Below are 72,089 nucleotides of genomic sequence, written 5' to 3'. Positions count from 1 at the left end.
TGATCGGTCCACAGACCGATCAGAGATCGCGGCAACAACTCTCTGTGAGAGTAGGGATCGGTCTGGGGACCGATCAGCCTAGGGCCTGATCGGTCCCCTGACCGATCAGAGCCATCCTGGACCGATCAGGGTGGAGCCTGATCGGTCCAGGTCTAGCCGTTGAGACACAACGACTAGATTTCTTCTTTCTTCTTCTTCGCAGGTTCATATAAATCAAGGGCCTCTACAGTAGAGTACACTTCTAGTTCTTGCTCTTCCTCCTTACTGCGATTTGAGCTTTGCTGAGCTCCTCTTTGCTGAAGCTTCGTGTGAGCTTCCCTCGACTGGTTGATCAGCTGCTGTTGGCATCATCCGTGAAGTTGCTGCTTCATCAACGGACTCCAGTCGACGAGAAGAAGGCAAGCAAACTTGGTAGAGTGTATTTACATTCATATTATCCATTGTTTCTTGCTTTATTTCTTGTACTCCTTTATTGCTGTTGCAAAAGAGATTGTGGCGAGGTTTCTCCACCCAGAAGGAGTATTTATTAGCCAGTTTTCCGGGGTCTCATCCACCGACGGATTGATAGGATTCGTCCACCTTACGGACATGCCGAGGAGTAGGAGTATCATCTCCGAACCTCGTTATATCGTCGCGTTTGAGGTTTGATCTTCTCTACTTTCGTTTCTACATTGTATTTTCGCTGCGCTAACCTAAATTGTAGGAAGAAATGATAATTTGAGGTCGGCTATTCACACCCCCCTCTCTAGCCGCTATCCGAAGGTCCTGACAAAAAGGACCATAGACTCAAGTCAGATTGATCCAAATTGGCCTCAATTCTGATATTAATTGAGGAGATCAAGCTCTAAAGTAATCTAGATCGTCCATCCGAGATCCAAAGATATATGAGCCATCCATCAGAGATCTATCCCATCTAAGTCAAAGAGAGGGTAAATCAGGGATATTGATCAAGATCTGGAGCTTTTGATTCAGATCTAAAGTGATCTAACCATTGAATGGGATATGATGCATTCTCAGTCGTTGATTGAGATATGATGAGATTTAAAAAGAAATGGGAAGCTACAGTAAAGGGATTGCCAATTTGCTACAGGTGGAGTGTGATCGCACGAAGCAGAGGAGAGCAATCTTCTTCTGATTTCCACCACTGGCGATCTTCTGAGGTCAAGGGCACTTCCCTTCCTCCGATCATCATCCTATCTACTGTCAGCGATGCCACTTCACCCATCTTATCTCTATCTGGATTGCGATTCTTAGAGATGAAGCAAAGGGAACGACTTCATCTTCTCCATCCGCCTTCCGCCAGCCACCGGAGTTCCTTCCACCATCGGAGTAGGGTCAAGAGTTTCACTTCTCTATTCCACCTCCATTTCATCCAAGTTCCGGCTATATTTCAGCCATCTCCGGTATCATCTTCTTCGCCACAGAGCTGCCGCCAAGCCACCATCGAACACCATCTTCCGTAGCATTTTCAACGCCGATCATCGAAACTAGATCGCCGGAGGAGAATGGGGTTTACCTTCTTCTTCAGATCTGAGTTCCGAGCATCTATGCCATCATCTTTTTCGCCACTGATTTCCTCTGTTCTGCCTTCCTTTGGATCCGATCCGGCCCTAGCTTAGGTTGTAAGCATCTTTAGATCCCTAGATTCATTCTTATTAGTGATAGATCCCCTTCCATGCGACAAATGGTTGGTTTGTTCCTTAAGCATCTGATCTTTGTAATTCAGGTTGTTCTTGCTTTGTTCTTATTTAGTTTTCATTTTGTGTTCAATTTGAGAAACATTAGCTAGTTTCATATGTTCAATTGTGGAAGGAGTTCAGTTTGATTTTGTTACATGATCTTTACTCTTGTTTGATGTATGTGACTATGCTTAATTCATGCTTTGATTTTGTTTGTGTTTGAACGTTGTAGATGTTTGTTATTTGTTTAGAATGCAAATAGAATAGGTTAGACCGATTTCAATTAAGTGCTCAAGTTTCCTTAATTACTTTGCTCTTCTTTAATTCATTCCATCAGTAGTTTAGATAGGTTGTCTTTTACTACTTGTCTTTTAGCATGTATAGTTTAAAACCCAAAATCTCATATCCAATAAAATAATCCTAAGATTCCATCATCGTTGCATTCCTTGTGAGATACGACCTAGGACATACCCTATACTTCATTAGTGTAGTTAGGGGGGTTCAGTACTTTATTATTTGATACCCAATTCATGACAAAGTTGGGTTTATCACCCCTCTGGTTATTTTACTTTATCATTTCTATTAATATCTCTCTAACTAGAAATATATTAAGTGAAATCATCATCCAGGTCATGAGAACATCCCCCGTGAGAATGTCTCTCTTGCACTCCAACTCTTCTGACCATTTTGCTTAATCATTTATGCTAACTCTCCTTGAATCGTGATCTTTACAATAGAGGCAGTGTTGTGGATATGGGAATAGAAGGGAAGTTAAGGGGTAGAAGTAGTCAACTGAACTGGAGGAAACTAACAAGATGGACATTTATCAAATATGGCATGGTGAGGAGAGGCTAGTCATGAACGCTCACTGTACTCCTCAGAGTCATCAGACCCTATCTTTAACATGATGAGATCATAGAGTGTCAGAGGATGTCCCATACATAAGGTGACAGTCGCTCTCCATACCTTAGCTCAAGTCTTTCCCCTAACGGAAGACACTTTTCCTCACAACTCACCAAAACTCCTACCCAATGGAAGGCATTCTCTTTTCTAGTTCAAACCCTTCTCTTGAGGGAGGCGACCTTATTCTTCAGCATTGTGTTTGTAGGACCAGATTGTGTGATAGAGGGGGAGTGAATATCGTTCATTTAAAAATAAAATTCTTTTACAAAAACAAAGTCACGGTGAAAAAACAAAATAAAATTTAGGCAATTACTTGGTTCATAATCCAGCGACTGCTACTCTAAGGCTCATAATCTCTTGGACAATTTTCAAATGGGCAATCCAATAATACTCTCATTTCTAGAAAAAACTTTCAGAGAAAAAGATAAAACTCATACAAGAGATGAAGAAAATAGTAACAAGTTACTATCTATTTTAATGTAAATGCAAGATGTAAAATATACCAACAACGTAGAAGTAGAATTTAGTCGTAGGCTATCGGAGGGCCTCACGGCATAGCGATAGTAGTACTTGCATGAATGGAGCAATATAGAAAGAGATATTGATGAAAGAATTGTTGTTTGAGTCTCAGAGCCCGAGGCTTCTTTTATAGCTTTTATCCGGTTGATTGAACCCAATAAGATCTTGCTGTCTTCAGCTTGATTTTAGGATTTTCTTATCAACTGAATGTCCCATCAGTCAACTAAACTCCTAATCTATCCTTGCTTTCTTTGATTCGATCAAATCAATCCTATGTAATCCACTTGTTTAGTCGACTAATCCTCTTGAGCAATCGACTGAACATCATAATTTCCTTTACTGTTTGATCCGATCACATATGATCTGTGCTTTCCATATGTGTTCAGTCAATTGATCTTCCTGATTAGTCAACTGAAACTATGTTTCCATTTGGACTTAGATTATAATCCCGGTTGTGCTTATCTTCTTAGGATCAGCTGACTGAACCTCCCTGTTTGATCGATCAAACCCTTCGGTCAATCCAAACTTTATTTTTTTGTAAAACAAAGTTTGCACAACAAGAATAATAATAATATTCTTGCGAAATAGAATTATAAATAGATATGTATACATGAATTTATTTGATAGTTAAGACTATCTGATCTTGACTTAGAAATTTCAATTAGTTCCTTTAATCGAATCAATGTCTAATATTTGTCCCAAATGGGGCACACCCACACTGTGTTCCAGAACTAAAAGGTCTATACAGGACTAACCTTACAAATCTGCTGATATGGGTTATAACAAGTGGATCTCAAAGACAACGTGGTGGTCAAAGTTAAGGTAAGATGAGGGTCGAAAGTAGAGTAGGGGAGCGCCTCCCAGATGATTTTGTTGATCGCCCTGCATTAAAACTCTAGAGTCCTACCCAAATGGCTACGAAGTAGGACACTCGAATAAAGCCGATCAGACGTAAAGCTAGATAGATATAAGGACTCTAGTATTTTATTCTGAAAGTCAGGAAATAATATACCTGATTAGTCGAGTAGTCGACTGAGTGCAAGGGAGACTGACTAGGTGAAAATCTAACCAAGCTCTAAGCGCATAGGCCTTATAAAAACTCTTAGCATAAGATCAGTCGGACGAAGGCCGATCGAACATAAGACTATCTGTGTATGCCCGGTCAGGTAAATACCGGGCGTACGTAAAGATACTTGGCATTATAAAAGTCTTAGTATAAGATCGGCCTGATGATGCCTATCGAACATAAGACTGCCTATGTATGCTCGGCCGAGTAAAGACCGAGCAGACATAAAAATACTCGGCCTTATAAAAGTCTTAGTATAAGAGCAGCCAGATGAAAGCCGATCAAACACAAGGTTGTCTGTGTACGCTCGGTCAGGTAAAGACTAAGCGTACATAAAGACACTTGGTCTTATAAAAGTCTTAGTATAAGAGCGGCTGGATGAAGGTCAATCGAACACAAGGTTGTCTATGTATGCCCGGCTGGGTAAAGACCGGGCGGATATAAAGACACTTGGCCTTATGAAAGTCTTAGTATAAGATTGGCTGAATGAAGGTCAATCGAATACAAAGTTGTCTGTATATGCCCGGCTAGGTAAAGACTAGGCGAGCGTAAAGACACTTAGCCTTATAAAAGTCTTAGTATAAGACCGGTCAGATGAAGACCGATCAAATACAAGTTATCTGTATACACTGGGTCGGGTAGAGACTGGGCGGGTTTAAAGACACTTGACCTTATAAAAGTCTTAGTATAAGAATGGTTGGATGAAGACCAATTGAATACAAGGTTGTCTGTATACACCCGGTCGGATAGAGATTGGTTGGGTTTAAGGATACTTGGCGTTATAAAATTCTTATTATAAGGTTGGCCGAATGGAAGTCAGTCGAGCATAAGGATAGTTGTGTATGCTCGGCTAGGCAAAGATTGGACGAGCTTAAAGACACTTATCCTTAGGAAACTCTACATATTCGCTCAGTAGAGCACAGGTCTGCTAAATTTAAGTTACCTAAGGTCACATTGCCATAAAATAAAGCTCTAATATACATAATTTATCATATGACTTCTTGAATGAAGCTTTGACATACCATGGGTACTATATTAATCTCTGAACAGCTCTTTGTAGTACTTAATATATGACAGGGCAAATTGATACAATGGCAAGCAATATGGCCGGTCTTATGGATCGAACGAAATACTATGACAGAATACAACAACAAGCAATACGGCCAGCCTTGCAGATCGGCCAAGATATATTCAGTAGACACACAGTCGACAATATTTTAACAATCTGTCATAATTATCGGGAAATATTCCTTTGGAAACTGCTCTAGAGTCTATTTGGTTTCCCATTGGTGATTCATCTATAATGACATCTTCCTCCAACGACTTTAGAAAAGGTTTAAGTTACAAACGACAAAAGAAATACATCTGTGGGTACAAAAAAAATTCCTTGGAAGCTCTTCGAGGAACTACCTAACAAACTCTAACACATGAAGACATCTCATGATCACGGAGATCGTGAGACGTGGTATAAAAGGGGGTTCGTCTCCATTGGAAAGGTACACAATTTTCGCATCTGAGACCTTCATTCGTACATCCACTACTGTTCTTCTTCGAGACTGACTTGAGCGTAAGAGAATCTTGCCAGAGATTTCTTCCTTGGTCTTTGTTCACTAACGCTTTGTTGGATCGTCTAATTGTGTGCAGGACCATTGAGAAGCTTCATCCCGAATTGGAGAATCAACTATTTATCAACAAACCATCCACCTGAGCCAGCATGCCATCTCCTCAGCCTTCAGACAGGATCATCTGCTAAATATCTGGTTCGACTAACCTGTTTGGATTTTTTTTGCTTAGTATCTAATTGACTCTGATCTATTAAGGCTTTCCTGCAACACCTAGTTAGCATAATAAATAAAAGTAGTAAAGTAAAATAGTATACTTTGGCACGCAGTTGACCAGAAACCTTATTTTTGTTACACTTGCTTGGAGTTCATTCCTCCAAGACTTCTTACTACCTAGAGTTTACTCCCCTAGAGTTTCCCCTTGGTCATGCATCTAGTTACCCTTATCCTGCTTAATATTTTTCCTTGCTAGACATCTGGCCAACCTTTACCTGCTTAGATTTTATCTTTGTCATACATCCCGTCAACATTGATCTGCCTAGACTTTTCCTTTATCAAGCATTTGGTTACCCTTTACCTGCTTGAACTTCTCACTTACCTAAGTGAGCGTTGATATGTAGGACTTCTCACTTACCTAGGTCAAGCTTGACTTGTCATGACTTCTCACTTGCCGGAGTAAATTTGACCTTTCAGAACTTTTTATTTGATTGTCAAGTATCTGGTCAACGTTGACCTATTTGAACTTCTCAACAACTCATTTCCCTTTACCAATTATCCGGTCGACCTTGACCTGACTGAACTTTTCTCAATAAATATATTGTTAAATAAAAATCAAAACCCTTTAAGTCAATTGCATCAACAATATTAACTTATGCATCGGGAGGGTAAAGATGGCAACGTCAACCCTTGCTCACCGATATTAACATTGCAGATTGGATAGGTAACTTGGGCACAACAGTTCACAAGCGGAGTTACACGGGCATAGAGAGTCATAGAAGATTGGAGGCTTTACAGAGGTAAACTCTAGTCCGCGGATTGAAAGCTCATCGGAGACCCACTAGGTTACTGGAGATCGAAGGCCGGTATAGGCCCCAATGGCAGAGCTAGGCTTTAGGCTACCCGGGCTATAGCCCAGGGACCAGTTAAAGTTGTGTTAAATTTTACCCTTTGATTGCATTGATTTTTCCATTTCCAAATAGAGCAAGGGGGTCTCTAGCCTGGCTACCCCTTTGGAGGACATTTGTAATCCGGGTGGGCTATAAATCTTGGCTCCGCCATTGATAGGCCCAAACTAAGAGGTGTGACCAATAAGGAGGACTGGTAGCAGGATAGGAGATTCGGACTGCATCAATACTCAAAAAGAGTCCCAAAAATACAATAATCTTAATTTAGATCAAATCTAATAACTCGAAGATGATTAGTGAATTTCGATTTTTAATTTCTCTGGAATTTCATTGATGGCTCGGATCCCTTCGGAGGGAGGCATTCTTTCCCTTCCACCTAAATTGTGTATAAAAGGTGTTATATCTATATAAAAAAATAATTAGTTAAAATGTATTATTAATTAAATAATGGTTGTTGTAAATTTCTTTTTAAAAAAATAGACGTGCCTCTTCTCCTTAAGGGGGCCGTTTCTTCTACATAAACCTATTTATATCCCTAAACCCTTGTTAAAAATCTTAAATTCCTTAAGCCGCTACCATCCCTAAATCGAATATTCCTCGTGAAAATCCTAAATTTTCAAGAGTCGTTCACCCTTTATGATGTACCTATATAATTTGGATGCACTTTATTTTGGATGAATGGTAGATTGTTCATTAAATATATAATGTATCCTTTACTAGTAAAGACATATTGCAAGACAACTGTCAATTTTATTTTAGCTAACACCATGTAGTCAATATTAATCCTGGCTATGATCAATTTAATCTTATGAAAGTTTTATATTGACTATCAGGATAAATCTAAAAGTATTCATAAGGGTGGCTCAGCAATCCAAATATCCTAAGTTTATCATCCCACGAGAAAAAAAATATCTTATGGTACATTATAACTTAGAATCAAATCATAAATATTTGAAAAACTGCATAAGCAACCTTTATAGTATGTATTACTGGATTGATTGATAACTTAAATGAAGAATATTGATAAGAGAATAAAAGAGAAAGTGAAATGGTAAAATTGTGTAAGTGAGATTTAAGAGAAGTTTATTATCATAGATTAATGATATTAAATGCAGAAATTTATGACCTTCATTATCTACTATCCTTTGAATTTTTATGAAATTATTATTTTACATCATGCACCTCTTTCCTATCCTCACTTTCACTTTGTATTTTGTACTCACTTTGAAAGTTTCTAACTTTCAAGTCAATTGTTTAGATATGTGCATAATATTAGTGGAGTTTCTTCATACATACACATAGTTGATTAGTCCTATATATTTTACTTTGATATTGTTATAATTTACATGAGGCAAGTGAAACTAGCATTATAACAAGCCTAGCTCGTGTGAAGCATGATAACATTTGTATATATTTTGCTCTAACATTTTTATAGTTCACGGGAAGCTAGCATTGTGGCAAGACTAGCTCATGTGAAATGTGACAAAAGGTCCAAAGCCAATCGCAGAGAACAATAAATTTCATAGAGTCTTTCTATCCAAGTTTGAGAAGTCGACATCTTTATAGACATGTCTCTTTCACCGAGTCTCTCACTGAGACAATGGCCAAATCGTTAAGTCTTCGCCATTAATGTTTGGCCAAATCCTTGTCTGTATAAAAGGTGTTTCCCTTCCGCCATTTATATTTATCCGACAAGGAATTTTGCCATCTTAGGATCATTATAGTTACGATCTTCATTCACTAAGGCTTCAATCGTTGGCTCCCCGGTCATCAGGTCCCCAACTTCCTTGACCTTTTGACACTAGGCAACCATAGGGCAATCGATTCAAAACTGAACTGATTAAATTAAAACCAAACAAACTAAATTTTTTCGAGTTAGCCGAATCGATCAAACTTTACAACAAAAAATGAATAAACTGAACCAATAAAATATCGATTAATTTGATCAAAAACTAAATTAACCAAACTTTTATACAAGTCTCCTCCTGAGGTTATCCCTCCTGACGTCAGATTGTCGACATGGCCATTAGATGGAATTCATGATCGAGGTCATGCCATAAAATGTATGAGCCATGTCCCTGGGGCTATGGTGTCACGATAAGACATTCAAGTTATCACCCAGGTACTTGCAGTTTGAATCCTAGTTATGACGTATTTATAGGAATTTTTCCTCCAAATAAGAGACGCAACCAAAGGATATATGCTAGGTTTTTGGACTGGCTGTCACGTGCGCTTCCTGATTTACCCTGGTGATCGGTGGAAAACTTCTGTGAAACTGGACCGATCACCTCAGAGATAGTGAATGATGCTAATTAAAATTATCATTTTATAAAATGTACGAGCCATGGGAAAAGGAGATCAAAAAAGAAGGGAAGGCAAGGCAGATTTATTTGTTATAAGAAAGAAAGGAAGGAAGGAAAGAATATTTGTTATAAGAAAGAAAGAAAGAAAGAAAAGAAGGAAAGGCAAGGCAGATTTATTTGTTATAAGATAAAGAAAGGAAGGAAGGAAGGAAGGAAGGAAGATGGACATTAAATGGAAGGGTCTCTAATCTGTGTTATTTTTCTGAACCCAAAACTAACAGTGGGGGCAGTACTTTTAAAAAGAAGAAAAAAGCATGAATGACTATGGCATCAGCCTCCAAATGTCTCATCTCGGTAGGTGCGTGGATATAGAAAGTTGTTGACGGAGATGCTGAGGGTGAACGTATTCGTCTTTTATCACCGTGGATATAGAAAGTTGTGCATGCCTCTCGGCATCGTGTTCGGCAATGGTTGTCGAAGCCTCAGGAGGGAAGGCATCAGGAAGAGGCAAGGAGAAGCCAGAGGCAAGAACGAGGGATCCTTTTGAGGGTGTCCCTCCCAACACCACGTTCAGCCTTGGTTGTCAAAGCCGCGGAGAACAAGAGCGTCGAGCAAAAGCGAGGAGTTGCAACGTGAGGAGCATTTACCGATTTAGGGATTAAAGTTTGATTTATTCAGTTTAACTTATTAGAAGTTTTAAAACTAAAATCAAACCAAATTAAATAAAATAATTATTTTTTAAAAAAAAAAGTAAATAAATGTTTGAAATAACCAAATCCAACTTTTAAATTCGCTCGATTAAGTTAGTTTAACTGAACTTTTACTCACCTCTAGGCAAGTGTCGACCCCATACATGGTATTGTGATTTTGCGCACCTATTTTTTTTATAAACAATCACCTCGGCTTGGTTACTGCGACCCCCTTTGATCAAAACTAATTGATGACCTTTACCACATCTGAATCAATTCAAAACAAAATCAATGCACTCTTAGAAGTCTCATAAGTTTTGTCATGTTCTCTAACTTTGATTTCACACTCTAGATACGCTTTTATTGTTGGTGCAATCAACTTCGAATCAAGGTTGATAGCTGACCAAACTTGGGTTGACTCGAGTTTGGATTTTGATATTTGATCAATATGTTAGTAAGAAGTCAAGTATGTTAAGGTTGATCAAATACTTGATTAGAAGTGGGAAGTCTAACGGGAAGTTGGCAATAGGAAAGTCCACACTACGACAAAAGTGACTTTCCGCAGTGCATCATCAATAGCGCACGGTTAAAGTGCATCATTAATAATAATTTTTACGATGTGCCCAATTATGTATGTCGTGGATAATATAATATTTATACAAATGACGACGTGCAAAAAATGTCTACTGACAATAAACTTTTCTACGGCATGCAGAATGTGCTGTTAAAACTTAATATCAACGACATGTGGAGTGCGCTGTTAATACTTATTATACATATATAAATGACAACGTGCAAAAATGTACGCTACCGATAAATATTATAAAAAGTTAACAGCATGCAATGTGCATCGTTAATTGTCTTCAAAAAATTTTATTGCTATCGGTCGAAACGTCTAGTCTCTCTAATTATTTTTCACCAAATCTTTTCAGGCGGAAACCCTCCCATAATTATTTTTTTTTGCCCAACATCCTCATGCCAGAAACCCTCCCGCAAACCATACTCCTCACGCGAGAGTATGTCAATAATGGCGCATGGTTAGGGCGCGCGCTTGATGTTAATAATAATTTTGATGATGTATCCAATTAAGTATGCTGCGAATAGTATTATATTTTTATAAATGTCGGTGTACAGAAAAATATGATGTTAATAAACTTTTTTACAAATATAAATATTAACGGCGCGCATAAAGTGCGATGTTAAAAGTTAAAAATAAATAATACTTTTTTAACTTATCTCACCCACATAATTAATTCGCGAAACCCTTCCTATGTCGCCACCCTTCGTGTCTTCGATTTCGTCTTCCTCTCTGCCCTTCGTCTCCTTTGTCCCTGACGTTGAGACAACCTTCACACTATCCTTGAAGACGGGAATGAGGAGGAGGCGCCAAAGAATGGGGAGGGTTTCGATTCCAATGGAGCCATGGTAGAGAAGGTAGCCGATGCGATTGGGGGTCAAATTCGGGTTCCATGGGAAGGGAGAGGGATCGGGTGATCGAACTCACTATTCTCCAACTCCTTCCTCTACACCATTGGCCAGTAGGACACAATCGTAGAGATAGGCTAGGTCTACTCCCACGGCTTCCTGCCTCAGCGTATCGCCTTCGTCCTTTACTGCCCAATGCAGCTGTTGTTGTAGGCCTATAACATCATCAACCCCATGGTCATCATCACCATCGTTGTTCTCCTCTTTAACATCCTCATCTCCTGGCTCACTGTCTTCATCCTTGACTTTGACCTCCTTGGCACCTCCATCACTCTCAACATCTCTTGGTGGGTGCTCGTTCTCTCCACCTGGCTCTACATCATTCTCAGCCCTATAAGTCCCTTACGGTAGGCTAGAGTGGAGTGAATAGCCTGCACAATAAATTCAAACAAAACACCTTCCTCGAAACTTATATCTTAATTAAAATAAAAACTTAAATAAAGAATTAAGAACCTAATTAAAAGGAAGAGGCACGGCAAGAGTTACTTGGTTTGCAATCAGCGGATTACTAATCCAAGGAAATTAAAACTCACTAAAAATCACTTTTCAGTGGAGTAGCCTCTTACAGCAGTCAAAGCTCACAATTATAAATCTAAACTCAAATGGAATCATTTTTCAAGTGTTGTATTTAGCTTTGGGGATCAGGGTTATATTTATAGCTCCGATCGGGACGCCTAGAAGGGTTCCAGGTGTCTGGAGGGAGATAAAATTTTATCCATGTCGTAATGGATCATGACAACTGGTATTTCGATAAAGTTTCTGGTTTGGGCGCCTGGACCCACTTCGGGTGCCCAAACCTGGCTGAACTGGCTCGACCAGGGTGCAAGGCTGGGGCGCCCTGGGTCCGAGCGGTCTAGGTGCCCAGAATAGCTCCAGGCGTCATGAGCACGGTCAACCTTTAGTTGACTTTTCCTCCGGGTCTTTCGCTCCAACTCCGCTCGCTTGGGTGATTTCGACTATCCAAAATAGGGCTCACCCGAATCCATCTTCCGGCATTCTCGAACAACCTTTCGCTCCAGCTTCTCATCCCTCAGAAACGTCACGCGCCTCCTTCTCGTCCGCCAGCGTACTCTTTCATAGCACCTCATCCCTTGGACACACTGAGCCCGTCGACTCTCTCCCGTGCCATCCTTCTGGCTAGCTGCTTTCACTCAACTTTCTACGCTCCTAAGTTCCTGCACACTTAGACACAAGGATATCAAAACACAACATGACCTAACTTGACTTTGTTGATCACATCCAAACTACCACGGGATACTTAAAATCTCTTCCTTTTTTATGTGAGCAACCCAAGTTAAATTAGGGTAAATCACAAACAAGTAACAGTAAAAAAAAATTACAAGTGCATGATTTTCAAAAAAAAAATGTACTCTCCCCCTAGACTTAATTTTTAATTCTCCCCTTTGATCACATTAAAAATGGGGTATTCCATGAAAAATAAATTTAAATCAGAGTCTAAAGGATAAAAATAAGGTGATTGTTATCCATAAAAATCATGAACATTTAAATTTCAAAAATCTAGATTTTTACCATTTAAAAAAATAAAATTATTTTTAATTATTCAAAAATTCTAAGAATTTTTGTAACTGTTAAGCATAAATATCCAAAGCTGAAATAAAATTTTCACAAAAATTGAATTGATTTTAAGCATATTTAAATAAAAATCTATTTCCTTTTTCAAAAAAATTAAATTCTAATTAATTTCTAACAGAAATTATGCAAAGAAATTTATTTGATAGTAAAAAATACGATATACAAAAAAAAATAATTTATGCATGATTTTGGAACCCAAAATAGGTTCCTTTCAACTGGGTTAATTAAAAATTGTTTAGGAATATGCTTTGGTAACAGTTTTCTGATTTGATTCTTATGATATCTATAATACCAATTAAGTCCTAATTAATTTTGAGCTGGTTGAACATGTGAGCATGCAAAATTTTTAAAAAAATTTATTTCTATTTTCAGCTTTTCATTTTCAATTTTTATCTTGTCAAAATCTTATAATCGACAAGATGTTGCTAAGAATAGTTTTAATTCATCATTTTATTTTTTATATTTTCTATTTTTAATTTCTAATTTACAGGCATTTGTTGACAATATTTTTATGAATTTAAATAATTGGTCAGGAGGTAGAGATCGTACTTGACTTATTTTGTCGATTTCTGATGCTCCCCCTGTAGAGATGCATTTTTCTGATGTTGCTCCTCCTTCATCAATGATCTCGATGTTCATTGCAAAAGAGCTTGCTTCGTTGTCTTCTTGGTGACTTGCCATCAATGCAAGTCTGGCTTGGGTTTTGATCTCTGACGACATTTCGTCCCACGTCGCTTTTAGATTTTTATATTTTGACTAAATCGATTTCTTATTCTTCTCCTTGTTCTTCAATTTGGGGCAATTGTCTTTGACGTGCCCTTCTTCATCGTAGTGATAACATCTTATCTTTCTTCATCTTCTTTTATCCTACATTTGACTAAACTTATTAGTTTTAAACAACTTTTTGAATTTTCTTATCATGAATGTTGTATCATCATCGTCGAGGGGCGTTTCGAATTTAGGTTCATCCATTTTTGCCATTAAGGTAATGTTGTACTTAGGCTCCTTCTTTAGATCTGCACATCTAGTTTTATGAATTTCAAATATAGAAAATAATTCTTCTAAAGTACTTACCTCTAGATCCTTGGAGATGTAATATGCATCTACTAAGGATACCTATTCAGAAGTCCTAGGAAAGGCGTTAAGTGTGTACCTTAGCAAATTTTGGTTGGTTACATTTTCTCCAAGATTTGTGAGTCTAATGATGAGTTTCTTGATCCTTGAATGGAGGTGTGCAACGTTTTCGCCTTCTTCTAATAGAAGGTTACTGATCTGGTTTCAGAGCAGATCATGTCTCGCTAGTTTTGCCTCCGAGGTCCCTTCGTGTAGTTCCAAGAATTTCTCTCAGAACTCCTTAGCTGACTCGTAGGCTCTAATCCAGTTGACTTCTTAAGGTGGTAAGATGCTAAGCAGATGAAACTCTGCTTTGTCGTTTGCCACGAAGTCGGCTTGCTCCTTTTTTGTCTATTGGTATTTTTTTTTGCCCTCTAGTGCTACAAAATCAAATTTTATAATTAGTAATAAATCAAAATCTATCTTAAAGAATACCTCCATCTTTTTCTTCCAATTCACGAATTCTCCCTCGAACTTTGGTAGATAGATGCTCAATCCGGCCATCTCTTGTGCTTCGATCGGCGATTTGCCCTCTTGAAGTGTCCTACTCTTATACTAATTGTAGGTCCCTTGCGATCAGCTAGAGGGGGATGAATAGCCTTCACAATAAATTCAAACAGAACACTTTCCTCGAAACTTATAGCTTGATTAAAATAAACACTTGCATAAAGAATTAAGAACTTAATTAAAAGGAAGAGATACAGAAAGAGTTACTTGTTTGCAATCAGCGGATTGTTAATTCAAGGAAATTAAAGCTCACTAAAAATCTCCTTTGGGCGAAGTAGCCTCTTACAGCAATCAAAGTTCATAATTACAAAGCTAAACTCAAATGGAATCATTTTCAAGTGTTGTATTTAGCTTCTTGGATCAGTGTTATATTTATAGCCCTAATCGGGGCGCCTGCAAGGGTTCCAGACGCCTGGAGGGGGATAAAATTTTATCCTTGTCTCAATGGATCGTGACAACTGACATTTCGATAAAGTTTCTGGTCCGAGCGCCTGGACCTACTCCAGGCGCCCAAACCGGGCTGAACCGGCTTAACCAGGGTGCGGGCCTAGGGGGCCCTGGGTTTGGGCACCTAGAGCACAGTCAACCTCTGGTTGACTTTTCCTCCGGGTCTTCCGCTCCAACTCCATTCATTTTGATAATTTCGGTCATCCGGAATAGGGTTCACTCGAACCCATCTTCCGCCTTCTCGAGCAACCTTCCTCTCCGACTTCTCATCTCTCAAAAACGTCGCTCGCCTCCTTCTCGTCCGCTAGCGTACTCTTCCGTAGCGCCTTGTCCCTCGGACGCACTGAGCCCGTCGACTCTCTCCCGTGCTGTTCTTTTGGTTAGCTGCGTCTTTTGCTCGACTTCCTGTGCTCTTAAGTTATTACACACTTAGACACAAGGATATCAAAACACAATAGGACCTAACTTGACTTATTTGATTACATCAAAACAATCATGGGGCACTTACAAGCCCTTCTTGCAAGGCCACCCGTACCGACCTCTCCATTAAGGCCTTCACCAACATCTGGCTCTTTTTCAAACTCACTATTTCATCAGCCATCATGCTCGTGTAAGTCAACCCCCCAACTTCCACACCCTCTTTTCCTCTTCCCCCTTGCCCAACATTCATCACAGCTTGGAGGTTTGGTACATCCAAGGTTTCGTGCTGGTCACAAGCTACCTCCCAAATCCGGAGATCTCACTCGATGCCATATCTATATGGTAATCAATGACCAAACAACTTATCAATTCCTATATATCAATTCTTCACTAGCAGTGTGATCAATTCCAGTGTGAATTACTGGAATTGGGACTTCATGATTATGCTCGACTTGAGCAATGCCGCAAGGTTTGACGACTACTGCACTCGCATTAATCTCCATGAATCATTCACTAACAACCAGAGGTTGTTTACTGCAGTGTGAGGATAGGGAACGAGTTGGGGGATGCTCATCCTCGAGTCACTAGGTTTGCAGTCCTTGTCATGGTAACGACCAACTTGATCCTTAGCTTGATCATTAGTATGTTGGTCCTCGTACTATGCATGCCCTTGAGCAAGCTCTACACCAGCAGTTCTGAGCTAATAGTGGTAGTGATCAATCTGACTCCTCTGCTTTCCATCTCCATTTTCTTGAATATGCAACTACTAATTGTTATCAGCTAAGATTAGATAGATTGCATATATGGAAATTTGTTAGTTTGCTATTCATCTTGTGTTTAATCGTTGATTTACTCTATTTCAGATGGTTTCCTGTCTTCTCCTTTTTTGTGTAGGAACTTGTTATTGACGTGAATCTATATGCCCTGGTGTTTGGAGAGTTAGTTTTAAATGATGCAGTATATTCTATTTTTAGTATGTTTAAAATTGCTAGAAATTTTTACATCTCCGGTGATTTTATTTTTATTTTGTTGGAAATGCATATCACTATCTCCTTGTATAGGTTGGCTTATAGGCTTGAGGATGCATTTCCCTTATTGTGTCTCACTTGTATGTTTTCACTTCTTGATGGAATCTATTTACTCTAGGACCATGTCATCCGTTCAAAGTCATGCTTCCTTAGGATAAAGCTTTCTTGTGTTTATACTGAGGTTTCTCAAGACATTTGTTGGCTCAATGTCTGCAGGTTATAATCACATCTATTTTCAAAGACAATCTTTAATCTAGTTGAATATGAATTCTTCTCGATGAGTTACTGAATCAGTAACCCAAAACTTATGAAAAAATTATTTCTCTAATGCACTCTTTTTTCATGTAATGTTCTATGTGAGTGGAATATTGCTCATAATAAATTTGCAATGATCATTTTATACTCTGTCTCACTTTGTTAATGGCTCTATATTAAGGTACCTCAGTTTCTTATTTTTAGCCATATCTAATTTGTGTTTGCTTTTATATAGGGGTTGGCATTGGATTCATTTCTTCTCTGATATCCTTTATCAAAATATCATATGTTAATTCAATCTTCATGACTTTCACTTCATTATTCTATTCATCTTGCTTATTGTTTTGTATAGAGCTGGCACATTTTCAAATTTTAAAAAAGTTTCAATAAATTCCTCATTCCTAAGAATGTATATAATTTAGATGGTCATACTCCTGTCAGATTTGGTAATATAATTTTTAAGAAGTTAGAGTCAATAATTTGGAACATATTCTAATTTAGAGGAAGACAACCATTATATTACCATACAAACTACATGACTATCCAGACCATTGTGTATCCTGATATAAAAGGTTGGTTTCTCCTTAACTTTCTTCTGCAGGAAAACACTGCTTTCTAAATCTGTTCCTTTATCCTCGAAGAATGTACTAATATTTTTTAAAATTTTCCTATTATGTTTATAGTTTATTTCCCCTCAAAGTATTTTTTTTCACCATTTCTATCCTGATAAATCTAGGGTAAATGCTTTAAGTTGTACAGTTATTCCAATCCCTCCATTCATGAAAGTTGTTTATCTGGTGAAGATGGTTGGACATTTAAGCTTCTTTTATTTTGAGTTGTCGCATTCATGATTCTTTTAATGTTAAAGAAAGATCAGAAAATGTCCCTATGGGATAGACTATTACATGCATGATAAATCTTTGCATGGATCTATGATCATAATTGAATCTAGGTATCAATTTGATAACTATAAAAATATGACTTGTGCTGCTTTTACAGTTTCAAACACCTAGGGGTCATATGCTACTCACTCAGGAGAATGAGGATACTATGGTTCATGATGGAAATGGTGGTAGCAAAGTTGGAGATGAAGATATTGAGGTTGGTCATAGTTTCTCGACATCAAATCATAAATATGAAACTGGAGATGAAGGCTAAGATAAAAGTCTTGAAAATGACATGAACATTTGTGGCCAGTGGATTATTTGGATGTATATTAGATTAAAACAGTGTTAAAATATTATTGACAATGAAATCTTTGATGGTTAGAAATTCATGATTTTTTGTACTTGATTTAGAGAAATTTGTGAGCTTTGTAATATAACTATGAATAAAAATTATGTATTCACATTTTGATTGTATTTTATAATTTTTATTTCTATTTTAATTGATGGATGAATTGTGATAATGTCTAAATTTTAAATTTAAATTATATATTTTAAATAAATATTAGTGATAATTGTATGATATTTTAACTATGATGCGCACTACAAATGTTGTTAACCGCAGAGCACAGTGCACACTGCGAATGCCCTTAACCGTAGCGTGTGGTGCACGCTACGAATACTGTTAACCATAGCACGTGATGCGCATTACAAATGCTTTTAACCACATCACACGATGCGCGCTACAAATGCTCTTAACCACATCACACGATGCGTGCTGCGAATGCTCCTAGCCGTAGTGCACGATGCATGCTGTCGATGTCTTATGACTTTCAACAGCTTGCAGTTGTGTAGCATACGATGTGCGTTATGGATAGCATAATTGTGCACTGTGAAAAGTCAAATTTACTGTACTTCCAAGTGGATCAAGATTGTTCGGACACTTAATGATCGGAAGTCCATCGGGAAGTTGGCAAGAGAAAAGTCTAAGTGGGTTATCGAGGACCAGACATTTGGTGATCGAAAATCCAACATGGAGTTGGCATGAGACAGAAAGTCCAAATGAATCATGGAGAACTGGACACTTGGTGATGACGAAAGTCTAAGCAGATCAAGTTTGATCGAATGTTGAGTAAAGAAAGTCTTGGTAGGTTGAAGTTAATTGGATACCAAACCAAATTAGAATTCAGCTTGGTAAAGTTGAAAGAGGAATATTAGCCGATTGATAAGTCATATCGATCAACCGATGGACTCTAAACCCCGAAATTGAGGTTTTGAAGTGTTTTTAAGGTTTGCTATAGTAACTAGGATTTCTAATATAATAACAGGTTTGTTTCAAATCTTAAACCCTAAAAAATATGGTTTGCTATAGTGATTAGTGTTTGCTACAGTAACTTCAGGGTTACTACAATGATTAGGTTTTGAGTTTTGCTATAATATCAATCGATTGATGAATTCCAACAATCTATTGATGGCATAGTAGCAGTGAACATGATGCTTTAAATCAATTGGTTTAATCAATTGTAAGCAACCAATTGATTGGTAAGGTAAAAAAATAACTGTTCTGCGGGTTTAAATGGTTGGATTCAATGACAATCGATTGGTGAATTCTACCAATCGATTGGTTGGTGACAATTAGCCCGAATGCAGCCCTATAAAAGAGGGTTTTGTGGATATTTGAAGGTGCTAATTCTTAGGGGTTTTTGAGAAAAGTATTATTGCATTTCCAACCATTAAGAGGCTATCCAAAGCAACAATCAAACTTCTAAATCAAATATTTCATATGTAAAGTTTGTTTACTTTCATTTGTTTTTATATTTACCTTTCTTGTTGTGTTCTTGTAAAAACAAGCTTGTAAGTGTTGGTGTAATCTGTTGGATCGAGTCGCACGTGAGAGGAGAGGAGTGAATCACGTGGTTTTTAAAACTTGTCTTTTCTTTTCAAATTTAAAAGCAAAGTTACGTAGTGGAGAAAGGAAGTTAGAAAGCGAAGTAAAAGAACAAGCAAACAAATATGCAAACTCGGTCAGTTTACTTGGTTCGGAGCTTTCGACGACTCCTACTCCAAGACCCAAGTCTCGTGGACCTCTCGATGGGTAATTCACTAAAATACCTTTTCCAGCACCTCCGGAAAAGAAAATCGAGTACACAGAAAGATGGAATAAGTGCAACACACTGCACTTGTCCTTTTGCAAATAATTAAGTACACAAATTATAAGTTTGTTACTCAACACCTTCAAAGATTATCAGCTTTGGCTCGATGTCGATCGACTCCTCGGCAGTAGTTAGGTGTAACAGTGTCGTAGAAGAGTCACAGTATGAAGTCGGAGCAGTCAGAACCTCAAATGGACGCGTAGAAGCTTATATGGAAGTTGTTGTAGAAGCTTAGGTCTAAAAGTCCTTATAAAGATTGTGGAAGGCACCTTCAAAGGATGTGGAAGGCACCTTCAAAAGCCTTGAAGGCACCTTCTATGAACAATGTCAAGGTGCCTTCTATATATTGAAGGTGCCTTCTATAAACAGTGTCAAGGCGCCTTCCACTGCTTGAAGGCACCTTCCATCCCCTGGAAGGTGCCTCGGGTACTGTTCACCCGAGGCTTTTTGTGCTCTTCTTGCCCTGCAAAGCATGTTAGTCCAATAAATCAAATAATAAGCTGCAAGATAAGTGTTAGCACAATAATACTAAGTAGTAATTAGACCCTGTCTTTCCGAGATAAGAAGCTAGTTAAGGTCTCAGTTTAGGGGTCTGAAATGGACCTAAACTGGATCGATGTCTACTGTCCCTCAACCGGGGTGAGTCCTCATCGAGTCACTCTCCTCCAGTGACTTACCTTTACTTACCAACTTACAGTCAGTTTGACTAGCCTCTTCACCTACCAAGTCTTCATGCCAGTTGTCAGATTGCAGGCCCAACTGGACTTCTGCTGATCGTCAGGTCCCGCAGACCCAACTGGACTTCCCGCCAAATATCAAGTCGGCCCGTTAACCTATCTGGACTTAATTACTTTCATTGATATTATACTTGAAAACCTTGGGTTTATTTTTTACAAGAAAAATCAGAAGCATTTTGTGCATTTCAAATCTTCAAGGCTCGTGTAGAGAATAAAATAAGGAACACCATTAAGACCCTCCAAACGGATCGTAGTGGAGAATATTGCTCAACCAAATTTGAAGATTTTTGTAAAGTTCATGGCATTTGAAGAGAGCTAACAGCTACTTTTACACCCCCAACAAAATAGTGTATCACAGAGGAAAAATAGAATCATCCTCAATATGGTGAGAAGCTTGTTGACAAAAGGGAGAATTCCAAAAACTTTTTGGCTTGAAGCAGTAAATTGGAGTATTCACATCATGAACAGAAGTTCTACACTTGTTGTTCCAAATATGACACCAGAGAAAGCTTGGAGTAGAAGGAAACTAGCTGTAGATTATTTTAAAATTTTTAGTTGCATCGCTTATGCACATATCCCGGATGAAAAAAGGAAGAAACTTGATGATAAGGGGGGAAAATGTGTCTTTCTTGGTGTTAGTGAAGTATCCAAAGCGTATAAATTATTTAATCCAAACCAAAAAGATTGTGACTAGCCTAGATGTTGCCTTTGATGAGGAAAACAATTGGGATTGGATTAGGCAACAACCTACTCAAGTTATTTTTGATAATGATTCTGAAAGAGAGCCAACATCAGTAGTCTTTATGCCTGAAAATTCATCAGAAGCTAGTCCAATAGCTGCTGAAATTTTGCCAACAGCAACAGAAGCTACTGATACAACAGCTCAATCTCTTCGTCGGATTCGAAAAGGCCTGCATGGATAGAAGACTATGAGGTAATAGAAATTGAAATACAATCACTCATTTTGCTTTATTTTCAAATTGTGATTCTACAACTTTTGAAAGTGTCGTCAAAGATACAAAATGACGTAAAGTGATGGATGATGAAATTGAAGCCATTGAAAGAAATGATACTTGGGAGTTGACTGATCTTCCGAAAGGGTACAAAACCATTGGTGTAAAGTGGGTCTTCAAAACAAAGCTAAAAGAAAATCGTGAAGCTGACGAGCTAAAAGAAATGATACTTAGTAGCTAAGGGATATAAGCAAGAATATGGGATCAATTATATAGAAGTTTTTGCTCTCGTTGCAAGACATGACACAATCAGATTGGTGATAGCATTGGTGGCACATAACTCATGGTCTATTTACCAGCTAGATGTCAAATTGGCATTCTTACATGGAAACTTCGAGGAACAGGTATTTGTAGGACAACCCCTTAGTCATATTAAGATCATAAATGAGCATAAAGTGTATAGATTAAAGAAAGTCCTTTATGGATTAAAACAAGCTCCACGAGCTTAGTATAGTTGTATTGAGGCCTATTTTTTTAAAGAATACTTTTACAAATGTCCATATGAGCACACACTTTTTGTTAAAATTAGAGATAAGGAGAAACTGCTCATTGTCTGCTTATATGTAGATGACCTTATATTTACTGGAACTGATGATGTCATGTTTAAAGAATTCAAGAAATCTATAATGGTTAAATTTGAAATGTTTGATCTTGGTATAATACATTACTTGGCATAGAAGTAGTGCAATTAGCTAATGGAATCTTTATTTCTCAAAAGAAGTATGTGAGAGAAATTTTGTACAGGTTTCAGATGAAGGATTGCAATCCTATAAGCACTCCAACTGAGTTTGGCTTGAAGCTAAACACGGATCATGACGGGAAGAAGGTGGACAATACAATTTACAAGCAAATTGTTGGCAGTTTGATGTATTTAACTGCGACAAGGCCAGACATAATGTATTTTGTGAGTTTAATAAGTAGATATATGGAAAATCCAACAGAAATACATTTGTTAGCCACCAAGAAATCCTTCGTTACTTACAAGGAACTAAAGATTTTGGGATATTCTACAAGAAGGGTGAAAAGTTAGAGTTGTTCAAGTTTACTGACAGTGATTATGCAGGAGATCAAGATGATGGAAGGAGCACTTCAGGCTATGTTTTTATGTTGGGCACAGGGGTCGTATCATGGTCTTTTAAGAAAGAGCCAATTGTCTCCTTATTAACTACAGAAGCTGAATTTATTGCTACAACAGCTTGTGCTTGTCAAGCTATCTGGTTCAGAAGAATTCTTGAAGAGCTTCAGTTCAAACAAGTTGAAGCTACTATAGTTTTTTGTGTAACAACTTAGCAATCAAACTCTCTAAGAATCCTATGCTACATGGCAGAAGCAAACATATAAATGTAAAGTATTATTTTTTAAAAGATCTTAGCAATGATGGAACAATCAAACTGGTTTATTATCGAAGTGAAGATCAAGTTGTAGATATACAGATCAAGCCTTTCAAGTTGGCTACATTTGTAAGGTTGCGTGGTCTACTTGGAATTTGTTCATGTTCTGCTATTGTTTTCTTTTAAACTGATTTCTACATATTTCAGTTTAAGGGAGAGTGTTAAGATTTAAATATTTTATTTTATAATATTTATTGGAAGTTCTAGTCATTGGTAGTTTGTCCGAGGCTTAGTTTGTCTGAGTCTTTAGGCGTTTAGTTATTTGATTTCGTGTCTGAGAAAGTGCATTGGGTGATCCTATTATATAGGAGTTATGGTTTAATGCTAGGTTGAAGTGTTCTGATATAAAGCCTATTTATAGGCTCTTTTTCTTCATCAATGATAAGAGTTTTTTCATTCCAACATGTCTCTTTTATTTTCTTTGCCGTTGTATCAGAATACACCGAATTCCATCCATTCCGATGGAGTACCGTTGCGACCACAAATAAAAAAAGATGGTGCTTTCTATGTAAAATGATACCATTATAATCATAATTGTTATGTGGGTAGATTATCCTAAACTCCATGCAAGCAAACTAAACTTCCTCCTAAGTCACTGCGTTAGAAAAAATTATTCTCATTCCCTGCATACAAACTTTTCTTTATTTCAACTCCCTAATGCACATCAATTTATCTAATTGCCCTTACTTTTTTAGGTACAAAAATCTAAAATAAAGTACAATTTCTTCTAAATTCAGCGTATTTAAACTAGAATTTAATATATTTTCTATTAAATTGAGCACGACTCTTTTTTAGCAGACCAATCAATTGATATACTTGATTCTAATTAAATGGTGCTGAATTTAAGAAAAATTATACAATTATTTTTATAAAACATAATCTCTCATTATTTTTTATAGGTATAAAAAGTTCAAAATGATATGTAATTCCTTCTAAATTAAGCATCATTTAACTAGAATCGAGTATATCAATTGATTGGTCAAGTGGAAAAAAAATCTTGCTCAATTTGATAGAAAATATACTAGATTTTAGTTTAAATATAGTGCATTTAGGAGAAATTATACTTCATTTTGAACTTTTTGTACCTAAAAAAAATAAGAGCAATTAGGTAAATAAAGAGTGAGAATAAATTTTTTCTGACGCATAGACTAAGGAAAATGTTAGGGATTTTAGGGCAAAGTATCATTGTTAACAATACATAATTGACTTATTCATCTAATATTCACGTTATAACAATTACGATTTTATAATTGTTATAATATAGACTATTTTGTTCAATAATAATCACATTATAACAACTACGAAACTATAATTGTTACGACACTCATTTGTCTTATTCATACAACTTACTAATCGGTACTGAATTTAATACATGTGACGGAAGAAAATACTCTAAAATATTATATTTAAGGATAATTATATCATTTTATAACTACTAATAAGGTGAAACACTCTTTTTATAGTAAATACAATTTCCTTGGAACACGACTGAATTTTTATTTTTAGATAAATGCTTACAAAAACAAGGAGCGTGCATTTACCGGAATTTAACTAATCCTTTAAATCTACCTCATCACCACCTGAGCGAACAGTGGATTATCGTCTTGATTGAGTTCAGATATCAGCGCAGTTAATGGTTCTAAATTCTATATAAAATCGTTTAAAATTATTTTATAGGTTGCCATAGAGAATCAATGCTAAGGCGATTTTACACAACCAAAATAAACCACTGATACATGGATATACAAGATAAAGATAGTGTCAATTATGTGAGAAAATTAAGCACAATAGCACGAGCAAATCACAATATATTTCAAGGATGATGTTAGTGTTTGGCTCAAGAGGTGAGTCCTAGAGATTTTCTGGTCTTACCAACAAATAAGTCCCTGGACTTGATAAGCCCAGGGAAGCAGCCACTAATGGTGATAAATGGAAACTGTGCCACAGCTTCTTTACGACCCAGAGAAACCAATGCCATGGAATAAGCAGCTTTGTACTTGGCCAACTTCTTCTCGGTGGCTCCTCCCTTCATCAACAGCTTTAAGTTGTTGGCCACCACTTCCGCGTGTCTCTGTGCAAGATACCCTTGCTTGATTTCCTATCAATGAAAGAGCAAGATGATATTCTTAACGCAGGCAATTTGACAAAAAAAAATTATTATGTCCTCCAAGAACTAAACCTAGCATAAGTCGCGATCCATACTTTCTGTTGAATTGAGAAATGAGTTCTGAGGAAAGATTGATTGAGTACTTACAGGGACATCAGTTATGTCTCCTACTGCGAAGATGTTTCTTTGGCCTTTCACCCTGAGATATTCATCAACCATCAACCTTCCTTTCTTGTCCAAACTATCCTTGAGGATGGATTCGTGAAGCCATGATGATCCCAGTGGCTTTCCAATACAAACAAAATGGCAGTCAGCTGTGATCTTTTCTCCGGATGATGTTGTGTACACTCCATCTGCTTCTGAAATGGCATTCAAGTCAACTGACTGTTCTAAAAGAACTTCAACTTTCTTTAATGTCAGCCAATCTAATGCCTTTTTGGAAGCTTTGCTCCCTATGAACTCCATCAGCCTTGATCCTTTATGAACAAGAGTTACCTTCTTCTCGGGATAGTCTACTGCAATCTCTCCAGCAAGTTCGACTCCAGTTGGACCGCCTCCGATGATTAAAACAGATTCAGATGATTTTATCTTCTCGTTGTCTAAATGTGAGGGAAAATAGCCATCATTAGAAATTCAATGAAACTCATCTTTGTTAAAATAAAGTGGCTTGTATGCCACAACATATCCTCTCATCCAAGCTGAATGCAGCCGACATTATCAGACAACATACTGAGTTTAAATCTTTATCGTACCAGAGAAGTATACAATGAAGTGCTTCTTCTACCGATGTGCATAACCAAGAATGTGGATGAGAATGTATATTAACTTCAAAATTAAAAGCCTGATCTTTTGAATGAAAGACATTTGGATGGTAAGAGTAAACAAACATCACTTAAGGGGGGAAAGAATTGAACAAACTCATATAAGAGGAAACAGAGCAGGAAGTTACCATGAGGAATTTCAACAATGAAGTATTGTAGATATGGCCTTCATGAAAAACAAATACAAAAATGATGACTATGTTTACCTTAACAGGGGAACCTAAATGTCATGGTCATGCTCCCAAAAACAAAAAAACAATAATTAAAATTGTTGCTAAATTGTAATACATGTTCAAGCGCTATGGGATAAAAAGAATGATTGGGATTTTACAGTATTTCATAATTAATTTCTCTAGATAATGACAGACAATACAGTGATCGCCAGAATAACAAGTATCAAGATCAAAGCCCTCATCCACATGAATTATGCCCTTTAGTGTATGCGCTAATCAAAGAAGTTGGGTCACATAATTGAGAGGCTACCCCTACAAGCAATTTAGGACTATCAAAACCTGTCTAGAAAAGAATTACAATAGCAATCTAAACTTTCCTGTACCAAACTCTACAAATCCATCTTAGGTAGAGTAAAGCCTCAACAGCCTTCACAGAATGTTGGTTCATAACATTCCTCAAATTTGGCTTCTATAATTTAACAGCATTCCAATCACGATATAGTATTTCTTTGAGTTGAAAAGAGGATTGATGGAAAGTAAAACCATAGAACAAAATGACTTCACCTGTTGGTGGATATAATACAAATTTTTGTCTCATCAAATAGGAATCGCGAACAATTAGAACATCTTCTACTTTGGAGTACTTTCACAGAAGTCAGATACTGCCAATACTGCCAGGCAATTCCCAAAGATGGGCTATGAACTCAATGCATATGATAGAAAGAATTTGGTTTCCTCGTTTACCTGGAAGGTTTGCCTGGAAGGAAAAGGGGGAATAGGTCTTGCAGTGTTTACTCAATTTCTTTCACCCAAAAATAGACAGAACAAGAGAAAAGCTCAAAAATGCCACTGTAGATCAGTTTGCATTGGCAAACTTATCAGTGTTATTGACAAATGCAGTTACAAATTAAACTAAAGTAAACCTTGATAATAGCAATAGGAAATAATGAAATTTGAAATAGTGTCCGGGACATGGAAAGTAATCTTGTTCTGGAATTCATTAAATTTATGAATTTTCAAATCTTATTGTGGAATTATCTGTTCCAATCAAACAAGTGGCTAGATATAAAAACATGTGAACATGTAAGGCCTACTGAAGTGTATTCTAATATGTAACTTTAAGGTGAATTAAATAATAATGAAATTTGATTAAAAAAGTGTGATGAATCTATATATTAAACGAACAAATCAGCAAGCAATATCTAATTCATGTTTTAGGTGTGGAGAAGTTCACAACATAACTTGATATTATGGAACATCAACATGAACGAAATTAATATATAGACACAAGAATCAGTTGATAAATGCTTGACCCAAATATCTATTGAAATTTAAAATGGAAACAAAGAAATTGCAAGGATCGCAAACACTTACCTAGTTGAAATTCTTTTATCCTATCATCTCTGCCTCTGGGAGTTGAATATGCATGACCAGTAGCTACTACAAGATAATCAAATGTAAAGGAACCACCATCTGCTGTAAACACCTGATTTTCAGTGATATGTGTTGCCGAAGATACTATAACCCTTGCCCTAGTATAATCAGTGTGTGAAATCAGTGATCTTCTTGTCAAAGAAGGCTCGACCATGGATCTCAATTCTGCCCATGGGATCTCAAAATAATCCTTCCTGATGATGTTAGTTGAAAGAAATATGTCAGGGACAATACATTTATTTTACATGGTCTAAGAAAACAATGAATATGTAAGGGAGGTATCCTCTATAGTATATGCACCAGTTCGTCTATGAACTCAGGCATGGAGAGTATTTGCTCTGATGACTTGAAAAGAAGAGTTACACCAATAGCCAGAAGAACCATAGCTTATTAGGCACGTTGACATCGGACAGGTAACCCAGCAAAGCAAGATTTTATCATGCATAATGATCCGGCGATAAGGTCAGGGGGCCCTCATGGGCAAAAGGTCAACGACACGTAAGAGTCAGGAGTCAGAAGGGCCGGGTCAACCGGCCGAACGGGTCCGGACGGAATCAAAGATAACCTGACGGACAGTCGGGTTTTCGACGATCAGGGTGAACAAGGTCGCACGGCCGGGCGGATAGCCCGCTCGGCCAAGGCGTAAAGCAGTAATAGGGCCAAGCGGGGTGGCCTGCGACCGGGAATCCTCCCGGTCGGAACGATACCTACACCCGGTCGGCTGGAGGCCCGGCTCTGGGAAGAAAAAGGGAGATAAAGGCAAGGGGACATTGTGGAACATCATCTTCTGACAGCAGGCATGTTCAACAACCAAGCCATACGCAGAATCGTACAATGGAAGACTCTTCTGTCCCATCAAGGAGGTGCTCAGACTGTAGCAGTATGGCGTTAGGCATGTTCTTCTGACAAACCCATACTGAGGTACGGTGCAGAACACGTGTCCACCTCGATGTGTGTGCACCAAGCTCACCATAGCTCTATATAAGAGCCCTCAGATTTCGCCGGAGGTACACAATCTTCGATCCTTGGAGCCACCTTCTTGTTTTCCCTTTGCCTGACTTGAGCGTCGGAGGGTCGTCGCCGGGAACCCCTTCCCGGCTCGACTTCTTTGCAGGTTCGCCGGAACTCCATACGGTCAGTCAGAGAGCCACGTCATCAGTTGGGAGAGCGCTACGTGCCCAGCGTCCATCGATTCAGCGTTCGGACAGGATCACATAATTTGCAAAATTTGTGGATGCTATATTTAACTGAGCTAACAGTTAGACTTTAGTTTCTTTCTAATAATAGATATCAAACGGCAATAAAATCACAGAAACTCCTGCGGAATCGTTCTGTAGTAAAAACAGATGGAATTCAAAAATAGACGACGATTCAAGGTGGATGAACTGGATCTCCAATTTAATTGGCGATCAACTTTCTCAAGGAAGCGTTTTCCGGTTTGGATGAGGATCGCAAAAGAAAAAAAATTACAAAAAATGTTAATCTTTCTATCGCTAAATAAGATTATTTAACTCATAATCCCTAAAACACTCAAATGCGAGGAGACCAATTTCAAATATTTCAATTACATTCGCAAACGCCTCCGATGCCAAAGACGTTTTTTGAGGCAGCCAAGTACTCAATGAATCTATACGCCGGAAGAGCAAGCAGTTTGATGAAACCCTATTTAAAACGAAAACCACCCCCAAATCACTCCTATTTGGCGTCTGTTCGAAGTAAATTCCAGAAAACGAGATTCAAGTATATGGAGGCAAAATCCAGCGCGACCGACACAAATCGATCCTAAACGATCAACTTTGAAAAAAAAACATATATCACGATATATTATCTAGGGATATTGATTCCAGCATAAGATTCGGTTTTCTGAAATTAACCAAGGGGAATATCGGGCGAAAAGATGCGTACGAGTCAATCAGAACTACATCGGCGATGGATTGCATGGACTTGGCGAGAAGCGCGCCGGCTATGCCACCGCCGACCACCACCAGCCTATCCTTCGCGCTCCCCTCGCCTGCTCCTTCCATAGCAGCGTTCGAGGGATCGAGATCGAGGGACTCGCCTTTGTGGCTCGCGTATCATTTATAGTGAAGCGTGGCGACTCCGTTACGCTTTCTTACGCTGGAATCAATCGCTAGCCAGGCTGTCTTTTCAGATTTAGGACCAAAATTAAAAGGAGGAATCGTGATGGGCATTTTTTTCATTTATTATAAAAAAACCCTTTATTATAATATAATATTAATTAATATTGATAAAAAATAATCTTGAGTAGTTATTATTTGTAGTTGCTGTAACATTATATAAATATTGTCGGATTGATAATTGAAGAGTAATAAAATGAAATACCAAATAAAAAACGACTAGAATTGTCCTTTTTAATTTCAGTATTTTACTTGGCTGCGTTTGATAGGGCGTAATCTACCTTGTAATGTAATCCTAATTACATTACAAGGTAGATTATTTTATTTGTTTCACTTTTAAGCTTGTAATGTAATGTAATCTGGATTACAAAATGTAGTGAAGTTTTGTAATCTGGATTACAAAGCAAATGCTATGTAATCCGATTACATTACGAGGTCAACGTCTCATTAAAATTTAAATACCGAATATGCCCACCGACGCCCGCTGCCGCCGCCCGCCGACCGCCGACCGATCACTGACCGTTGGCAGCCGACCCGGCCGATCGTCGACCGCCGCCGGCGGCCGATAGCTGCCGCAAGCTCCCGTAGAAGTGCGGCGACCGTTAGTAGAGGTCGTAGGACATTTTTATCATTTTATAATAATACAAATTACATTCCTGATAAAAAATAATATATACCAAACAAAAGAATGTAATCATCCTGTAATCAAATATTACATACATTACATTTCCAAACGTAGTAATGTAATCAAGATTACATTACATTACATTACAAATTTAATTACATTACAAGCTAGATTACATTACATCCAACCAAACGTAACCTTAGTGGCGTCGCGTTAAGTTCTCCAATTGGACCAAATCCAAGCGAGAGCCTTCTCTTAAAACCGGACTAACCCAACTAATTTCAGTTCTAAAATGGGATTAACATAACTAATTTTAATTCTAAAGATATTGTAATAAATCGAAAATATTAAAGAAGCACAATAGACAGTCAACCTGCTTTCGCAAGATAACCTTTGAAATTAAGATATGTCGTTTTTTTATTTGCAAAATAGACCAGTTAATATGCAAGACAGACTCTAACGATAATCAAATTTTCAAATTTTTGGGACAGCACAGTCCAGATAGAAAACACAAATCAGACTTGAGCACTTGAGGTTCCCCATCAATCTTATCTAGCAGTTTCTCTTCACAGATCTACAAAGAGAGCAGGAAAAAGGAAAAGCACGCGATGGAAGACAGTGGACTTGCTAGAACAAACAAAAAATTATCTTGTTGCCAAGCATTCATTGTGCCATTTAAGTGCCTGCAGATCCAAAAGCAAAACAGAAGCACCGTATCAGTAAAATACATCTGGTGGTAGAGTCATCAGAAAACAAATATTGAACAAGATCTTAATGGATTTTCAGAGAACACAAAGATTTACTGAACTCTCAAAAAACATCCATGAAGTTCTCGATTTAGGATGATTGTTGGTCAGGTTACATAAATACCTTTTTTGTCATTTAATAAGCCACAGAATGGATAGCTCACCGGAAAGGACATCTATTATTCATCCTTGAAGCACCCTTTGAGGATCCAACTGTCCACTTCGATAACTGGAAGGAACAGCAGAAAGCTCCAGCCTGCCCTTCCATTCCTCGCCAGGCTTGAGAGTGATGGCCTTTTCAACAGCTGCTGGCTCAACACACAGCATATGTTTGTATTCATCATCCCCAAGATCAGCAATGGATTTGGCCTTTTCCCAAGGATTCCATACCACTGAAAAAAAAATGCAATAAAATTGAATGAAAAGGTTCAGCTTCTTTTGTAAGCTTGCCCAGTAGCAAACCAACCAAAAAACACAAAGCGTACCTGCATCTGGAAGCCCATCTTTCCTCAAAACAAATGTTCGCTTTTTTTCATGATCTATAATCGCAATCTTTGTTGGTGTCCCCAGATATATCTTGTCCACCTGTCATAAAGAGAACAGTCAGTAAAATGATTATAAATCAATACACGCTCATGCTCATGTACGTACTTCAGTCTCAAAAGTAATTGCATCTCCCTGTTCTGTGAATCGCTCCTTGGCTTTCAAGTTATCAAGGTAATCAAGAGTTTCAAGTCCTTCAATCCGTACTTCACTGAAACGTTAATATAAATGAATATAAACTAATTTATTAAATGAAAATAAGTAATAAAATTGATAATATCTAATAGGTAAGTTATCATTTGATTGATAACAGTAATAATTAATGATATTCATACTAACAATAATTGATCACCACCAATAGTAGATAAAAAAAAAAGTACAAATAATTACATCATTTACATGGTTTATTAGTAATATCCATACTATTAATAGTTTATTAATATTCTATAAATGATATCAGCATAATATTCCTATTGTTAACGGTTTATTAAAAAAAAAAGACAGCTCAATGCACGAAGCTCCTTCCAATACGGACCCTGGGGAGAATTTAGTATAGGTAGTCTTACCCTGCTTTGCAAAAGACGGTTTCTGAAACTCGATCCCTTGAACTCCAAGTACAACAATTTTACTATTGCACCAAGGCTCCCCTTTTTGTTGACAATTTATTGATATGGCAAAAAATGATATCATCATTAATATTGGAATAATTATATAATTTTTTTTTAAGTTAGTCAGATAAATGATTGACTTGATTGATTAGATATATCAGATTAGTAATTGAATTTGAAATAATATAATTTATATTAGATTGCTTACTTCACTCATTATTTTAATTAGTTAATTCCACTCAATACAGACTATATAATTAATTAGATTATCATCACTAATTATAGACTAATTATAAATAATACTTGTTAATAATTAATTTATTTATTCAATTATTACAGATATTAATGATCAAATTATTAGATTATTTGCTTGATTAATTAGAATAAGAATTTGAATTTATTAATTTAATTGTTAATATACACATTAATTGTTGTTGAAATATAAAATACTGATATTTTGTGAGATATAAGGTGCATCAGTCTTAAAATTTAAAACATTTAGTTATCTCATAAATCAAATAATTATTCTTTGCTACGAACTGGGAACCAAGTGATACTGCTGCTTTGATATCACTGGTGCCCAAGTTCTCAAAATGACCAATATCAATACCAATATTAACCATGGCTTTCCTTAACAGGTAGATTATAATTTGATGACCAACAATGACCTCTATTCCATGAAGTGAACCCACCATGGGCTTTCAATGCTACCCCCCACCACCTTTCCCTTACAACCAGACACCACGAGACTAGTGTGAAGGAATTCATTGTTGATATGCTATGTTACTAGAACTTAACTACATATTCAACACAGATAAGATCCAGGTGTCCAAGATGGGTATTTCCAAATTTGTTTCACATGGTTAATAAGGATAACGAGCATGAATTGTGTCGGTGACCAACTATCAGTATCCAACAACGATACAAAGAAAATGAATATACTAAGTATCAAAGTAGGGAACAGCCAACTGAGACATGGACAATCTCGACTGCTACTGTGCAATATAAGTCAGCATGAACCAGGGGCGTAGCCAGGATTTTCGATTAGGAGGGGCAATTTTCAAAAATTCATAAAACGAGAAAGGAATAACTTATAACTCTTGGAAGATCATTGCTTTTGAGAAAAATAGAGAAGATAAAATAGAGAGGAAGTAAAAAATGGAGAACTTTACTTTCTTCGTTAGCAACCTTGACTAATTTCGATGAGCTCGGTAACAACACAAAGAAAGCAAGATAAGACAAAACATGACTAAAAAATGGAGAACTTTACTTTCTTCGTTAGCAACCTTGACTAATTTCGATGAGCTCGGTAACAACACAAAGAAAGCAAGATAAGACAAAACATGACTATTTTGTTGTGCCAATAAAATCCTAAAAAATATCAAAGAGGAAGAAGATATGGGAGTTGATGGCTACTTGATCTTGTTACTAGAAGAGGGCAGCAACTGGTGTTGTATTTCTTGCTTGTTGGAGAAGAGAAATGAGAAGAAAAAAGCTCTTGTGCTTCAGAAGAGGAGAGAAAAAAATTATAGGTTTACCAATGTTGGAGAAGAGAAGGAGAAGAAGCAAATGAGGAAGAAGAGGAAGAAAAAAAATAAAAAAGAGAAGTGGGTGAAGGGGTTGCATATGGTACGACGGGGATGTAACATGCATAGGGAGAAGAGGGAGAGAAAAAAATGAAAGGTTTCGTAAAAAATATCCTAATTCAAATCAATTAAACTTTGTTAAATATTAAACTTGGTTCGGTCATAACTCAACTTCAAATCAATTTCAATTTGAACTAACATAATTTTTATCTCCATATTTACCCGTTGAATTTAGTTCAAACTCGATTCAATTTTAATTTAGCTTCCTTACTTTGTGCCCTACGATTTAGTTCATCCGTTTATTATTATATATTTTATTTTTAAAATTCAATACTTAACATTTCAAATTGTGATATTTCCTCGTAGAAGTGGTACAAATGGATAACTTAGGTCATGAAATTTCCAAATATGTGATCAAATTCAGTTTTCGACATTTAATGGTGATGAATCAACCACTCAAAGTGATGATAAGGAATTTCAAATATATATATATATATATATATATATATATAATTTTTTTAATAAAATTTGAGAGGGGGCGGTCGCACCCCCTCTCCTTAAGGTGGCTACGCCCCTGGCATGAACATTACATCAATAGAATGTACATGCCAACACAGTATCTTGGTTGGCAGATGGAACAGTTAGGATCATGCCAACTGAAACAGCAAGACATTTCAATCGTTGCTGTTATTTTGCCATAGGTTATCAACATTTTTGATGGAAGATAAAGGTGCGATCATTTAAAGAGGGCACAGGATGGGTGAAAAAAAAACTTGTTATAACAAGAATATCAGGTAAAACAAAAACGCATGTAAAACTGTGACTAACAATTAATACAGTTCACCCTGCATTGAAATTCTTGGCATCTTAAGCATTAAAATTACCTACCAAGACAAGGTTTTGGGTCAGGGAAATAAGCTGATTCATAGCTTGAGTATTTTTCTACAGATTATCATAGTGCCAATTGAAAACTTAAGAGTTAGGACTACCAGGAAAGAAACTTGTGTTTCATTACCACGTATAAGTTGATTGGAATAAAATATTTTCCAAATTTTAATATTGGTCGATGAAAAGAGGCATTTGCATGCCCGAATAAATTGACAATCCAGTATATGTAACTGAAGCATGTAAATACAAAATATATCAGCAAAGGTACAACAGCAAAACATATCCAAATTCATTTAAGCTACCTGATATCAGAAACAGAGAGGTAGGTGTGGTAGGCAAATGTGAAGGAAAATGGCTTTGTATCAATATTTCTTATCCGTGATGTCAGCATTAGATCTCCTCCAGGTCCCAAAGTAATCCTTAGACGAAATTCATAACTGCAAAGAGAAGGCAGCAGCAACATCCATCAAGCTTAGAGATTTTAAGTAATTCAAACTCTTTTTTTTTTAAAGCATTAGAATGCTAAATTATAAAAAATAATAGATAGGGATTGCTTGACCAGTACCTATGAGGCCATATTTTTAGATCCTCTTCACTTGGTTTAAAGATCAAATCAGTGAAAGCTTTGTTGGTGCTAACCGTTGGAAAAGGAGGCGGGGTGGCATCAATACTCCAAAATCTATTCCTTGCGAAACCATGCTGATCAAGATTTCCATGACTCCCAAACTGCATTTCTCTTAAATTGGGTTATGAATATAAACAAATCCAGAAATAATAAAGGCAAACAAGAAGAAGAATGTCATACTTGAGGAAAGCATATTGGTATACCACCGCGTATAGCTTTTGGAGGTTTGAAAATTGCCTAAAAAGGAATCAAGGAAAATAATATAACAGTTTTGTGATGAAGAGAAAAGAAAGGATTGAGAGACAACTTTTTCAGGTAAATCAATGGAATTTGATTCAGCGAGCAGAATTTTTTTTTAAAATAACTAGAGTTAGATTAAGCAAGTAAAATAATCAAAATGTGAGAATAGTGATAGATATGGTTGCATGCTTCCATAAACCTAGAAGCTTTACTGACAGGTTATTGAAATCACATCTTGGACAATGGTGTTGAAGCAGAAAATGTTTGCATTGTTGTTCTGAAAGCAAACAGTATTGATTGCCACATCAGGCATCAGATATCTAAAATCACAAAAAGAAAGTTGATTGCCCCTTCAGGTATCAGACATCTAAAATCACAAAAAGAAAGCTAATTGTCTGCATTTTTGAAACAGGACTCGCACAGACAAAGGTCAAAAAGGTGTTCCAAGAAAGCTAATCAACACCTTCAGCCAATATCTATCCACTTGGCGTGTCCTTACATTGCAAGAGAAAATAAATTTTTTATTTTCAGATCAGAGTATCCTCCCCTCGCCCTCTAGCCGAGTAGCCGACCATTCAATACTATATCTTTACTTCAAATGCATGTTGGCAAAAGTGAAATTTAACTCCAGTATTAGTCTAGTTACTTCTTGAAATTTCAGCATAGCATAACCAAGATTAGCAAAGATCACTTGAACTAAATTCAGTTGAGCTTTAAGATTTGAGAGTTTACACAAGGTAGTGAACTCTGAATCTAATATAGGTCCTGCTTAGACAATGACAAGTGCATTTACTTAATGGATGTTCATTACAAGAAGAAGTTTGAAAAGATACTTGAACTTGATGCATCTAAAACCATTTTAATAATGGAAACTGATATACTCTATATTCTTACCGCCATCTTTTGCTCCAAGTTCTCAGAATGCACTTCTCATTACATTTTTTTAGTTTTATGTTTTTAAATCCACAATCAGTAAAACCCTATCAGGTTCAGATTGGTTAGATACAGATGGATTAGGAAAAAACAGAATAATTGGCACCAGTTCATTATCTATATATGTGGAATGTAAGCAATGCAAGTTTCTAGAACAGGTTGTTGAACCTGCCCCTTGTCTACAAGTCAAAGACTACTATAAAACCTAATATTTCTTAGAATATATGCATATGACATTAATAAATTTCGACCAAAAGATCATAGCTAATGTTGAAATAAGTAGATGTGCATCATAATTTTGACCAACTCCATGGTTAAACTTTGACTATTGGAAACAGTTTCAATACCTTCGTGCTGAGAAAAAGCAACTCCTCGCCATGGTCATTTCTCCAAGATGTCACATGACCTCCATACAAATACACCTGCAAATGAATAGGACATAAATACTCGCCTATAAACTGATATTGTAGCTAATATAACAAGAAAAAAGCAAGCAGCAGTCCTTTGCAGCACCTTTCATAGAAATGGACAAACTTGGTAACCAAATATTGACACCATCAACTCAACGAAAGTCAGTAACACTAGTTTATGAGGAAAACTCACAAGCTTTTAAAATACAGCTTCTATATAATGATGCAACCCCATAATAGGACACTAGTTTACGTGCCTTCTGTACTTTCTCCATTGATTATGGATATTTCAAAGCAGAATGATATTGACAGAACTTCTAGGATATAGTTACAAGTATATGCTGACGCTGACTTATAATTATAGAACAGATATTGCCTTTGTTATACTTTCTCCATTGATTATGGATACTTTGTAGCAGAATGATATTGACAGAACTTCTAGGAGGCGGTTACAAGTATATGTTCATACTGACTTATAATTATAGAACAGATGTACTCCACGTCTATTATGAATATTGCATAGCAGTGTGATATTGACAGAACTTTTAGGAGGCAGTTATTTATAAGTATGTCCTGAAGCTACATATAATTATAGATCAGATGTTCTCTTCTCACCCTCTATATATATTCTATCCTCTACAACAAGAGCCACGTATTTGTGGCTTTGTCTACACTCCACGATCCACAAAATCTAATTTGATTTACGAGCATTTCCTACAGCTTCAATAAAGAGAACGGCCTCTCAACTTCCTACCACCCCACTTTAGGAAACCAGTCATCTACACTTAGTAAGACAATAAAATTTTGAATCTAAAGCATTAGCTCAAGAAAGAATTTCATTGCATCTATTCTTTGATAAACCGCAAATGTAGAAATAATGTTATGAGAATCAAGGTTTAATGTTTCTTTCAGAGCTAAAGTCTCAATCTCCATCCAGAATGAAACTATATTGATGTTGGGCAAGCATATCAACACGTGATGCGGATGGCACCGATGTGGAATTAGGATAAGTTTAATGGTTTAATGGAACTAGGTGTTGTTTTTTTAGGTTGTAAAGGGGCCTATTTCCCAATGTTTTCACTTGTTCGCTACCGTTCTGCAGCAGAGAAGTGCACAAAGGCATCAGCAGGCAACGGAGGGAGTAGTTGAGGTAAATATTGTTCCCATTTCAGTTTCACCCCCAGCAGAACAATATATTTTTCGCAGCCAACATTTCAAACATTGATCAGACTTGCTTGAGCCCTAATTGGAAGAAAAATCTTCTTTACAAAATTTTGTGCTCAACTGAAAGAATGCAAGAGTTGCATTCAGTAATAAAAATTGAACAATTTGAACAGGAGCATCAGAAACGGAAAGGGCAAAAAAACAACGAAAGCAAATGGATCCAGATCGGTGGGAACGAGAGAAGGAAAGGCGGAACAGACCTCGGCGGAGCTTCCGCGGACCTCCCTGAGCACGACTTTGTCGAGGCCATTGACACCCTTGCAGATCTCTACCGGCGGCTTCTCGCCTGACATCGCCCAACTCCCATAACCCAAACCCTAACACTGGGGTGAGCTCCTTGCTCGTCTCTCGCCTTCCTTCTATAAAATAAATATCGCGAAACGGAAATTAAAGGAAGCTGGGGGCGGTGGGTTTCAATGGAGGAGAAAAAGGGCTCGGGCTCAGGTGGGATGCGTGCTCCGATCTAGCAAGGGCCGTTGCGCATGAGCATGATATTTCAATCCCACTGGTTTAACGATGAGATCTATGCGGATTGATTTCGACCGTTCGCTTTCTGCAGTGGGGCTCTCGTCGTTGGTATCCGCCTCGCCCAATTTCCTTTTAAATTTGTGCCGGATCCATCTAATTTTTCCCGTTGGTATCCATCAAATTTCGAAAAAAAAAAAACCCCGGACTTAGACTTTCAAATATGAATCCTAAGAATTTTAAGATCGAGATTCAAGCAGTGAATTATAATGGATTTTTTTCTCTAATGAATAGCACTAAGTTTTTGTCAATATGGATCCTGAAAAAAAAATCAAATTATATTGAATCTATCATATATAGTATTATCCTATATATAATAAGAGACTATTTCTACACTCAACTTGTAATTTTTAAATTATGTGGCAATAATTTTTCTGTTGTACTTTCCCTGGTCACAACTGCAACTTTATCGTTACAATTTTTACTCTATACAGATGGATAAAAAGAGGTAAGATAGAGATAATAATTATAGAGTAAGAAATACTTATAGCGTGGAACTTTTATTTGGCATGTGTTTATTTGTGCAGTGGAAAAAATGATAAGTAAAATATATGGAGTTTTTAACGAGAAAGATCAAATATTCAATAAAATATTTTATACTCATTAAAAATAAATTTTATTAGAATAAATACTCATATGATACCAATTGCGGAACATGTGTTTGCGGTTTACTTATACATGAATGTGAACATGGTGAAATTCTTTTTACGTAAAGCTTCTTACATTCGTATTTAACGGTAAGTTGAGTTACTCTCAAAATTCCTTTATACTTTGTCAAATGTTTAACACCCTCCAATAGTAGACAAAACTCTTTTATGGTTTGAACTCTTACAGATGAACACTGCGATTGGAGGTGGCAATAGCGGGCGACGGGTGATTGCAGCGAGCAATGAGTGATGAGCGGCGGGCAACGGGTGGCAATCGACGACGACAAAATCGGGAGTTGGAAGAAGCGGGGAGGTAATGACGATTGCTGAATGATTTATTTTTTTTAAAAAAAACTTAGATATTTAATTAAAACTTTAATAAATTAAATTAATCAACTCTAGTTATATCCTAACTATAGTTGAAACTAATTAAATAGACATTATTTAAAATCCGATAATCTAAGTAAATTTGGAAATATATATATATATATTATCCAATTTTATTTATGTATATCACTATTAATAATAATATTATCATTACTAAATCAAGATAATAAGATAAAATATCATACTAGTTTATGTGCTAAAATATTCAAACAAAAAAGATTTTATTACATTATTTAAATTGAACCAAACAACATCAGATTATTTTTCATCCTCCATAACTAAGGTTATGTAATTACCTAGTGATCATGTCCGATAATCGAGGTGACGAAAGCTGGGGATGTGGCACTCCGGTTGACCGCGTGTCGACTTTGCGCGACCCTGCAACCACAACTGCATCAGTGTCGAGCCAGGGAAAGAGTCTCCGGCATTGACCCTCTTACGCTCAAGTCAGTCATCGCCGATGTGTGGAAGCAAAGCAAAGCAACGAACAACAGTAGTAATAGTAGATTATCGCATACTTCCGCTGAAGCTTGGACCCCCCTTTATATAGGGTTCCTGTAGTGTGTGTGCACGCTTCTCAAGACTTGCACGCTTCTCAATGCTTCCTTAAAAAGATGTATCGGTAAAGTGTCCCTGACATAATTCCTTAACGAGTCACGCATATCTCTGAAGTGACAGTGGAAACTTCTGTCGTACGATCTTCTGTCTGAACCAACCGCCGACCATGCCGCCTGTCAGCGGCGCATGCTCCCAAAAAGATAATATCCAGCTAGCAGTGTCTTTTACTGGACCGAGTGGGATAGCCGCTCGGCTCGAGTTCTTACTTTCTGCTAGGATGAGTGTCTTATTTGGCCGAGCGGGGTCGACGCTCGACCGGCGCTCCCACTGTCCTAGTCCATGAGCCACTATCTGGTCGAGGGGGAAAGTCACTCGACCGCCCTTCTATTTCTGTATAGCTCGGTCATAAATCTGCTCCGTTGTTATAGCTCTGTATAAGGCCGAGCTGGGAAGTCGCTTGGCATGTCCTTGTAGATACCTAGTAGTCTTTCTGAGTGTCGGAAGCTCGGAACCCCGCTGAGCTGTTATGATGTCGGATCGGATCTTCATTATCCCGATCGGGCGAGCGGGCTCCCCGATTGACCAGTGGTATAGGGGTGTTTGACCACCTTAACTCTAACCTCCACCGTGGCATTGACCTTCACCATGGCAGCGGGGTGGGGCCTCCCCCCCTTTATCACCGCATTACTTAGTAATCACATAATTAAAATTGTGCGTGATGATCTTGAACCAAACATATAATTGTAAGCATTATTACTACCGTCAAATGGAATAACCCATGATAGGACAGGTCAACCCATCAAAAGTCCATTATATGGCTGGGTAGAGCGAACAAGTCTACCATCGTGAATCAAAAAATCCCTAATAATACACAATTCAAAGTAGGTTATGAATTAGATGGGCTAGTCTATGAGTCCGTCAAAAAAAATTTAAAATATATATAGAAAAAATTGAAATTTTTAAATCTGGATTCTAGAATAAGTGGCCTTATTGATTTTTCACTTTTGTTTAAACTTTTAGAAGAAATTTTGTTTTCTCAACCAGCATGTCAATCTAAGCTCATCATGGGTCAACATGAGCGGATCACAGGCTTAAATAGGTCGGCCTGTTTGGATCTATTTTAAAATAAATTAATAAAATTTTAATTTAATCGGTTTAAATTATTTAACGAAACAGAATCCGACAGATCAACCTAAATTAACGATTATAAACATTGCTAAAATTCTTTCCTTATAAAGCTTCTTATATGCTTCTTGTTTTCAATAGTTATTGACTTATTGTTTAACTCTTGAGTCAATTGAACTTTTATTTAGATGACTAATCTATTTCCAATAACTAAATAATCATAGATTTTTTACCTCAACCGAGTGTAATTAATTGAACCAAGAAATATTTTATTCGCTAACATTCCAATATGAATCGACTGTCTAATTGATTCAACTATTTGTCGATTAAATTATTGACTCCAACCAATTATAAGATCTAATCCTCATACCTAAAACTAAAAGTACAGAGATCGCTTATAGACTCTCATCACGCTTAGACTTCCCTATCAATAGACAGTACCTTCAATACTTTCTCGTCTTACCAAAAAGCTACGCTTTTGGGACTTCCTGTGGTGCTAAAAGACCGTCTCTATGAATTTCTTTGTCTATCTAGTATCAGTCGACTTTAACTTGTCAATACCTTTCATTGTCAATAATGCTGTCCAAGACGTGAAACTAGAAAGTTGAAAAGATGGTGGCTCTATTGACTAGATGAGAATCTCGTGTTTACCTGTAAAGTAAAATTAAATTAAGGAAGGAGTAGCTGGTGTTGATCTTCCGATGTTCAAATCAAAGATAGGAAGAAAAATGGAAAATGAAAAATGATAGAGGCGAAAACTTATGTTTCTTGTCTGTTCCTCATACCTGGTATGTCTCTTTTATACCTTTTTTAGTGATCTTCCATCTTCCCCTATTTAATGATATTGATTATCTACAGAAGGTATCTTTATCTTGACTTTAGTGCATTTAATGACAGATGGAGCGTTCCCCTTTATTTTTTCTTCCTCAAGACCCTTAGTCTTCTCCTTTATCACTTCACATGATTGATGTCGGCGTCATCTCCGACCGGATGTGTGGTCCGCTTGGACTGATTTCCCACCGACCGGGCAGCATCATTCCGGTCGGCTGATGTAGTCACTCCTGCTCAGATTAGCCTTGCTTGAATCCTGATGTTGGCCGCTTTAACTTTGACCTACACCGTGATTATTGACTTGTGCCACGTATGCTGTTATCTCCGCATCACAAGTCTTCCCCTCAAGTCTAGTCGAAGGAGACTGCAAGTCTAACTAACTGGACAGTGGATGCCTCAATGCCCGATCGGACTATTCGCGACCCATTAATTGCTAAGAGACCCCTGAACCAACGCCACTCGACTTTACTTTGCCTTTGCCGATCGGGAAGATTGTGTGCCAATCGGGAAGAAGGTCATCAATATTTCTTAAAATTTTCTACCTTCATTGTATCCCTTCAGGCGAGTGTGATTTTGGCTGACGCCATTCAAATTTCTTAAAATCTACGTAAATCCTCAAAGATTATGGTTGAGCACGCGACCATACCTTTTTAATTAAGGGCTTTAAATGTGGCCTGTTGACTGAAGAACACGTGTCTTATATTGTCGCCACATGCCTGATGTGACAGGTGAACATCTGCCTGATGACGTGATGTGACCATTTTCAAATTCAGCGGTTGGATTTGTTTCTAGGTTTGTGTACCTTGGATCGGACGGTTGTTGTCAATCGACTGCAAGCTTTATAAGCCTCGTGTGTGTCGTCGTCGTCTACTTTGCTCTTTTGTCTTCATATTTTACCGCTGTGTGCTCTTCTCCGACGATTTTGCTGCGGCGTTCTCTTCTACGACAATCTTTCCCTTTTCTTGTAAGCTTTCCTTCTTATTCAGATCTTTTGGTTGTTCTTAGCGTCCTCTTTCTCTTTTTCAATTGAACCTATGTTCTTGTCAATCTTTGTTTCTGATGGCGAGTTTCTCTCAACTTTCTATTGTTGGATCGAAACGAGCTAGGGGGGAGGGGGTGAATAGCGCTCGTGACTTTCACATTCGTTTCGAAAAACATAGAGTAACGCAGCGGAAATTAAAACACAGAGACACAAGCAAACACAGGGATTTACTTGGTTCAGAGCCTGTGGCGACTTCTACTCCAAGGCTCACGCTCGTTGAGCATTTACTTTAGGCAACAACTATAATCGCGCAACTACAAGAGATTATTACAAAACTATACTGAAAAAGCTATACCAACAACAATGAATTGAAACTTCGCAGCTTCGGGGCGTCGGGGTCTTATTGTAGCTCAGCCGGATAGTCTCATTAGCAGTGCGCTGAAGAAGGATTACCAAAACTGTGTTGTTACAAATTGCTGGTCGAGACAGGCTTATATAAGTCGTTGAGGGCGCCTTCAATGCCCTTGAGGGTGCCTCCATCCCTAGCGGATCCGTAACGTGCATGAGCTTTGACTCCTTCGCAGCCTATCCACCTGAGGGCACCTCCAATGCCATGGAGGGTGCCTTCAAGGCCATCCAAAGCACCTCATCACTCCATGAGGGCGCCTCCAGCTTTGCTGTGCACACTCTCTAGCTCTTGCACCCGAGGCGCCTCCAAGCTCCATGGAGGGCGTCTCGGGTACTGTTCATCCAAGGCAAATCATGTTATTTTGTTCTTGCAAGATACGTTAGTCCCAAAATACCAAGCATACCCTGCAACACAAAGTTAGCACGCAATAATAAGACAAACATAAATGTTTTGACAATCACCGGGCTGTCCGGTTCTGACTTCGGATTTCTGACCAAAAACCCTAGATCGAACCGACGCCTACTGTTCCCTCTTCTGGGGAATGCGTCCTCACCTACTCCACTCAGGAGAGTATACTTGTTGCTAGTTCGATCCTCCATATCGACTGGGCTTTTGCTCAACGCCCAAGTCTTCAGGTCTTTCTGCTGGACATCGAGACTTTCCACCCGATCCGTGACGCCGAGATTTTCACTTAAGAATTTCCGACTCTAGGACTTTTGCCCAAAGACCTCGACCCGCCAAGGCTTTCCGCCTAGGGTTACCACCCCCTAGGATTTTCTGCCTACCTAATCGCAGTTAGGACTTTTGCCTAAGATATCTTAGAATTTTTCCTGCAAACTCATTCAAACACATTAGATCACAAATAACCTTAACTTTGAATCCTTTGTCATTATCAAAACTCAGGTTCGATCGTCGGATGCTTTCCGCACCAACATCTATCCCTGTTCCTAGCCTCTGGTACACCTCTGTCGAATCTAGATTCGACGAGGGTGACGCAGAAAGCCTAAACTTTGCTTATGAAATTCCTCCTGGCTATGAAATTGCCCTTCCTTCTTCATTCGATCGGCCCTATGAGACACCTCTGGTTTTCGTATGTTTTTAGGGACCAATTTACTGCTAGTCTACGGTTCCTGGTCCACCCTTTCTTCTCTACAGTTTATAAATACTTTCATATTTCTCTCCACTAGCTAGTGTCGAACTCCTTTCGGCTACTATGTGATGTTGTAGTCCTTTTTCGTCTGCACGACATTCCTCTGTCATCCCGGCTCTTTCACTACTTCTATTATCCAAAACTATCCGAGTCGGGGACCTTCCTATTCCAAACCCGAGTAGGCTCGGTCTTTTTTGATTAGATACCGTCCTCCAATAAACATTGAAAGGAATACTATTTTTTTTTGTCAAATTCCCAGATCGGCCTGATTTTCCAACCGGCTAGAAGCTAGAGGTTGGAAATCCACTGTCGCTCGGCAGGTACAAGGGCCAATCAGACTACCTTTAGGTGGCTTCCAGCTTGTCTGGTCAGAAGTACGATATCCACAAGTTACTGCTGGAGGGCGTTCTCTACGTATTTGGCTTGAGCCCGATCCTCACAAGGCTTCCGTTCAGCCTAGGTATGCTCCTTCTTAGTCTTAGTTTTGAATCTAACTGATTTATCTTTTTCTTTTGCAACTCAAGTCATGTTGCGGGCATATCTGCTCGGAAAATCCAAACTCGCGGAAGCAGAGATCAATACTGCGGCCATGGTTGAGTTGGAGAGTCGTGGCTTGCAATTGTTGGAACCCCAAGGTTGTTTTGGTGTGATCAACAAGTTAAGTTAGGTCCTGTGTTTTTCTAACATTGTGTCTAAGTGTGCAGGACCTAAGGAGCACACGTAGTCGAGCGGAAGACACAGCTAGCGAGAAGGACGGCACGTGGTGCGCCCGAGGCACGAGGCGCTGTGGAAGAGTATACCGGCGGACGAGAAGGAAGCGTGCGGTGGTTCCGAGGGATGACAAGCCGGAGCGGAAGACTGCTCAAGGAGCAAGAGAAGCAGCTAGCGAGAAGGTCGGCACGGAGTACGATTGAGGGACGAAGACTGCGGATGAGTACGCTGGCGAACGAGAAGGAACCACGCAGCGATTCCGAGGGACGAGAAGTCGGAGCTGAAGCCTGCTCGACAAGACCGGAAGTTGGGTTCGGGTGAGCCCTATTCCTGATGGCAGAGATCACCCAAGCGAGCGAAAGACTCGGTCTGAGGCGAACGGAACCAGAGCAGAAGACCCGGGTTGAAAAAAGTCAACGAGGTTGACTTTCCCGCCCGGAGCGTACCGGGGCGCCCCGACCAAGGCTATAAATATAGCCTTGGTCCAGAAGCATTTTATCAATTCAGAACTTAAGCAATCTTTCTACACTTGTGAGCTTTTTTTATAGTTTAGCTTTTGTTGTGCGTTTCATTGCTGTAAAACACTTCTCCGCCAGAAGGAGATACTAGTGCTACGCTTTCCTTGGAATAACAACCTCCCCGGTTGTAACCCAGTAAATCTCGGTGTGCCTTTTACTTTTTTGAGTTATTTTCTGTTTATCTATTTATGCAAGTGTTAGCTTAAGAGTTTGAGAAGGGTTGGTTTTTGTTTTTGTATTAACAGGGCTATCCAACCCCCCCCCCTCTTCTAGCCAGCCGCAACGCTCCTACAAGTGGTATCAGAGCCGAGGCGCTTCAGGAGGACTAACCGCCAATCGAAGCAACGATAATGGCCGGACCAAGCATCCACCTGCCGAAATATGAAGGGGATTTCGCTACCTGAAAAAAACTGATGCAGGTATTTTTCACAACATATTTTGAATTAATTTTAACAATGGAACTTGGCTTTGAGCTCCAGAGGGCAAGGAAAAATATCAATGGATAAAAAAGAAGCAGGCTGAATACGTGGCGAACGGCAAAGTAGAATACCATCTGTTAAGCGTTCTTCCGCCATAAGAAGTCAATCGAATCGGCAACTACAATTCCGTGAAGGAACTTTGGGAGAAGTTCCTCAAGCTGCACGAAGGAACTTCCGAAGCTAAGCTCGCTAGACGAGATCTGCTTCGCAATCAGTTCACCAGCCTACGACTTGGGGGAGACGAGATAGTCGCGCATCTGCACTCGAGAATAAAAGAAATCATTACCGGACTTTCGAATCTCGGAGAAAAGGTAAGTAACCGAGATTCGCTCAGGTACGCATTGAATTCTTTTCCTAGAAATTCAAAATGGGCATCACTAGTAGATGCCTTTTACATTTCAAAAGATTTAGAAAAAATTTCATTAGAAGAATTCTTTTCAACATTTGAAGTGCATGAGTTAAGATGTGCAGGAATGAAGGAGCCCAAGAACAATGCCGCCCTCAAGGCTTCGAGAGACGAACCTGAGTCGGAATCTTCTCTCGACGATGAGGAAATGGTAATGATGGTAAGAAGATTCAAGAAACTTTGTAAATCTACATCTACTAACCATCCACAAGGAAAAAAGAAAAGGACGATACGTTGCTACCACTGCGACGAAGAAGGGCACGTCAAGGACAACTGCCCCAAGCTGAAGAGCAAGGATAAGGAGAAGGGTAAGAAGTCTATCCAAAAGCAAAATGCCCTAAAGGTGACGTGGGACGATACATCGTTGGAGTCGAAAGTTGAGGCATTCTCTGGACTTGCTTTAATGGCACGTCATCAAGACGACGACTGCGAGTCAATCTCTTCCGAAATGAGCATCGAGAGCATCGATGAAGGGGGAGCTACGTCAGAAGAAAGCAACAGTTCAGGGGGAGAAACGAACAACGAGATCGACAAGGTAAGTCAGGTACGTTCTCTTCCTCCCGACAAAATGTTTAAGTTCGTTAAACTTTTAACAAAATATTGCTGCAAATTAGAAAATGAAAATAAAAACTTAAAAGTAATTCTAGCTAAGTCATGTCCCTTAGAAGAATTAGACAAATCAAAATTAGAAAATGTGAAATTGAAATCAGAAAATAAAGATCTGAAAATCCAAGTAGATAATTTGAAAAACCATGCATGCTCATCTAATTTTAGAAACTTTAAAATTTTGAATTGGTATTATAGATATCACCAGGGATAAATTAGGAATATCTCTAGAAAATATGTCCCTAAGAAATTTTTAATCAATCCAGTAGGTTGGAACCTATATTGGGTTCCTAAATCCTGTTTAAATTAAACTATTGATTAGACTTAGATCTTTTCAGCGAGAAAATTAAACATTGAAATTCTTTATGAGGCTTTGTCTAAAGAAGTGGTTGTTGCTCCAATAACCAAGAAGGTCTAGTGCCTCGCCACGACCTGGAAGCCAAAATATTAAAATAAAAATATTTTATTAACTTTCTGATAAAAGCATTAAGGTGGAAATTTAATGATGGTTTAAAAAGTCTTTTAAATATTTTTCTTTTAAATTTTTTACTTATAATTTCTTTTAGAAAATATTTGAATTTTTTACTTAATTTTTTTTCAAAAAAAAATCTTTATACTTAGGAAAAAAAATTTCCGTGCGTAAATTTTTTTTGGAAAATTCAAATTTTAAGTTAGAATTTTTTTTTTGCAAATTCTCTAACTTAGAATTTATTTAGATATTTTTTTTAACCCTTAAATTTTTCAGAACCCCAATTTTTTATGTGATCAAAGTGGGAGAAGAAAAAATATAAGTCTAGGGGGAGGTAGACAAAATTAATTTTTCTATCTTTTTGTACTTAATTGCAAATTTTAATTAGTTTATTTTCATATCCATTTTACCCTAGCTTAACTTGAGTCGCTCACATCAAAAAGGGGAAGATTGTTGGACCCCAAGGTTATTTTGGTGTGATCAACAAGTTAAGTTAGGTCCTGTGTTTTTCTAACCTTGTGTCTAAGTGTATAGGAGCTTAGGAGCACAGGTAGTCGAGTGGAAGACGCAGCTAGCGAGAAGGACGGCACGCTATGCGTCCGAGGGACGAGGCGCTGCGGAAGAGTACACCGGCGGACGAGAATGAAGCATGCGGTGGTTCCGAGGGACGAAAAGTCGGAGCGGAAGACTGCTCGAGGAGCAAGAGATGCAGCTAGCGAGAAGGTCGGCACGGAGTGTGATTGAGGGACGAAGACTGCGGATGAGTACGCTGTGGACGAGAAGGAACCACGCAGCGATTCTGAGGGACGAGAAGACCGGAAGTTGGGTTCGGGCGAGCCCTATTCCGGATGATAGAGATCACCCAAGCGAGCGAAAGACTCGGTCTGAGGCGAACGAAACCGGAGCAGAAGACCCCGGCTGAAAAAAGTCGACAGGGTTGACTTTCTCTCCCAGGGCGCCCAGAGCGTACCGGGGCGCCCGGAGTTGACTTTTGATCAGATCGAGTTTTGACTCGATTTGAACGCTGGGGGATAAAATTTATCCCCCCCAGGACGCCTGGAACCCTTCGAGGCACCCCGACCAAGGCTATAAATATAGCCTTGGTCCAGAAGCATTTTATCAATTCAGAACTCAAGCAGTTTTTCTACACTTGTGAGCTTTTTCTATAGTTTAGCTTCTATTGTGCGCTTCATTGCTGTAAAAGGCTTCTCCGCCAGAAGGAGATACTAGTGCTACGCGTTCCTTGGATTAACAACCTCCCCGGTTGTAACCAAGTAAATCTCGGCGTGCCTTTTACTTTTCTGAGTTATTTTCTGTTTATCTATTTATGCAAGTGTTAGCTTAAGAGTTTGAGAATGGTTGGTTTTTGTTTTTGTATTTATAGGGCTATCCTTTAACGACCCCACCCTCCTCCCTACTAGTCTGTGAGAGTGGGACGCTACTGGACTACTAACTTTACTTAACTAGAGTTACTCTTATGTAAATATCAATACTTAAAACTCTCAAAAATGAGAAACATGCAATTAGTAACAACTGAAACATAATTAACTCATCTTGTCATTCTACTCAAGCATTTGTTCACAACTAAAATATATCAATCAGTATATGCATGCAACAGTGATACAACTCAATTAGCGGAACTAATGTGCATAGCAAATAGAAGGAAGAATTCTAAAACATAAAATATTTGATAAGAAAATCCAGCAACATGAAAGAATAGTTCCAACATTCTGAATACAAAATCTTAATGAATTTTTTTTAAACTAAATCCCAAGGCTTCCATGGTCCAGACATCACACATCCATCCACACCTCCTTGTCATATTCCTTCGCTATAACTTTTCCTTTTCTTTATCTGCAGTAAGAGGAAAATGCAACTATAAGCAGAATGCTTTGTAAGCGCTATCTAACTCACAAAACTCGAATATGCATGTGTATAGGAAGAAATCTAAAAACTGAATGTTTTAAAATAAATACTACACATGCTCATCTAATAATAAAGGAATCAAACATACTGAAATGTTAAACATGTATAGCTGCTCATCTAATAGTAAATATCAGTAAGCAAAACTAAACAACATGCTAGCATAAAGAAAACTAAACTTGTTGATCTTTAAACTTATGTGAAACTTATTTCACTTGTTCAAAAACTTATACTTTTATACTTCAAAATAATAATCTCTTGGGCCCAGGCTTAGTACCATTACGCGCTCCCTAATAGAAACTGAGGTAGTGAACCACCAGTCCTACGAGGGTAAAGACCTTGGTCTTACCAGGGCCGAAACCTCGGAAACGGTCACCTGGATTTGTTTAACGACAACCTCGGAAGTCAGGTACTAGCATTCTCAAGTAAAATACTTATACTTGTTAATACTTCTAATAAAAGAATACCTCATACAGAACTGAACAAAAATCTGCATACAAGCTTAACAAAATCTGCACTATAATACTTAACAAAATCTGCACTATAAGCTCTAAAGAAAAATCTGCAGAACGTTAATTTACATACTTTAAGAACTAAAACTAAAACTATTTGTTCATGGTACGTGCGCCCACAACCAAGGTAAAAACCCACGACATGCTCACCAACAATGTGGCAGTGTATACACATTGTAACTAGTAAAGAATTTGCTACTGGAAACCTAAAAAAAAACATAGCTGTTGTTCAAGCTCAGTGCCACCACAAGGAAAACAAAGGAAACCGAATTTCTGCACATAGCCGTGCATTGTAGTGACCACAAGCCAAACACATGCTTAAACCCAAAATCTATACTATCTCATGTTCATTTACTAGTAGCAAAAATCCAAAATCTGGGAAAAACTCCATATGAACTGATCTTGCCCGTTAATATCATAAACAAAAAGATCCACATCAAAGATCAATCCGAATTTCCAATACAAAGCCTGAAGAAAACAACCCATATGCTTAACCTATACCAATCATCCTCTTCCTTTCTTTGAGGTTCACGGCAGCATCACAAAAGCACCGTTTCTTATAATGTGCTTCGAACAGAAACAATAAGGAAGAAGAAAAAAAAACTCCAATAGTTACTCCTACCGCAGGTGAGAAGCACTTACCTTGTTCTTGGACTTACAACCGAAGAAGAAGGACTTCTAGGGTTTCGGAGATTGCAAGTTTCGGCCTCCTCTTCGTGCCCTCGGGTTCTCCTCGACGAGCCGGTCACGAATGTGTGAAGATCTCACGGAACCACCCTTGGCCGACCGCCGGAGACGAAGCCCTAGCTCCGGCTTCGTTTCCACCCGAGCAGAGACGCCGCGCGCAGTCGGGAGAAGAGAGGAAGGGTTTAGGTCACGGAAAAATAACTCCAATTCCTCTCTTAACTTATCCCTTTTAATACCTACCTATTTCTGTTATCTACTACTGCTTAAAGTATTTTCGCCCTCTCTTTGATCAGCACGGCCCTGCTGGGTTCCTGGTCAGCCAAAACAACTTAAGGCTTTGCTTAACCGGAGGTCACCGGTTTAAACCTCGGCTCAACCTCTTTATTTTTTGCAACTTGTTTCTTTTGGTAAAAATATCAAACAAACTCCGAAAATTGCATAAAAATACTCTAAAAATTTCTAAAATTCCCTAGAATATTTCTAAAGCATTTCCTAAATATTTTTCATTACTATTAGGACTCGAAATGAGGAAATTTGGGTTGTTACATATACAACCCCCCTTATAGCCGGTTGCAACGCTTCTACAGCAACCGGTTGGCTCTCATAAGGATCCGCTCAGAGAGAGCACAGGAGCCCAAACTTGGGGGAGTGACGGAGCAGCCAGCCATACGGTTGGTGGTGAAGCGATTATCGCAGTGAATCCCCCGCCTGAGCATTTTTCGGTAATTCCAGTCGTCGATGCCTCGGAATCGATTTCTTCCGGGGAGTCGTTGATAAGCCGAAAGAGGCGTCACATGGAGATTGTCGCCCTATCTACTACCTCCACTACACCGACTCCCACCAGGACAAGCCCACATCTTTCATTCGAGCAGGGCAAAATCTCCACACTTGAGCTCGAGCAAGCGACGATCGTCGCACATACCTCGCTTTCATCTGATCGGACACTATCTCTTTCCAGTCTGCCACAAGGAACAATCTGTTGACCACCGGTTGCATTCATATTGCTTCCACCGTCGAAGACTCAAAAGTCTCACATCCAGTCGGCGTCCACATTTAGTCGGCTGGCAGAGCAACTTCAGCCCCGTCCGCTCCGAGTGGCTAGCACCACATAACGACGGTCATTCATCTGCCTACGAACGAGTGGCGCGACTCTGACAGGGTTGGATCCCAAGCCCCAAAGCATCATATAATTATCTAGGGGCCGCTAGCACATATATGGGCTGACGCCCGGGCCCATGCGACGGTTATGCCTCCGAGGGCACTTGCCGATAGTCATACCCAGATGTTCATTGGGGTACATATTTTATAAGTTACTATTTGTCGCCGCTTGACCCTAAAAATTTATTTTTTACTTCCTCACAGTATTGGGTAGAAAAACCTGACTATGTACCAAAGGTTTACCTTTTTGGAGCAAGAAGTCAAACAACTGTGCCCCGAGTGGCTTCTCAGGCACAGCTAGAGCAAATAAGTGTTGGCTCAATTAAGGACCAATCTGAGTAAGAGCTCCGAGCAGCTGGAGCCAGAGAAGAGTAAAGGTGCCGAGCAGGCTATTCAATTGGGTTGACTTAATAAACAGGTCAGCTCCTTCGAGTCCAAGCTCAATTTGGCCAATACCAGGAAACTCCGGGCCAGCAAGGACTTGGAGATCAAAAATAAGGAGTCCTGGGTGTTGGCCCAAAACCTAAAGGAGGTGGGGGCCACAATGAAGGCCAAGCGGGATGGACGATCGGTCGACCAGACTGCAGTGAAGACCCAGCTCGCCGCCAAAGATGAAGAGCTGGTCAAGTTGAAGGAAGAGCTAAAGGCCTCCCGAGTGGCCTTAGAGACTTATCAGGGAGCCGAATCGGCAGGTTCGATCTCATGAAGCAGGCCTACATCCGCTCGGACACTTTTAACGATAAGGTCGTCGATCGGTCACTCCGTCTGTTCAACCTTACTATTGACAGAACTCTCAATCAACTGAAGAAAGGCGGCTAGTGCTACCTCCCCACCGCTTTGACAAGCAAGATTATTAGCTGAGACAAGCTGATTGAGTCGCTGCCCGAAGATGTTTTAGATTATCTTGAGTGAGCTTGCTCGTGCGAGTTTTACTTCTGTAATTTTTTGAAGTATCAATAAATGATAGTCCGTCTAGCGAACCGTTATTTTTCTTTGTCCCTTTTTGGCCATTCGGCATTTTCAACTTGTATTTAGATCAGGTGTTGCCGCGTAAACTGAAGTGTAGCCTTGTGTTCTTCCGATCGGTAATGGATTATTTGTTTTCTTAGTCGGTCGATTAGTTTCAATTTTAAGGTCACCGCTCGACCATTTCATGGCGTAGACGTGGATTTTAAGGTCGTCGCTTGACCGTCGATGAAGATATGGGTTTAAAGTTGTTTCTCGACCATCGATGAAGACATGGGTTTAAAGTTGTCGCTCGACCATCGATGAAGACATGAGTTTAAGGTTATCACTCGACCGTTGGTGAAAACATAGCTTTAAGGTGTTGGTGCGGTTAGCACTAACAATCTAACTCAGGTTTTGATGAATGACAAATCAGGTTAAGTTAGGTTTATCGTTATTTAACACTCTGATCAAGTGTACAGGCTAAGTCCAGACAGGTCGACGGGCTGACCGAATGTCTGGCACGAAGTCCAAGTGGGTCGACGGGCTGACCGGACGCTTGGCACGAAGTCCAGCTAGGTCGACAGGCTGACCGGATAGCTGGCGAGAAGTCCAAGCGGGTCGACGGGCTGACCGGACGCTTGGCGAGAAGTCCAACTAGGTCGACGGGCTGACCGGATAGCTGGCGAGAAGTCCAGAGGGTCGAAGGGCTGACCGAACGTCTGGCAGGTAAGTAAAGGTAAGTCACTGGAAGGGAGTGACTGTGAGGGCGCGTTGCCGGGAAGGGAACATTAGGCGTCAATCTGGCTTAGATCCATTTCGGATATCTAAGTCGAGATCGTGACTAGATTCTGGTCTCAGAAAGACAGAATCTAAGTCATACTCTTGATATTGAATTTATAAACTGTGCTAACACTTTGTTTTACAGGAAACATATTATATACTTGCCTCGGACTAACCTTGTCTTGCAGGAGAAGGAATCTCTGGAGAAAGGTGGTCCGGGCACTCGGAACAGGTCCGGGTGCTCGGGAGGCAATTTTTATCCTGATCACGTCGTCGCCACGTGGAGCTTGCTGGTTGGACCTGCCACGTCTCACCAGGGCGCCCGGAAGGGATCCAGGGCGCCCCGAGCCTCATATAAAAAGAGGGTTAGAGGTGGAGCCTAAGAACAACAACTAACAAGAAGATCTTCTACTGCTTGCTCTGTTGCTTTGCGCTCCTGCGACGCTAACGAAGCTCCGACAATGCACTTTTTCCTTTTCGATTTATTCCTTTGTCGGTATTGCTTTTATTTTCATTAGCATTTTTTGTACTTAGTTTGTAATAATTTTTGAACTGTTAGTGATTGCCCACCAAAAGCACTCAACAAGTGCGGGCCTTGGAGTAGGAGTCGACACAGGCTCCGAACCAAGTAAAATTGGTCTGTGTTAGCATTACTTACTTTTTCCGCTGCGCTTACTCTTATCGACAAATTTTATTTTAATCGATATTCACCCCCCCCTCTATCGAAACATCACGATCCAACATAAGGTCGCATCTCAACAGTCAGTGAAGACATGAGTTTAAGGTTGCCACTCGACCGTCGGTAAAGATATGGGTTTAAGGTCGCCACTCGATCATCGATGAAGACATGAGTTTAAGGTCGTCGCTCGACCTATTTTTTCCGACTGATTCATGAGTTTGGAATGCTTGCGGTTTTATTCATATTTGTCCTGCATTTAGAAGACATGCACGCACATACAGGTAAATATAATTATTCACTCACCTCTTACCCGACCCTATAGGGTTGGAGGTGGTTCGCACTCCACGGTCGCTCGAGTCGTCTTTCATTTTCGTCTTCCAAATAATATGCTCCCAAGCGGAGTTTTTGCACGACCTTATAAGGTCCCACCCATGGAGCTTCGAGTTTGGTGACGTCGCCGACTGACTTTATCTTCTTCCACACTAGATCGCCGACCTGCAAGGACCTCTGGATAACCCTCCGGTTGTAGCTTTGCTTTATCCGCTGCCAGTATGCCATCAGCCGAACGGCAGCCTTGTTCCGTGCTTCGTCGACCAAGTCTAGCTTCAGCAGACTCCGCTCGCCGTTATGCTCGTCATAGTGCTACACTCGATTGGACTCCACTCCGACTTCCACTGGGACTAGTGCTTCACTATCGTATACTAGATGGAATGGTGTCACGCCGGTCACCTCCTTCCGGGTGGTGCACAGGGCCCACAGGACGCTAGGGAGTTCGTCGACCCAGCTGCCTCCTGCTTGGTCGAGTTGAGCTCGTAATCCTCTGAGAATCTCCCAATTGGCGACTTCCACTTGGCCGTTGCTTTGGGGGTAAGCCACTGAGGTGAAGACTTGCTGGATACCATAGCCTTTGCACCATTCTTTGAGCCTTTGACCGGTGAATTGCCTCCCATTGTCTGAGACGAGCCGTCAGGGGATGTTGAACCAGCACAAGATACTTTGCCAGATGAATTTGATGACTATCTGTTCACTTATCGTTGTTCATGGTTCAGCCTCCACCCATTTTGAGAAGTAGTCCACAGCGACGAGCAGGAACCTCCGCTGAGCCGTCATCGTCAGAAATGGTCCAACGATGTCCATGCCCCATTAGTCGAACAGACAGAACACCATGGATGCCTTCATCTCTTTGGTTGGATGGTGTGAGATGTTGTGATATTTTTGGCATGACAAGCAAGTGGCCACCGTCTGAGCGACATCTTCTTGGAGCGTGGGCCAGAAATACCCGACGATAAGGATCTTCCGGGCTAATGAACGACTGCCCGGAGGATTCCCATAGGAGCCTTGATGTACCTCTTGGAGGATGTACTCTAAGTCTTCCGATCCGATGCACTTGAGCAGGGGTTTGGAAAAGGCTCGCTTGTAGAGTTGATCTCTGATCAACGTAAATCGTCCAACCCTTTTCTTCAGTAGACGATCGGCCTCCTGATCGGATGATGTTACACTCGATTGGAGAAATTCGATGAACGGCGTCCTCCAGTCATTTGGGAAGGAGAGGCCTTCCAGCTGATCAATGTGCGCCACTAGTAAAACCTACTCGATCGAGCGTTCAATCATGACCGGCATTAACGAGCTAGCCAATTTGGTTAAGTCGTCTGTCGAATGATTGTTTAATCGAGGGATCTTCTATATAGTGACTTCTTGAAAAATTACCTTCAGTTTTTCGAAGGCTTATGCGTAGATCTTGAGTCAGGAGTTGTTTATTTTGAATGTCCCTGACAATTGTTGGGCGACTAGCTGAGAATCTAAGTGAATGAGGACCTTTGTGGCCCCGACGTGTCGTGTTGTCTGTAAGTCGACGATTAACGCTTCATATTCGGCTTCATTATTAGTGACCTGGTATTCTAGCCGAATGGAGAGTTGTATTCGATCTTCCCTTGGTGAGATCAGTAGTACGCCGATCCCGCTCCCTTGCCAGGTGGAAGAACTGCCCACATATACTCTCCAAGTTGCTTCAGGTTCTGCGTTCTGGACTTCTGTGATGAAATCAGCCAAGGCCTAAGCTTTGATTGTCATTTGGGGTTGATATTGAATATCAAACTCGCTTAATTCAGTTATCCATTTAATCAGCAGCTCAGACGTCTATGGGTCGAGGAGGACTTTTCCTAGGGTACTGTTGATCATGACGATAATCGGGTGAGCAAGAAAGTATGGATGGAGTCTCCGAACGGCAAGCACCAGAGCATAAGTTAACTTTTCCAGACCAGTGTAGCGAGATTCAACATTTTTCAATTATATGAGTTAAAAAATACACGGGTTGTTGTTCATGGTCGTTCTTCTTGACCAATGTTGATCCGACCGCATGCTCGGTGGATGACAAATAGATCTAAATAGGCTCTCCGACGCTCGGCTTAGCTAACACATGTCCGATCGCACTCTGCGTCCCATTGGAATCTTGTAGCTTGGTGCAGTACTTTGAAGAATAACAGACTCTGATCGGACGTCTTAGAGATGAACCTTGAAAGCGCGGTGATCTGTCTGGTCAGTCGTTGAGCCTCCTTCAAATTGCAAGAGGTGTGTCTTGCAGGGCCTTCACCTTACTTGGATTTGCCTCGATCCCCCGCTCGGTCACGATATACCCAAGAAAATGATCGCTCCTTGCGCTAAACAGGCACTTGCTGGGGTTTAGCTTCATTCCATAGGTTCTTAAAGTTTGGCATGTCTCCTCAATGTCCGCACAGAGGTCGCCTGCTTAGAGGGATTTTATTAGTATGTCGTCGACATAGACTTCCATATTTTGGTTGATCTATCTATGGAACACTTTATTCATCAGCTTTTGGTAGGTTGCTCCGGCATTCTTCAGTCCGAATGGTATGGCGTTATAGCAATATGTTCATCGACTGTGATGAAACTGACCTTTTCTTGGTCTTCTCGGGAGAGCGACACTTGGTGGTAGCCTTGGTATGCGTCGAGCATGCATATTAATTCGCAGCCCGCTGTGAAGTCCACCATTTGGTCTATCCGAGGCAACGGATAGAAGTCCTTCGGGCATGTCTTATTTAAGTCGTGGAAGTCGATGCAAACCCGCTATTTATTGCCTGGCTTGGAGACTAATATCACGTTAGTGAGCCAAGTTGGGAATTATATTTACCGTATATGACCAACCTTCAGTAATTTTTCTATCTCCATATGGATGATCAAATTCTGCTTCGAGTTGAAGTCTTTCTTCTTCTGTTTAACCGGCTGGGAGTCCGGTCAGATATGTAGCTCGTGTTGAGCCACATTCGGAGAAATGCATGATAATTCGTGCGTCGACCAGGTGAACACGTCAGAGTTTCGTCTAAGGCAGACGACCAACTCTGCTTTTTTCTCACTTTCCATATTGGTTTGGATGGATCTGGACCTCATCCTTCTCATTGTAAACCAGAGCAGGAGGCTTCTCCATGATAACACTCACCTCCACGGTGTCTTTCCAGCAGCTCGTGCTTCCGCTCTGATCATCTCAATATAACAATGTTGGCGGGCAACTGTTTGCCTCTGACCTCGCCCATCTTGTCCCCCATCGGAAACTTGATCTTTTAGCAGAAGGTGGATACCACAGCTTGGAACTCATTCAGCGTCGGTCAGCCCAGAATGACGTTGTAGGCTGATGACACATCCACCACGATGAAATTGGTCGTCTGTGTCCTCTTCAGTGGCTCTTCCTCGAGTGAGACGACCAGGCGCAGTTGGTCGATCGACAACACTTCGTTGCTAGTGAACCCATAGAGTGGAGTCGTCATGGGCAGTAAATCGCCTTGGTCAATTTGTAGTTGATCCTTGCTTCAGTGAGAATAGACTCACGCTCATCTTTTGGTGACAGCGGATGCTAGCAAAGTGATGCAGGAAGATCGCTCGGAAGTCTTTGAAGCTGTAGATTGAGTCACTCGACAATTGTTTGAACTAGCGTTGTGCCGACCCAAATAACGTGGTAAGGAAGACTCGGTATTTTACCCCGCCCGTGTATTGGTGCAGTGTGGTCGTGTTGTCAAACTTGGTCAGGTGGTCGTCGAGGTCGGTCGTCCCAGTATATTCCCTAATCGTTAGTGGGGTGTAGTGCTTCGGTAGAGAGTCATTTAGAATCCCTTTTGAAAATTGCTGATTGACCCGTTCGGACGAGTCGTCCTCTCTGGGTTTCCTTTGTCTTGTGTCTCGAACAGATGCCTCATCAGAGGATGATCCCTGATCTTTATCTGCCCAGCCCCTCTCTGCTGGAGTTCATAACAAGGCCGGTGCATTAGGGGCTTCCCTATATGTACCGATCGACATCTTGTTCAATTCCCTAGCGGAGAGTTGTTCAACCTGCCACCCCACTATTGAGGCTGCCGGCACCTGTACTTGACGATCGACCAACTCTTGTTGTTATTGTTGCTCCACTACCTTTACTGGTCTGGTTTGTATCAGCGTGTCGAGCTCCTCTTGCGTCAGCGTTACCACTGTGAATCATCTAGCGTCTTCCATCTTTCCATTCGGATGCAGAAATGATTCCCGCAGATGGCGCCAAAATGATCCTATCTGGGACGTGAAGCTGGAAATTTGGGAAGGTGGCGGTGACTGGATAAGAATCTCGCTCCTACATACAAGACAAAACCAAACCAAGAAAGGGGTCTCTGACGTTGGTCCTCCGACGCTCAAGTCAAAGATAGCAAGGAAAATGGAAAATGATAGAGACGAAGACTTAAGGTGCGTTTGATACGCGCGTTTTTCATTTTCATTTTCTGGAAAATGCGCGTTTTCTAGAAAACAGAAAACGACTTTTTGTCATTTTCTGTTTTTCTAGAAAACGCTAGCTATTTTTTTTTTAGAAAAAAAGCACGAAAAACGCAAACCAAACATTATTTTTCAGAAAATGTGCATTTTTCCAGAAAATGAAAATGGAAAACGCGCGTACCAAACACACCCTTATGTTTCTTACCTTTTCCTCATACCTGGCATACCATTTTTATACCTTTCTTAGTGACCTCCCATCTTCCCCTATTTAATGATATTGATTATCTACAAAAAAAACATCTTTATCTTGGTTTCTATGCATTTAATGACAGATGGAGCGTTCCTCTTTGCTTTTTCTTCCTCAAGATCATTAGTCTTCTCCTTTATTACTTCGCATGACTGATGCCGGTATCGTCTCTGACCGGATGTGTGGTTCACTCAGACTGATTTCTCATCGACCGGGTAGTATCATTTCGGTCGGTTAATATAGTCATTTTTGTTCGGATTAGCCTTGCTTAAATTCTGATGTTGATGACTTTAACTTTGACCTACACTGTAATTATTGACCTGTACCACATAACTTGTTATCTCCGCATCAGTCAACATGTCTAACCTTTGAGGTATCACCGTCTATTCAATGTTAGTCATCCTCTAACTCATCCACACTTTGACCAGTCTAATTTTAGTTTACTTGATCAATGAGGAGTACCGCTTGTCAAACATTCAATTAATTTCAGTGTTTTAAATCGCGTAGCGTTGGTTCATAGTATTTTTGTCTTGTCATTGCGTAGCGTAAATAGCGTAGCGTATTGCGCAAGCTTTTCGTGCACGTCAATGTTTAAATTTTAAAAAATAAAATATACTTATATAAGTAAAATAAAAATAACATAACCTAAAATTAATCATAATAATTCATTACATGTCAAAATATCCCATACCAACAATATAAAAAGTCTTATAATTAAAACAACATAACTTAAAAATAATCAGTATCATCCAACTCTATATCACTATCATCATCAATAGTGTCTATGGTTGGAAAATTTCCACTATCAAAAGTTGGAATTACTCCATAATTTTCAGCATCAAGATGATTATCTTCCACATCAACAAGACTCAACCTTGCTTGTTTGTCTTTGCTTCCACCTATTATATAAGAGATACAACATTTAAGAATCAATTATAGATGAAGTAGATATAAATAAATAATTTGCATATGCTTAGTGCTTACTTGAATTTTCAGCAACTCTTTTTTTTGAATTCGTAGGAGGAACTTCAACTATATCCTCAACATCTTCGACTCGCTTATCTAAGTCGAAAAGACTTTCAAAGGTAGCAGATGACACACTCACAATAGGATCACTTTCAAATAATTCATCATCTTCAAGCCATTTAGTAGTTACGGGGAGAACTGGACCTTCTTTCTCAGTTATCCATTCATCATCTGAATTAATTTCATCAACTACAATGGGATCAATCTTGTCTCTCCTCCTAATACTTCTCTGCCTAAGCTTGAAGTTATATTTCACAAACACCAACGCATTCAACTTTGCATGTTCAAGCCTATTTCTCTTTTTTGTATGAATCTAATATTACAAAAAAGAAAACATATATATATAAAAATAAACAATGATATGAAAATTATAAAACAATTAAAATTCAAGTAGAGTTAGAAACTTAGAATACTCACCGATTCAAAAGTGCTCCAATTTCTTTCACATTCCGAAGCACTACAAGTGAGACCAAGCACTCGAATTGCAAATGTAGTAAGCTCGGGTGTCTTACTTCCAAAACGTTCCCACCACGAGACTAATAAGTAATAACATTAAAAAAAATTACAAGAATGTATATAATTTTAAAATATGAATGCTAGTATAATTTTACAAGAACGGTTACAAGAAGAAAATTTTACCCGGAGTTCGCAACATTCTTGTTCGTTTTGCTATTGGAGTTCCAAATTCTCCTTCAGCTTTATTATATAAGTCCAATTGGATGTCTGCTTTAAGACGATCATCAGAAGACAACATCCTATCCATGCAAGTATACAATCCATCTTGGCCCCCACGGGCGGGATCAACCGGTTATGACATGGTATTCTTGCAACATGGGTCGGGAGGTCGAAGGTCTGCGGCAGCAATTGCGATAACATCAATATCTGTCCGTGCTAAACACCTTCGACCGCCATGTCATCGCCGGGCCCGTATTCACCGTGATTTACTCCCTCTCATACTCGTGGGGCAGGGGTGAGGGGGCCGCTGGGCGGCGGGACCCGCCTTTTTGCAACAAGTATACAATCCATCTCTAACTTCATCACAATAAGAAAATCTTTCTTCATAACGCAATTGCGGATTCAAATAGTACCCGGCCGCGTGTAGAGGATGATGAAGTTGTGGAGTCCATCGTGAATCAATTTTTTTCCAAATGGGTTTGTATTTTCTGTCAACTCCCCCACAATTAAATTTTATTGTCTCTTTTGCCTTATCCATAAGTTCATAAATATATCCCATGGCCGATCTCTCCTCCGAATCAACTTCCCTTAACACACTTACAAGAGGAACAACACTCTTAACACAAAATGCAACATGTGGCCAAAAGTTGGGATCATTAATAACAATTCTCTTCACGACCTTCCCCTGAGTTGTTTGAGATAGTGGTGAACTAACCCAATCTTCGGAAGCAAACATTTGTTCAAGTGGCCTTTTAACCTTATACATACTCTGAAGAGTGAGAAATGAAGTAGCAAAGCGAGTAACAGCGGGACGGAGAATTTCTTTACCGTTTGTATACTTTCTCATCAAAGAAAGTATAGTCTCATGACCATAAAGGAACTTCACAACCATCTTAGCATGCTCAATTGTGTCAGAAAAAATCTTCAACTTTGCAATATCCTCCAACATTAGATCAATGCAATGCGCCGCACAAGGTGTCCACCAAATTCTATGTCTAGTCTCCATAATTTTTTTCCCCGCCTTAATGCAATTCGAAGCATTATCCGTGACAATTTGAATTACATTTTCCTCTCCCACCTCATCAACAACATCATTAAGATATTTAAAGATCAATTCCCCATTTTTAATAGAATCTGATGCATCAATAGATTTCAAAAAGAAAGTGCCGGCGGGACTATTTACTAAAAAATTGATCAAACTTCTATTCTTTCCATCCGTCCAACCATCGGACATAATAGTGCATCCATATTTTTTCCATGCCTTTTTATGCTCCTCATATATTAGGTTGATGCCATCAACCTCAGCTTTAAGTATCCAAGTTCTTAACTCATGCATTGAAGGAGGCTTGAACCCTCTTCCATATTCTGCAATGCCCTCAACCATAGGCAGCCAATAAGGATCATTCACAACATTAAACGGAAGTGCGGCAGAGTAAATAAAACGACCAATTCTACGCTTCACATCAACCAACAAATCTTTTTTGTATGTCGAATTTAGGGTTGTTTGTCGAGGTTCGGAACTAACAAACCCATGAAGAGTACCTTTACCTTTTGATTCACCACTACTAGAACATCCAATTGAATTTCCCCCTACACTTCCAACTTTTGATGATTGCGTACTCATACTTTGGGGACCTTCACCGATCTCTCGTAACAATTCAGTTTGTTTACTTTTAGATGCTCTAATTTTGTCAAGTGATTCTCTAATTTCTTTCTTAATATCATCCGGAACACTAACACAAGGTGCAACCCCTTTATGAGTTTGAGCTAAATGTTCTTTCAAGCGAGTAATCCCTCCATTCGATATATGATGACAAAATTTGCACCGAACAGCTTTTTCCCCTTCATTTTGATAACAATACTTCCAACCAATATCTTTTTTATCTTTTTTTGATAAATTCGTAGACATTGCAAATTCTAACTAGACAATCAAAATCCTAGAAAAATAAATGGAAAAAATCAGAATAAATAATTAATTAATTAGAAACAAATCAGCAAAAAAAAAAAATCAATCCAGGGCATCTGGATCGATCATTGCATCGATCCAAGGAATTGGATCGATCCAGCGATCGATCCAGGGTCGAACAGAAAGGATCTGGATCGATCCAGATGCCCGACTTCTGGAAATCGTGAAATCGTTTTTGCTCCTTCGAGAAAAAAAAACGAGAAGGAAAACCTAAACGAAGAAAACGAAAGGAAAGAGAAAAGCTTACCTCCAATCGCTGTCCCTCGCCACCACTCACAGGTCACCGCTCGTCGCTCGCTGCTCGCCGATCGCCGCCTGTCGCCTCTGCAGTCTACCCTACCTTCGCCTCTGCCACAGTCACGATTCGACTCACCTTTGCCCTAGCTATTGATAAGCAATTTGTAATTTTAGCGCCCGCTATGGGGCGCTAGGGCATGATAGCGCACGCTATGTGCGCTATCGACGCTTTTGTCCCGAATAGCGTGGGCTATTCGGGACAATTGCGATTCAGCGAACGCTCTGCAGCGTTCGCTGGTCGTAGCGCGCGATAGCGCGCTATGTAACACACTATTCGTCGCTATTGAATACACTGATTAATTTTGACCTCATTTACTTGTCAAAAATATAGTCGACGTTAATCTACCGATACTTCTTCCACTTGCAAACATTTAATTACTCTTGATCTATTCGAACTTTATCTAATGCCAATGCGCGTTGCAATTTTTTCGTTTGTCAAGACTAATTGCGCTTTTCACTTGTCGACTCCTAAATTTTCCTCTTGCCAACATTAGAGTTGGATTTCATACTGTTTAGTCAATCTTGAGTTCTCTAAATTTTACATTTGTCAACTCCTATTAAACTTTCCACTCACTAATACTTGTTGACCTTTTATCAAGTATTTAGTCTATTTTAATCTCTTTATTCTTTACCAAATGTCAAATATTTAATTATACTATTTAAATATTTTTTTGTCAATCAATTTGGTCGACTAGCTCAGTTTGTTTGATTCGATTGAAGCTTTTGATGGGTTAACATCAATCCACCTAGTTTGGTTGTTCCTCAGCCAAATTGATTTATTTGAATTGATGGAAGTGGGAAGAAAGTTATGTGTGAAAAGAAAGCGAACCACAACTTAAATGACTTTTGCTCTCATTTAATAAAAATTATTTAAAGGAATAATTTTGACTCATTGTAATTCTTTTTTCAATGATTTGCCACCGCATAGTCAATTTTCTCAAATTCTCAAATTGAGTGTCTAAGTTTCATATCTACCAAATACCTCGTCGGTTATCATCATCGGAGTTTTGACATTATAGATCATCATCATCGGAGTTTTGATTAAAACTCGTCGATGATCTTAAGGCTATGTTTAATTCAGTATAATGTAATGTAGTTTGTAATGTAATTAAATTTATAATATAATGTAATGTAATCTTGATTACATTACTATGTTTGGTAATATAATGTATGTAATTTTTGATTACAAGGGTGATTACATTATTTTGTTTGGTGTTTATTATTTTTTATAATAAATGTAATTCATAATATTATAAAATGATAAAAATATCTTGTGACCTTTACCGATGGTTGTCACACCTCTGCCGGAGCTTGCGGCAACCAGTGGCCACGGCCGTTGGCCTCCTCCGTCAGCCGCTGCCATCGGCAACCGCTGACCGCCGTCGGCCGCCGGCAACCGGCGACAATGACAACCGTCGGCGACAATGACAACCGTCGATGGCAACGGCCGAAGGTGACCGGCGACGGCGGGCGGCAGTGGTCGCCGGCGACCAACAGTGGTCGCGGGTGGCGACGGTGGTCGCGGGTGGCGACGGTGGTCGCAGGCGACAACCGGCAGTGGTCGCCGGCGACGGCTGGCGGTGGTCGCCAGCGACGGCTGGCGATGGTCGTCGGTGGCGGGTGGCGGCGAGAGACGGTCGCCAGTGGTGGCGGCTGCGGTGAACTAGGGGTATATTCGACATTTAAATTTTGGTTAAACGGTGGCATCGTAATGTAATCGGATTACATAGTATTTGTTTTGTAATCCAGATTACAAAACTTCACTACCTTTTATAATCCAGATTACAGTACATTACAAGCTTAAAATTAAACCAAACAAAATAATTTACCATGTAATGTAATCCTGATTACATTACAAGGTAAATTACACCCTACCAAACGTAGCCTAAATGTTGGTAATTTTTGATAGCATAAAAATTGAAATTAAATAAAAATAAAATAATGTGGTAATTATAATCACTCACAGTGATCTCCCGAAGTCGCAACTGAAGACGCTGGCGGTCGAAGGGGGCAGCCGATGTCGGATGCACAATCACGGGGCAATCGGAAAGTGCTCCAAAGTTCATGAGCCAAATCCCAACTACTGGGTGTTCTCCTCTGCTCGCTAATCACCTCGCAAAGCTCTTTGATCACTTCCGTTGTGCTCCTCTGATCTAATTGCCTTGGACGACATCATATATAGTAAGGAAGACATCGGTTACCAACTGATGCCTTGATGACTGCTTTCAATGGAGGAAGATGAAGGTGAATGGGCACCCCTTCATCTTCTTGATATTGCAATTGATATTGCAATTGATGCAACGTCTAGCATTAAATACCTTAGAAATATTTTAAACCAAGTGCATTATACTCCTTGCATACTTTCAAGTGTAATCATGTATTTCGATATGGATTCCACAGCCTAAATACAGAGCTATATATGGATTTTTGAAATTGGCATAGTCTTGAAATGTTTTGTCACAAGATCAATAGAGGACCTAAGCCTATCATACTCACTCATCAGCACCACTAAAGAATTCCTAATGTAGGATCATTTGTATGTGAGAGATCACGTGTAATTTTAAAAACTTCTTTTTTCGATTTAAAAAAACTTATCAAAAATCGAGTGTGTAGCGGAATAACAATCGAGTGAGACAAGACAAAGAACAACACATGAGCTGTTACTTGATTCGTAGCCTAGTGACTACTACTCTAAGATTCACACCCCCTTGGGACGTTTCTAATGGATAATTCATTAAATTTTCTCCCGAAGAATCTTTGGTCAGAAAATGGAATACAAGGACGAAGAAAGTGTAACACGCTCCAATTTCTTATGTAAATAAAATAATAATCAACAATAAATTGTTTTACTGATAATGGGAGCTTGATGTCGATATGGTTCTTGCTATAGAAGTTGGCTCAAGCGTGAGTTCGGTGTAGTATGATCGCAGCACAACAATAGTAAGTTGAAGGCACAACAGAATCAAGTAGAAGCTTATCAAAAATTGGTGTCATGTGTTGTGACCAAAAACTTCTTTTATAAGGCATTAGGGCCGCTTCAGATCATTTGGGGCTGCCTCCATGCATGTTGATCTGATATGAAGATGGCGACATTTATCCTCTTTGGGGCATCTCAAATGGATTTGAGGTGCCTTCCATGCATCGAAGCTCATCCTTCACACTTGTTAGCTTCGGGGCATCTCCAGTCATCCGAGACATCTTTACTACTTCCTTTTGGGGCACCTTATCCCGAGGCACCTCTGTTCACTTGAGGCACCTCCAACAAACTGAGATGCCTGGAGTACTATTCATTACATTTAAAGCTCTTGTAAAATATGTTAGTCCAATAACAAAAGTTAAAACAAATGCATGGACATTTTATATGTTTGTGAATTAGATCTTATCTAATCAAGATCAGGATCTAGTCTTGGTCTCAACTTAGATTTTTAAATTGGATCCAAGTTTAACCTTTTGGTACAATTGATCTCCAAAATTTTGATATTTGTTTGACAATATGTTTAATGGAGTCTAGTTAATTAGGTCAATATTGACCAGATGACTGGCAAGTAGTGAGTAGTCTACCGAGTGACTAGCAAGTCCAAGCAAGTCAAGGTAACCTAATGCTTAGTAAAAGAAAAATCCTAGAGGGAGGTAACCCTATGTACCCAGAGGGAAGTAACCCTAGGTAAAGAGGAAAACCCTAGGGAGAGGTAACCCTAGGTACTTAGGGGAAGGTAACCCTAGGTACTTAGGGGAAGGTAACCCTAGGTATTGGAGGAGTAAACTCTATGTGAAAGTTCTGGTGAGTGAAGACAGGTGGTGAAAACTCTAGGAGAATGTAACATTAGATAACAAGAAGTCTTGGAGGAGTGAACTCCAAGTAAGGTTGATTGAAAGGTTTCTAGTTGACCGTGCACAGTCAACCGGACCAGCGGATCGTGGTAAACCTAAGTTTAGTTTTACATAGTATTTTGTATTACTATTATTATTGTTGGCTAATTTAGTATTACAGAAAAATTTTAGTTGATTAAGTGATCATATACTGAGGAGAGAAAATCCAAACAGGTATATAGGACCAAATGTTTGGCAGATAGATTAAGATAAACAATTAGAGTGAAGTAACAGAGAGGTCGTGTCCCGGGAAGGGATAAATCCTAGGTCACTGGTCCAACTGAAGAAATCGAGAGATTTCCAAGTTGAGATTAAGATAGGTCTTACGTCTTTTCTTACTCATGCAACATTATATTATTATGCTAACTTTGTGTTGTAGGGATACTTTTTATACTATGGAACTAACTTTGTTTTACAGAATCCGAAAGGATCAGTTGACCGAACAAGAGATTTAGTCGACCAAACCTATCTATCGATCGACTAAACCTATCTATCAATCGACTGAACCTATCTATTGATCGACCGAACCCAAGTATCAGTGGACCGAACTTATTTTGGAAATGCAGTTGGAAGATCGAATCTCAGCAAATAAGAAAATCAGCCGGATCAATTAACCGAACACCAGGATCAATAGACTGAACTTTAAATGATATTAATGACATGAAGATCGGATTTCGGCAAAGAATGAAGGTTGGTTAATTAGTCGACCGAAGACTTTTTCGGTCGATCGGACGAAGCCTATAAAAGAAGCCCTTGAGGCTCAAGCTGAGAATAACATTTTGATTTCGATCATTCTGTCTCTGCTGTGCAACTTTCTGATCTTCTCTGTTTGTACTACTCTATGCTTCAACTCAGTGTATAAGCGACGCTGCAAAACTCCGACGATCTTCATCTTATATTTTAATTGTCAGTACATTTACTTTTAGCTTGTATAATTCCTTACAAACATCATTATACGAATTACCTTTTTTTCAAAGATTTTGGAAAGAGGATTTTAGTGAACTATCCAACGGTGCGATTAAGGATCGTGGGTCTTGGAGTAGGAGTCGATATAGGCTCCGAATCAAGTAACTAACTATATCTTTTGTGTTTTGTTTGTGCTATCTTATTCCGTTATTTACTCTGATTCACTTTTACGATAAAAGAAATGATTTTTAATGAGTGATATTTACCCCCCTCTATCGTTATTTTGATCCTTCAGAACCAACACTTATAGTCCCACCGGGATTCGTCATCACTAGAACCTTTTCTCTCGTTTCTTACATCTACTTACCATTTGTAGACTTGTCTTCTTGACATATGATCTTTTGACTCACCAAAATTTCCTGCCATATACCCATCTGAGCTTCAGCGAGTCTGGTCTTGCTGACCCAAATAGATTTCCTGCTAGATATCCATTCCTCTCTGACCTATCTAAGCTTCATGCCAGTTATCTGGTCCTTTTAACCTAACTGAACTTCATCCTAGTGTTTGGTCCTTTACACCCACTAAGTTTTTTAGTCGGCACACTTGATAAATATATTAGATCATAACAAGACTTAACTTTAAACCTTTGACAATATCAAAACATAAGTTTAATTCTGGTGTTCCATGCACCAACACCTAAGATTTTGAAATCCTAGACGTTGTAGAGTCATCAGCAAGTTTTCATCAAAACTCACTGATGGCCTTAAGTGTAGGTCCAAGTAGGCCAGCTATAGGGGGTGAATAGCCTAGAAAAGAAAGTTAACACTTCTCTCACTATTAAACTTAGCAAGAACAAACACACGCTAATTAAAATAAAAGAAATGCATAAAATTAAAGTGAAGAGGCAGAATTACTTGGTTTGCAACCAAGGAAGTTGCTAATATAAGACAATGTAAATCACATTACTAAAGACTTCTTCTTTGAGCAAAGCGTCAAAGGCTGAGTAGCCTCTTATAGAAATTAAAACATGAACAAAATGAAAAAAAAATTACAAAATAAAATACAAGTGTGTTCTTCTGAATTTCAAGCACCAGAGCTCTATTTATAGCTCACTGATCGAAATTAGCCGTTAGTTGACGTAGCACCTCTCGGGCGCTTGGATATGGTCTGAGCACTTGTTCTGATGGACTCGATACACTCTATAACGACTTCTTTCCAATGGATCTTTGCTTCTCGGGCGCCTAGATCCAGTCAGGTCGACTGGAATTGGCTGACGTGAACTCCAATATTCATTTTCTTCACAATGACTCACTGACATGGCTGAAATGATCCGAGTGCCTAGACCTAGTCTGGGCACCTAGATTCTGGGTGCTTGGACATAGTCCAGGCGTCTAGAGCCATCAATTTGGGTTGACCTGCCCTGCCAAACAATTTAAGCGGGTTGGGTTAGAATTTTATCAACCCAAGTCCGCTGTGGCCCGACCCGCCTAGGCCCGCGACCCACGCAGGTTGGCCCGCGATGGGCTTGGGTTGTCCCGCGGATTGAGAAACATATATAAGTTAAGTTTTATACTAATTTATTATTTTTATTATAATTTTAAAATAAAAATATTATTTTTTTTATCAAATATGTGTACTTATTTGTATCCATCTATATTTAAAATATCTATTTCTAGATATATTTGATTGATGAAATCTTTTCAAAGTAAAATTTTGAAGATATTAAACTTATTTTATTTATTTTTAAATTTTTGATGAGCTCGCGGATTGACCCATCTACCCAACAACTCGCCTTGGATTAGGCTGGATTGGGAATTTCTCAATCTGCTAAGATGATAGGTCGGTCCGTCTTGCCCTACCAAATGACTATTGCACCACAGGCTAACCCACCCCATCACGAGTTGGCCCATATGACAAGTTTACAAACATAGACACAGTTAACTCTAAAGTTGACTATTTTCTCGTTCGGTCGATTGGATGATTCTCCTGTCGTCTAGAATTGACCTCATCTGAATCCAACTCTGGCTTTCTCCTCGAGCAGTCTTCCTCTCCGACTTCTCATCCATCGAAAGCGCTGTGCACGCCCTTCTTGTTTGTCGATGTACTCTTCTGTAGCTCATCATCCCTCGAATGCACTAAGTTCATTGACTCGCTTCCCGTGCAATCCTTCTCTCTCGTTGTGACTTCCGCTCGACTTTTTGCATTCCTAAGTCTCTGTACACTTAGACACAAGGGATTAAAATCGCAAAGCTTAACTTATCTCAATTGTGTTGGTACAAGCACCAATGGTCAAACTTAGATTTTAATGAATGTCAAATAGATTAAAATTATGTGTTATATTTGTTTAACCTTGTTACCAAGTGTGCAGGAATTGACGGATCTAGAGGACCTGACACCAAGCTGAAGTCTAATTAGGTCTGAAAACCTGATAACTGCACGAAGTCCAGATAGGTCAAAGAGTGACCCGATATCTGACAGGAAGTCCAACTGGTTCTGTGGGACCTGACAACCGGTAAAAGTTTAGTTGGATCTGCGGACCTGATAACTAGCGGGAAGATCTGGTGGGTCAAAAGGTAAATCAAGTGACGACAAATGGTAAGTGAGGTAAATCACTAGAGGAGAGTGAGGTAAATCACTAGAGGAGAGTATTTAGTGAGGATGAGTCCCGGTGGGAGTATAGGTGCGGTCGAGCTTATAGCCATTTCGAATGTCTAAGCTGAGGTCAGACTAGATCCTGGTCTTGAGAAGACGGGATTTAATTAATAATTATTTTATTTTAACTATGTTAATTCTATTTTGTAGATAATTTTTTGTTATTGGGCTAACATGAACTTGTAGGATTGAATGACAAAAATCAACCTCGGATGAACAATATTCATGGCTCCTTAGAGGTACGTGGAGACACTTCGGAGCAACGCTTGGAGGTGCATTGGACCCAGTGGAGGCACCCGCATGCAGATCTACATGAAAGCATCTTGGAGTACATTGGAGGCTCCTAGAAGATGCATTGGAGGTACCTCAGAGCGCTTGGAGGCGGTCTCACGCAAATAGAAATCACTGACTTCAAAGCTAATAAGAAGTTGAGTTTTTCGAGATTATTTTTGAGGTTGGAGGTGCCTCGGATGAGGTTGGAGGCACCTTCAACATCCTTTAAATGATCTGCTCAACCAGCACTTCACACAACACTTCCATACAAGCTCCAACAATCAATTTGCTACTTCATTCACCAACTACTGCGAATCTATTACGCCCGATCGTTGCTGGCAGACCAACACCAATACACGAGCTCGATCAAATTCAATCTTTCTAAGTGTTGGTAACGAATTCTTTTATTGTGCATTTTCTTTTATATACTTACAAAAGAAAAGTATCGGGTTGTTATATTTTTCTTCTTCCTTTGTATTTGGATTACTCTTCCGACGGTTCCAGAAGAAAATTTGGTGGATTTCCCATCGATATGTCTGAGGGACCTAGGTCTTGAAGTAGGAGTTGTCGAAGGTTCCAAATTAAGTAAAAACTGACCTTGTGTTTTTTCGCTTATTCTATTGTTTCTATTTTCCACTATGCACTCATATTTCTAAAATCGAAAAAAGATTAAGTTTTTAAAACACACATGATTCATCTCGCCTTCACGTGCATCGATTCTACAGGTTGATCACATTAAAATTAACCCGGTGTACTTACATTAAGTACCTCCAAAATACTTTAAACAAAGTTCATTGCACTCCTTACAGTTTCTCTAAGTATAACTATGCCCTCAGACATATATTCCACAATTTAGATAGAGAGCTCTGAGTTTTTGAAATTTTTACAACATCGAGACAATTTGACACAAGTTCATTAAAAGACTTAGGATTATCATACTTACTCACCAACATCACCAAAGTGTGCGTAGGA

General features: G+C 39.3%; 3 protein-coding genes across 4 annotated transcripts; all 3 read right to left on the bottom strand.

The window, feature by feature from the left end:
- Nucleotides 1-24,562: 24,562 nt before the first annotated feature.
- Nucleotides 24,563-29,539, bottom strand: LOC122006682 (ferroptosis suppressor protein 1-like). The gene is made up of 4 exons (XM_042562268.1): nt 29,312-29,539; nt 27,347-27,600; nt 25,126-25,577; nt 24,563-24,969 (listed from the first exon to the last, which is right to left on the bottom strand). The coding sequence occupies exons 1-4, from the start codon at nt 29,428-29,430 to the stop codon at nt 24,709-24,711; spliced, it is 1,086 nt and encodes a 361-aa protein (XP_042418202.1). The 5' UTR covers nt 29,431-29,539; the 3' UTR covers nt 24,563-24,708.
- Nucleotides 29,540-30,561: 1,022 nt separating this feature from the next.
- On the bottom strand, nt 30,562-38,463 carry LOC122006681 (putative glucose-6-phosphate 1-epimerase). Of its 2 annotated transcripts, XM_042562267.1 has the most exons (9): nt 38,173-38,459; nt 36,686-36,760; nt 35,346-35,402; nt 35,106-35,266; nt 34,843-34,977; nt 31,567-31,669; nt 31,401-31,500; nt 31,080-31,307; nt 30,562-30,852 (listed from the first exon to the last, which is right to left on the bottom strand). In XM_042562267.1, the coding sequence occupies exons 1-8, from the start codon at nt 38,263-38,265 to the stop codon at nt 31,099-31,101; spliced, it is 933 nt and encodes a 310-aa protein (XP_042418201.1). In that variant the 5' UTR covers nt 38,266-38,459; the 3' UTR covers nt 30,562-30,852; nt 31,080-31,098. The 2 variants fall into 2 exon arrangements, with proteins under 2 accessions (XP_042418201.1, XP_042418200.1); XM_042562266.1 differs by having other exon boundaries at nt 31,080-31,500; nt 38,173-38,463.
- Nucleotides 38,464-60,035: 21,572 nt separating this feature from the next.
- On the bottom strand, nt 60,036-62,008 carry LOC122006680. The gene is made up of 5 exons (XM_042562265.1): nt 61,505-62,008; nt 61,118-61,258; nt 60,896-61,014; nt 60,437-60,791; nt 60,036-60,351 (listed from the first exon to the last, which is right to left on the bottom strand). Exons 1-5 carry the CDS (start codon nt 61,998-62,000, stop codon nt 60,182-60,184), a joined length of 1,281 nt encoding a protein of 426 aa, XP_042418199.1. The 5' UTR covers nt 62,001-62,008; the 3' UTR covers nt 60,036-60,181.
- Nucleotides 62,009-72,089: the final 10,081 nt, after the last annotated feature.

This window comes from Zingiber officinale, chromosome 7B (genome assembly GCF_018446385.1).
Source record: "Zingiber officinale cultivar Zhangliang chromosome 7B, Zo_v1.1, whole genome shotgun sequence".
Taxonomy (NCBI): Eukaryota; Viridiplantae; Streptophyta; class Magnoliopsida; order Zingiberales; family Zingiberaceae; genus Zingiber; species Zingiber officinale.
Note: the sequence above shows the minus strand (reverse complement) of the source record. Positions and strands in the feature narration are given on the sequence as shown.

Excerpts from the sequence above, each read along its gene's own strand:
- LOC122006682 (XM_042562268.1), bottom strand. The coding sequence starts at position 29,430 with ATGGAAGGAGCAGGCGAGGGGAGCGCGAAGGATAGGCTGGTGGTGGTC. Across the intron at positions 27,601-29,311 it reads GATGTAGTTCTGATTGACTC|GAAGGATTATTTTGAGATCC; the intron begins GTACGCATCTTT and ends TAACATCATCAG. Across the intron at positions 24,970-25,125 it reads GAGACATAACTGATGTCCCT|GAAATCAAGCAAGGGTATCT; the intron begins GTAAGTACTCAA and ends TTTCATTGATAG.
- LOC122006681 (XM_042562266.1), bottom strand. The coding sequence starts at position 38,265 with ATGTCAGGCGAGAAGCCGCCGGTAGAGATCTGCAAGGGTGTCAATGGC. Across the intron at positions 34,978-35,105 it reads CTAAAAATATGGCCTCATAG|TTATGAATTTCGTCTAAGGA; the intron begins GTACTGGTCAAG and ends TTCTCTTTGCAG. Across the intron at positions 31,501-31,566 it reads CAATTACTTTTGAGACTGAA|GTGGACAAGATATATCTGGG; the intron begins GTACGTACATGA and ends TCTTTATGACAG.
- LOC122006680 (XM_042562265.1), bottom strand. The coding sequence starts at position 62,000 with ATGAGAAAGTATACAAACGGTAAAGAAATTCTCCGTCCCGCTGTTACT. Across the intron at positions 61,259-61,504 it reads TTATTGTGATGAAGTTAGAG|ATGGATTGTATACTTGCATG; the intron begins ATGGATTGTATA and ends GTGGGGGCCAAG. Across the intron at positions 61,015-61,117 it reads AAGAATGTTGCGAACTCCGG|TCTCGTGGTGGGAACGTTTT; the intron begins GTAAAATTTTCT and ends ATTACTTATTAG.